Raw genomic sequence first — 54,319 nt, 5'->3', positions numbered from 1 at the left:
GATTAAGTATATCTTGACCAAGAAAGTCAAACTCCTTCATACAAACATCCAGCCACCAACTCCCCACCCCACCCCACCCCCAAACAGGGGGGTGCCATTCAGGCGTTATGAGCATTTTGAGAATATAATGTGTAATAATGTATGATACTGTAATTTCAAATAATTATGATGCAACACATCTTACAACCTAAAATCAAAATTAATGTTGATATGTTATTCCAAAACTCGATGGCAACAATACTGTGTGTGTGTGGGGGGGGGGCGGGGGCTGGAAGAGGAAGTCTCTGAAGACCCCATATTTAATAGACGGGATGGGGTCCTTAGTCTTTAGGGGACTCTTATATTATACGGTTCCAAGTATTTGGGTCCGTAATTTGTAGGAAAATACTTCATACCATTATGTTACCCTTTGGTTCAAATAGGACACAAATACTTGTTTGTACTATAAAGTTCTACCAATTATGCTTACTTAATCCTCTGTATCGCTTTCATCGCTGTTGCCTACAAAGTCTTCACAATCATGATCTATAAACAGTTCTTGCATATCATCAGGCATAACCTTCTCGAGCCATCTCAGTTCTAGTGATTCTGTCCATCCATTGTCAGCAATGTTTCCAGCCTCATAACTACAAAGGACTGCTGAGCGCCATTCTCTAGCGATAAAGTTTGATCTCAAAATATGAAGTCTCAGTGTATGCTGGCATGGTGGTAGCAATGACACATTAGTGATCTTGGTCTGTTTGGTAAATTTCCGATCAAAGAGTATATACCGGGCCTCGTTGATGCTTTTACACTTTATACCATACAGCAAGGCAACTCCAGGGTTTCAGCAGAAGACACCCCAAGATTGGAGAAGGTATCCAGGAATTTAGGCTTGCATTCAAGTAACTTCCCTTTACAAAAAAAGGAGGAGTTGTAGTCATTGCCTATGAAGGCATGAAATCCTATCAGCGATGTCTTCTGTGCTGGTGTTAGGTCTATGTCGCTCATTCTAAAAACCTTGCCATATGTGCTTGTGTTTGTATCTAGTACAACTCTTGCACCATCATCAATGAAGTGTGATAACGCTAGGACCGGCGCTAGGATTGCAATATCTATGTCACAAGAATGAGATCGGATGATGACTGTGCCACTATCATTATTTCTCAAGACATGCTGCGCGTGCAAGATAACCTTTGTGTCAGCTTCTTCTTGTTCTGTGATAAGTTCTGGGACCTCTGCAGTACCTTCTTTGGTCACGAGAGTACATTTCTGGTATGAAGAGAAGTAAACCACTTCACTCTTAAGACTTCCCAGGATAGTTTCTCTCTTGGACTCCAGCACACTCTGGATAAGGTCAATCAGTGAAGTCGCGGGGCAACTTTGATTGGGCTGACCGCACTATTATTTTGGGTGCCGTTCCACGTATATCTCTCTCAGATGATTTGATACTCTGTGGTAGGTAAGCATCAGCAACAATATCAACTCTCCTGTAGCCTTTAGGGATGCATGAAAACACCTTCAAGGCAAGAGCCTCAAATGTGTTGGGATACGTTTTAAATGTTCTAATTAACGCCATCAAGTCAACCACATAAGCATTATTTCAAGAAAGCCTTAGAGTATTCTTTAACTCCTGTTCCCTTGAGCTTAGCAAATGCAGATGGTACAAGAAGGAAAAATGACAAAAGTGACCTGATGAAAGTTCTATTACAGAACAGTGATTACACTGGATCCTACCGACACATTAGATCCTACCAGCAGACTACCAGCAAATGAAAGTCAATGACTACAACCCCTCCTTTTTGTAAAGGTAAACAAACTTGTTGGAAGTTACTTAAATGCAAGCCTAAATTCCTTGATACCGTCTCCAATCTTGGGGTGTCTTCTGCTGAAACCCTGGATCATGGAGGCAGACCTTGAAGAATATGTTGCCTTGCTGTATGGCATAAAGTGTAAAAGCGTCAGCGAGGCCCGGTATATACTCTTTGATCGGAAATTTACCAAACAGAACAAGATCACTGATGTGTCATTGCTACCACCATGCCAGCATACACTGAGACTTCATATTTTGAGATCAAACCCCGGGGGGGGGGGGGGGGGGTGGGGGGGCACATCAAAAATGTTGGTGGGTATGCTCCCCGGAATTTTGAGGTGGTGGGTCTTTGGGAGCTGACGGCGAACCGGTAAAAGGGGGGCTTTCGGAGCTGCGAACCGGGCTGTGAACAAGTATAATTGGTTTTTTTGGAGCTGCGAAAAGTCAAAATCAAGGGTGTTTCTTGGCTTTTTGGTTGAAAATCGCTTGAAAAAACAAGAAATATGAGGAATAAGCAATTTTTTGGTGTTTTAGAGCTGAAATTATCAAAATCAAGGGTCTTTCGGAGCTTTACTTTGGTCAAATATAGGGGGTCTTTTGGAGCTGCAAAACCCAAAACAGGGGTCTTTCCGGGGGAGCATACCCGTATGGTCATTTGTGTTGCGTGCCCCCCCGGATGAAACTTTATCGCTAGAGAATGGCGCTCATCAGTCCTTTGTAGTTATGAGGCTGGAAACATTGCTGACAATGATGGACAGAATCACTAGAACTGAGATGGCTCGAGAAGGTTATGCCTGATGATATGCAAGAACTGTTTATAGATCATGATTGTGAAGACTTTGTAGGCAACAGCGATGAAAGCGATACAGAGGATTAAGTAAGCATAATTGGTAGAACTTTATAGTACAAACAAGTATTTGTGCCCTATTTGAACCAAAGGGTAATATAATGATATGAAGTATTTTCCTACAAATTACGGACCCAAATGCTTGGAACCGTATAATATAAGATTCCCTAAAGACTAAAGACCCCATCCTGTCTATTAAATATGGGGTCTTCAGAGACTTCCTCTTCCAGCCCTGCCCCCCCCCACACACACCCCCACACAGTATTGTTGCCATCGAGTTTTGGAATAACATATCAACATTAATTTTGATTTTAGGTTGTAAGATGTGCTCCATCATGATTATTTGAAATTACAGTATCATACATTATTACACATTATATTCTCAAAATGCTCATAACGCCTGAATGGCACCCCCTGTTTGGGGGGGGGTGGGGTGGGTGGGTGGGGAGTTGGTGGCTGGATGTTTGTATGAAGGAGTTTGACTTTCTTGGTCAAGATATACTTAATCTTCATAAAAATCTGGTCATACCAAACAAAGAATAAACTTTAGGCAAATTTCACTGGTGTTGTTTTTTAAATAGGGGGCCATTTAGAGACCCCCCTTCTACACCCCACCCCCATATTGTTACCACATCAAATATAAAAGGCTTATTTAAATAAGTGGGTTCAATCTTGGCATTAAAAAGAGTGTACTTTATACTATTTTGTGTTTAAGCGTAACTTAGGGTATGTTTTCCTTTAAAATGGACCCCCTCGGAAATAGGGGTCCTTTAGAGACCCCCCTACTACTCTTCCACCCTCCAGATTGTTACCACATCAAATATGTTGGGCTTAATTTACTAATTGGGTGTACATTATGAGATTTATAAGAGTTTGCTCTACACTATTGTGTTTAAACGTAACTTATGATATTTTATCCTTAAAAATGGACCCCCGGAAAGAACCCCCCTTTGTGGGAGCCTGTTCAGGATAGGGGCTTGTTACCCAAGATATTCTTATTCCTCATGAAATTCTGATCTAGAAAAACCATATGGGATAAGTTTACGCTCCAAGTGACACCTAGCTCATCTACAGCCTGGTCTATAAACTATCCACAAGTTTCACATGCGATGATCGTGAAGATACACATTGAGTCTTACTTAGTGTAAATATTACTGTTTTCTTGTTGTCACTCGTTCTTATTAAATCAGGAATATTGTTTAAAACCAAATATCCATTTTTCAAATAATAGGCCAGTTAAATTACTTAGAACCGGAATACATACATCATCCATGTCTCATATTCCAGCTTAGAAGATGATAAAAGTATATTTTTATAATCTTCAGTCATCATGTACTGATGGCCAAATTAGCACATTTTTGTAAAATGGCTCTTCATGCTCACAAAAACATACAACCGTAAGTACAATACATTAAGATACATAGCAAGTCATTGTCAAGTCATACTTTTGCTATTAACTTTGCCAATAAGCCAAATCGGCATTGGAAGTTTGCAATGCATTGTAGGACAGTTTTTGCAGTTTTGGGACACTTTGTCCTTTGACCTTTCAGAAAATTAAGAAATATTGGAAAAAATATAATCTTAAATGTTTTACAATAATTAAAAAAAATATAAAAAAAATATTAGTATTTTATAAATTAATTATTTAGTTTTTTTAATGATCAACATTACGACAATAATAAGAAAATTAATAATAATTTCGTCAATTTTCCCGATATGTCAGAGGTCAAAGTGTCCCAAAACTGCTCTCAAAAACCGGAAGTTAGAATGCCGATTGGGCTTATTCTCGGCCTACTGGCCTGATCCTTTATTTTATAAGTAGTTACGCATTTGACAGAGTGCTGAATATCGATTCTGTCTTAAATTAGCTTTAATTCGTGTTTCTCCTGAGTTATAGAACTAGAAATCCCACCAGAATGAGCCAAAGCCATCCTAATACAAACAAGTTGTACGATTACAAATTTAAGCCATACAATCATATTCTTTAAACACTATTTATAAAAGACGAACATTAAATCTCAATCTCTCACTTGAGACTTTCTTAACAAAAATCATGGTAGATGCCCAGCAAACACATATCGTTTTCGCCATCATTCGCAAAAGGTTATACAAGATGGTCAGAAAACGTTTAAATGTCGGATATAAAACGTTTTCATAAAACATTTTTGATAACCTACTGCAAATATTTTAACATAATGTTATTTAAGTGGTGACAAAATATTTGGCAAAAAAAGTTTGCAACAATAGCTGCAACACTACAAATTTTAACCATATACTTAATAGTACGGCCTAATACAAACGATTGGCACGATTACAAAAGTAAGTGAAGTCATTAGTAGTACGGCCTCATGCAAACAAGTTGCACTATTACAATTTAAAAGCTCCAGATTTTTAGTAGTACGTCCTCATAAACAAGCTGAACTATTGCAAATTTTTAAATTTTTATAAGCCATACATATTTTACTAGTACGTCCTCATATAAACAAGCTGAACTATTGCAAATTTTTAAATTTTTATAAGCCATACATATTCTTATTAGTCATGTTAGTACGGCCTCATACAAACAAGTTATAGGTCTACTATTACAATATGAAACCATCCAGATTCTTAGTAAGTACATCCTCAATTGAACAAGTTTTTCTAATACAAAATTAACCCATACATATTCTTATTAGTACGACAGTACTGCCTCATACAAACAAGTTCTACTATTACAATATGAAACCACCCAGATTCAGTTATATAGGCAATACACATCAAGTGTGTTTTAAGTATAATATTTTAAAAATCAACGGTTTTGGATTATTTGATATGCTCAGGAAGTGAATTCCATAAACGCGGTGTTGCAACTGCAAAAGATCTGTCACCCTTTTATGTCTTAGTTCATAGAGAAATGATTTTGTTTTTGAGCGCAAACTGCATGATGGATTGTAAGTTTTCAAATAACAACATTTCAAATACAAATATATACATATATGCCTAAAACAAGGAAAGGGGAAAAGGGTGGATGAATTACCAACTGTCAACCCGAAAGGGCTGATTATTCAAAATGAATGGAATGTTATGCACACAACTAAAAAGACAATATTTTGAACTTGAACTTTATTAATTTCCATAGCAAATATATTGTATCCTATTAAAGTTTATCTCGCTTGTCACACCTCACCCAGTTGTAAAATGTGGAGCTGTTAGTTGGTAGTCATACCGGCGCCGTTATTGTTTGCTGCCAAATTGTGTGAAGTGGTAGCGGATTAAATGCAGAGCTCTTTACACAGCCGTGACGTTAGTCACGGCTGTGTCTTTTTTCTTACAGGTTCTTACACAGCCGTGACCCCATAGCAAAAAATCAGACCTTTCCGGATAACTTCCCGATAGTCACCGGGTAGACACCGGCAAATTTCACATGCAAATGAGGTAGGTATCGGGAAACCATCGGGTAACTTTTCAGAAAATAGCGGATACCTCAGAGGATATGTGTTACTTTAAGAAAACTTTCGGGTAACCATCGGGTAACTATCGGATACCCACCGGGTACTCTTATGGCATACTTTTGGGAACCTGCAGTAGGTGCTTTCCGGATAACCATCGGGTGCTTTCCGGGTAACCTTTAGTTTGGGAACCTGCAGTAGGTGCTTTCCGGATAACCATCGGGTGCTTTCCGGGTAACCATCGGGTGCTTTCCGGGTAACCTTTTGTTTGGGAACCTACAGTAGGCGCTTTCCGGATAACCATCGGGTACTTTCCGGATAACCATCGGGTAGTTTCCCTTTTGGGAACCCAACATTTTATGGACACATTTTTGGGAACCTATGGGAGACCATCGGGTAACTATCCAGAGATTTTCTGGAAAGAGATCGAATCGAGGGGTCAATTACTGCACCAGTGGAGGAGGGGGCTCTGTGCAACATCTTGCCCTTGTATGATGCTAGCTGCTATATTTAAGATTTTTAGCCCTTTTTGACCATCTGCCTTGAATTCTCTATGTAAAATCCTGGCTATGTCACTGGGGTAGTTACAATACGATTGAAGAATAGCAGAGAACAGTAAGATATTACTCTTACGTAATATGTATATTAGTAAGCGGACTTGTGTTCTCACGTGACTGCTAGCAAGTATAACAAAATGTTGGCTTTCATTTGCATGATGGGATCAACACCAAAACACCAAGACCCAAATCTGTAACTGTTTATCATGCCAGTTTTAGGTTAATACATATTCTGTGCTTTAACCAAATTAAGGAATCTGGTTGGATGCATGATATAGCAGCTAGTATCAAAATAAAGGTTGAGCTGGTTGACACATCTTGCAAACTACTTTAGTATACCTTTTGTTGTTTTGAGTTTTGTAGTGACATCAAAATTTGTCTGGTCTAGTGCAGCCTTTACATAGTTAGTGTACTATGCTGTGATAGTGTACTATGCTGTGATTCCGAGAATGATAGGCGAGTAAACGTACTACGCAACCTAGAACAAGGACACCACTACCAAACTCAAAACGGCACAAGGTATATTTTTGACTTGGGCAACCATGGTACTAGAATGGAAGGAGAACACACCTGCAGTAATACAAAAAGCAAACTGAAATAAGGTTAACATTTCAGATGTTATTTTCTTCCCAAATCAAATATTAACATTGTACAAAACTATGACAAAACCTTTAGCTCTACATTTATGCAACAAGGATTAAATACTTACCAATCAATATGAGTTTGACAGCAACGTTTTTGCCAACTCTAAAATTTACCATTACCTAGTTACATTTAATACACTTTTTCGCCTTTTAAGTGGTTGCATCCCAACAAACTGCCCTTTTACGTATACATGTATATGCTGTGGGTTAATGCGCATGATTCCAAATTGCAACCACTGAATTATATCATGTCACTACCACACTCAATCTTTACAAAGAGTATGGCATAATCTTAAATGCTTAATTAAGAATACAGTCCCCATTTTAGTAGGCAACTCGTAAAAACTATTCCCTGTAAATTAGTTAAAACTACAGAATCTCAATCTAGTCACACAATAAAATTGTGTACAAGTTAATTTTCTCATCTACCAGCACCATATCTGCTAAAGAGTAAATAGTCTATGATGAGCAGTTGGTCCTTACCTTCCATATACCAACAAGGAAGCTTGTTAAATAGAAAATATTCACCAGCCTGTATTAATCTAATGACACAAACCTAATTCCTGGGCCCTGTTTACTGGGTATTTTGTGATCCTCGTTTTTACCATGCTAAATAGATATCCATAACAGAAGCCTATCTAAAAAATTCAGTTGATTTGGATATCAATTTCTGATAATGATTTATACATTATTATTGCATGTATTATGGCAGTCCCATAAGCCAGTGTTGTAATTTTGGGATGTTGCCAGCCCAAAATTCATATTGACAAATGGTCTTTTGTAAAATGACTGAATCTGCAAAGTTTTGTACACAATCATCCCATGTTTCTGATGGTATTAAAAAATATCACCTTTTTAGTGAGGGAGATGAGGATGTGGACAAGGTCTTAAATACACACCCAGTTTTTGCCCACATGGCCTATACTAAGCACAGGGAAAATGCGCTATTTTTGAGAGCAAAATGCGCACGCCAGTTTTTGAAAATGCAAAAATTCGCAATTTGCACATTTTTGACCAAAATGCATGATTTTTCTCCCCAAAAAGTTCAAATATATGCAATATTGAAATTTTTTTACTGTTTTTCGTGGTCAGCCCTAAAATGCTGCGATTGTATTGCATCCAAAATGCTAAATTTTCAGCGTTTTTTGCGCATCACGCATTTTTCCTGTCCTTAGCCTATACTTTGTACACAAATCTTAAATCTACACACCCAGTTTTTTTAATTTACCCACCCAAACCTTCAAATCCTGCCTAAGACCCTGGATGTGGATCACAAAGTGCCCCTTTAACACTGTAGGACCATTGTTACTACACTACTAAATTATATAATGTATATAATAGTTCAATTTCTGAACTAAAACTGTATAGATGTGCCCACCCAGGGACTTTACAACAAGCAAACTGTGATATTAATAATTATTGTCCATGCATGCAAATCAAAATCTTGGTCCAAAACATAACTGATGATAATGGATGAATATTTTGTACTTTTTGTTTTTAATATAGGCCTGAACAATGTCAAAGTGCCCAACAAAAATGATTTTGTTTGTCAAGCTCCCTGGGCGGTTAATGAAACAAATACAGTACTCTACTAGCGCTTTATGTAAATTATTTCGTACATAAGTCAATACACTGCAATATGTAAAAACAAGTAAAAAAACAGCAATCCACAAATGCAAATCAATGAACAGGTCAAGTACGTACAGAAAGAATATTTCCCTTTCTTTGGCTAACAACCAGAGCAAAAACTCATCAGTCGCAACACATAGTGACATACATGAAGAACAAAATACTTTTCAGAGCACAGCATGTTTAAAGGATATGCTATTAATAACAGAGTCGGTACTCCTCCACTGTTATCTGTGAGTGGCACTGTCAGTGGATTCCATTTAAATTGAAGTAAACTACTAAACTATCTTTTATAATAGGGTTAGTAAATCTCAAATCACCTAGTTTTCACAAAAGGTTGGCTGGTCACCCTCTCAGATTTTGTTTAAAATCACTTATATCATAGCCCTGTGTGCCAAATGAACACATTTCAAACGGTAGGTCTCTATTCCTTGTCGTTTCCGAGAACTGGCCTATTAAATATTGGGTCAGATCCCCCCCTTTTTGCTCACGCGCTTCGCGACATGTACATTTTTTTTAGTCCAGACCCCAGAATCTTGTTATTTGGGTCAAAGACACCCTAGATTCCAATTTGTAGCCCTGTAGCTTACCCCTTGGGGAAGATATGGATATCGACATGCGTAAGCAAAAAGGGGGGTCTGACCCAATTTTTAATAGGCCGGTTCTCGGAAACGACAAGGAGTAGAGACCTACCGTTTGAAATGTGTTCATTTGGCACATAGGGCTATGATATAAGTGATTTTAAACAAAATCTGAGAGGGTGTCCAGCCAACCCATTAGGTGATTTGAGATGGATTGACCCAATAGTTAAAAAGGAATAACTATTGGGTCATTCCATGCCTTAAACAAGGGGTGTACACCATACCTCATGGATTTTTTTCTTGGTTTGGTATTGATAGATATTAATGAGAAATGAAAAACCTGAACATTTGAGACCCTAACTCTTCAGGGGGTCGGCATGAAAAGTGCGTGTACTGTGTAGTTTGGGAGAAATGGTCCCTTAAAGTTTGACTTTCACACGACGACACAATTTCCAAGCCGATGCCCCCTAAATTTCAAATTGACACTGCGAAAATGAAACAGACTTATGAAGATCAAATTGTCAGGTTTTTCATTTCTCAATGATATACTCAAACTAAAAAAAATCCATGGTGTACACCCCTTGCCGAGTTGCCATTGAATATAATATACAGGATAGCTCTAAACCTTTACGCCACTATGTGAAATGTGAAATTTGGAAAACCAGGGGTGTGAGTGACCACAGATAAAAAAATCTGAAAAAGTCTGAAATTTGGAAAGCTCTAGTATACTTTTGTACAGAGGAAGAGCAAAAAAGAGATAAAATTGAGATCAAAAATCTGAATTCAGATTTTACTCTGAACTCTCACACCCATGGAAAACTCACTCTATGCCACTATGTATTACCACCGATGAAATGTGTGATGCAAGTTATAGCAAAGAAAGTTCTATTGAGACTTTCTGACGTCTGTTTGACCTGCTCATTGAGTTGCATTTTTGATTAATGTATCTTGTCAGGTCAGACGGCTGTATTTTCAGTTGGTTGATCGCAAATACTGCAAAGGAAAGAATGCAAAAACATACAAACACAAGTTGTTAAAATATGTTGATTTATATACAAATCAAATACTTGGTGGCGATCATTCATAATCATTTCAAATTGATTACGTCTTCAATATATTTTATTGCAAATGAAAAAACGGCATACAGCCAAGTAATATATTAAGTATACTCCAAAAAAAAAAAAAAAAAAACAAGGGCACCCACGAGAACCATGCATGTGGACTTGTTCTATGATTTACCTGAGACACAATCAGGATTTATAGAATTAGAAACTTTCAACATCAAGAACTCCAATAGTATATCTCCACAATCACCTTTTCATGATCACCGTTAGCATATGTCATGTTCATCATCAATTCTCTGAATATTTTTCATTGGCTAAAAGAAAATAATGCTGTCTCAAATGGCGGTTTCAAAACGAATGTGGAATGCATTTTTTTAAAAGATTTTTTTAAAACTTAATTTTGAGTTCAAATGTAATTTTCAAGTGTTCAGAAGTACACAACATAAAATCATGGTTGATTTACACAATTGAAGTACAAATGTGATGTGCCATGTCAGGTTATAAATTTCGAGGTTTTTTATCTTAAAGCCTTAATGTACGATCTTTTTACATTTTTAGATTTTTTTTCCCTTCTAAAATGATAATATGCAATCATTATGAAAGTTCCCAATACATTTGGACGTGAAAACATTGGGAATTTGCAAAGAAACAACATCATAAACTTCACCTCTATCACTCGAAACATCTCGCACTATTTGGATTAGGACAGCGAGTGCGGCCTCAGAGTTAGACTCCTACGTGGTTACGCTCCCTCCACATGTGGAGGGAGCGTAACCAAGCTACATGTAGTTTTGTACGAGACTACGGTTTGCGATCGTGGCCGACATAAAGTCATAATCTAAAAAATTATGACTTTATGTCGGACCAACAGAAAATCGTCCCGTTTTACTACAAATAGGATGAATTTGACAGTTTGCTCATAGATTTAAGTTAGAACATGTGTAAATATTACAAATATGCCAAAATATCGGGCCAAAAAATAAAGGTAAATTCTGAAAAAAGATTGTACATTATGACTTTAAATATGGAGATATTTTGCTCCACAACGCCGGTTTCCCCAATGAAATCGGACATTCCTAAGCGAAGATCTTGAGTTCGTAAAATATGGTATTATAAAATTGGAAAGTGAGATATCAGCCTTTAGAAATATTATTGACAATATTGAGAGTTGCAATTGCCTTGAAAAATGTCTCAAAAATACAAGATGCCAGTTATATTTTGATCGGAAACTGTCAGACAATATTTGAAAAACATTAATAACATCACAAATTCAAAACAAACCCAATTTGTGAAAAAATCACCAGCGGGTAGATTTTTTCCCTATAGTCCGTATACCTTCCTCGAGTCAGCAAAGTAAAATTCAATTGTGAGATTTTCTGATAAACTGCTAATTTTTGCAGGAATGTGTTATGCTAGTTGGAATCCTTGCATCATTTCCTTTCTGAAAATGTTACTTTTATATACTTCTCATCATCACATTTAGAGATACAATAAAAAGCAATATCTAAATTACTGAATCCAGGAAGGTATAAACACTATTATCTATTTTTCCTAATATCAGACCCTCATACATGTATACTTACATCTTAGGGGGTTCATGATCTCCGGAAAATTCTTTGTCATACTTGTTGAGTTTCTTCCACCCATTTCGTCTGGCTCGAAAAACGACTCTAGGATTTTTTTAAATGTGTGGGAGCGGGACTTGGCTTTATTCTCGGAAAGTATCTGTGCCAACCACTCTGTTGGCACACTTAGAGATGAGTTTTCGATCTGATCATATCCTGCTGGGCATGGTTCACCCTGCTGCAGTATTCTCTATAAAAAATGAAAGAATCAGAAAAATAACATTTTAACAGCGTTAGTTCAGAACGGGCCATCAGATTTCATAAAATATCATACCTTTATACATCATGAATTTTACATATTCAAATTCATTTTTGCGAGGACTGAAATGTTTGTAAAAGCTGGTTTACTGAATCTATTAATAACCTTTATGCATTTAATAACATTATGTCACGAAATGAATTGATCCTCACTTTTATTCAACCTGTCACACCAATACATTTGTAAGACTCATTTTTTTTTTTTTTTTATGACTGCATTGATATGCAGTCCTTAAATTAAAACAGATAGATACTAATTGATTGTCACTTTCAAAAGATAGTATATACACATGTATTATGTTTGTGTACTTACGTATATACATTTATTAATTTTCGGCCCTCTTCGTGGTTGGTAAACGTCATCGTCATTAAGAGGGATTTGATGAACTGGCGGTGCGCCGACTGCAGCTCTGATCTCAGCATTACCTGTAAGAGTAACAGTCCCAACATTTGATTCTTTTACAATATGAGGGGTGTTGAGAGGGTCAAAATACATTATCTGTCTGTCCCTCACAAACTTGATGCAGAGTTAGTAGACTCAGAATGAGGTGTTTACTTTTAGGTACGTACGGTACTTCATATAATCACTTTATCTTACATGTACTGGAGGCCCATCAAATGAACATTTTTATGTATACATGTAGCTCCAGTAGTTTTTAAGTCAAAAATATGGTCTTATTGGTCCATACAAGTGCAGATGCTAGCTTGAGGTGGCTTTCTCAATTTTGATTGGGATGAGATTGTCAATCTTACCCACCTCATTTGTGACTAAGTTATCATACATTATTGCATGTTAAACCACAGAATTGAATAAGATCAACAAACATTTACCTCTTCTATTTCTTGCTGCATCGAGCTCTTCCTCCAGCCGTTGAATTACGTCTTCCCTTGACTCTGCAGCAACAATGACTTCCTCTCTAAGGCGTTCTATCTCTTCATCCCTTTCTCTAACTTCCTGTCGCAGCCTCTCTATCTCGCCCTCTTTTGTAAAACATTCTATGCAGTCTTCTTGTTGTGGAAAGAGATCTCCATTTACAGACCGAAGCAATTCAGAAATTGGAGGGGATGGGACATTGCTTGGCAAGGAGGACATGATTGAGGCAGGAATTAAAGGAGTTAATGGAGATGGTGTGAGATTGGGAAGCTGATGAGATGGATACTTGGTAGGTGGAGATGAGAGAGGAATGGCAGAAGCAGGTGGTGCATGTGTCAGATTGGGAAGTGGTGGAACATGCATGATCTGAGTTGGATTGGATGTTGAAAGGGCTAAAAGAGTTGTTGCAGTATCAAGGTTAGGTGTCAGAGAAGTGGAAGAGGATGTGCTAGGGAATGAAATGGTTGCTGGCTGAGATACATATGGAAGAGGTGCATATTTAATTGCAGTGGTGACAGAAGATGAGTTAGTGGCCAATGAATGAGGTGGAGGGGGTGCATGAACAATGGCAGTGGTGACAGAAGATGAGTTAGTGGCCAATGAATGAGGTGGAGGGGGTGCATGAACAATGGCAGTGGTGACAGAAGATGAGTTAGTGGCCAATGAACGAGGTGGAGGGGGTGCATGAACAATGGGAGTGGTGACAGAAGATGAGTTAGTGGCCAATGAATGAGGTGGAGGGGGTGCATGAACAATGGCAGTGGTGACAGAAGATGAGTTAGTGGCCAATGAACGAGGTGGAGGGGGTGCATGAACAATGGCAGTGGTGACAGAAGATGAGTTATTGGCCAATGAAGGAGGTGGAGGGGGTGCATGAACAATGGCAGTGGTGACAGAAGATGAGTTAGTGGCCAATGAACGAGGTGGAGGGGGTGCATGAACAATGGCAGTGGTGACAGAAGATGAGTTAGTGGCCAATGAATGAGGTGGAGGGGGTGCATGAACAATGGGAGTGGCATTAGTGACCAATGAAGGTGGAGATGACGAGTTACTCTTTTTAATTTGTTCAATCAACGCCTTTGCTTGTTTTGAAGCTTCATGGGCTGTAGCGATTTTTTCTTCTTTCTTCGCTTTCCTAATAGCCGCTGCAAAAACAAAGTTAAACATTTCAGAGAGTGATCATTGGAGCATGAGTTTGCCGGTTTTGTAACCAAGCACATATTAGAGGCCCATTCAAAGATTTTTTTGTACAAAATATTTTGTCTATAAATTTGTACAGGCAGATTTGATCAATTAAATTATGTACATATGTATTGACTGCAGAGATAAACTTGGAATGTTAAATTGCATCCAATCATACCATGCCTCAGACGCAACAGTCCAAGTTTATCTGTGAAGGCAACTAGAGTAAACTTCTGACTTACCACCTGTGTTTTGTTTCTTTACACAGTTCTCTTGATTGCCAGCATTCTCCTTACCTGTAAAAAATGTAATATAAATTTTAACATATAATCAAATAGAAAATAAACAGGTGTAATTTTCTTAGAAAGGTAATTTATTAGTGCATCCAAATCAATCTCAAAATTGGCTCAAGATAGGCTCAAGATGCTGCCATGGTTTCTACTAATCTCAAGTTGCATGCACAGTTCAGTCTACATGTATGACATTTTCCCCCTTTTTTGCTTGCCTTCCACCAATCGATCCAAATCAGGATCGGCCCTTTTCAATTTTTTTTATTACTTTTTCTGTGTAAATTTCAAAGCTAACTTTCACCAACATTTTGAAAAATCATTACTCTAAACTCATAACATATCATAACTGTGCATTCCTGCATCAATGTTTCCAATCAACTTTGCATCTTATGCCTGTAAGTATTTAGTCACCCTAATTAAATCTATTATGGTGTGTCAAGCGTGTTGATAATCTGAAGTATTGATTCATCTTGCCACATGACCAATGCTCATTGGCTAGGCCTATACAGTAGTGTCATTAACAATATGACCTACCAACCACACCAAACATCCCACTGAAGGGCAAGCAAACATTTTTTTGGCATATATGCTAAAATGAGGAAAACTCATATTTTATCTTTCAAAATATTGACATCTTTGAGCAAATACAGCCGATTCTGGTGGCAATGTCATATTATAATGGGTGTCTCGTTGTACTTGTGTAGAATCACTTAGGCAATACATGTAGGAACAAATTAGCTTAATCTTTTGATCAACCATCAACGCTTGGTCGATCTTTAGGAACTCAATGAATTGACTATTGATAATTGTGGTAAAATATTTACTATTAAATTATTAATTCAGATTAATTAGTTCTATTATGTTCATTAATAACAAGCATCGATGGTCCGATCCAAATATCTAACAAATTTGGTTCTGGTGCCTAAATAAGTCTTGTTATCCTTTCCATTTTGCTCAGTGCAGTATATTCCATGGATATCAGAACAGTAGGGTTCACAGATTTGCTATTATTTTTTTTCTCTTACCGGGTGCATGTGTGCGTTTCCTACCATTATTCTGAGCTGTAACAAGATGAAGAAAAGAGTTGTTAATAACAAAACCATTGAGAAGCGTACAAGATGTCAGGTTGAAGGGTGCATGTTTAACTGGCTTGTTAATCAAATTGACTGTCAATATGATAAAAAAACAAAACCGATTACAGGGCTTAGATTTCGACGAGAATCACAGAATCGATTCTCATGATGATTGATCATGATTCTCATAGATTCGGTTGCGAGAATCAACTTCTCTCGATCATTGTACAATACAGTAAGTGCAGTGACTATATGGATTTTGATTCTCGCGAACCAAAATCTAGGCTGTGCAGAAGCATTTATTTTTAAAGAACTGTACAAATTAGTCCACATTGAAAACCCTTACCGTTTGTATGTAGCTGTGAAGATCCAGCTCTTGTGTTGTTATCCTCTTTTTCTGCAACAGGAATTGAGATAAAAAAAAGTGTTTATAACTAAGGCATTGCAAGGTTTCAATGTATTGAAAAATTTCATTGTTTTTTCCAGCATTGATTTGTCAATGTTTTCAGTCTATTAACAATGACAACATAATCAAATTTTGAATGTTTGAATTTTGAAAAGCAGCATGCATTAAATGTGATTTCTAGGTTTTGATCTGTAATATCACCATTTCACAACATCTTGCAGCCAACCATAGTAAACAAAACAAGGGTCCAAACCCATCAAGAATCATAATTTTTTTTTTCACTCACTTGCTTCATGCATACAGCCTGAAAAGGAATTGAGCAAACTCTTCTGGTAACAAATGGGATTGTTGTAAATTGTGATAATATATAAAAGATAAAAATATCACTTACCAGTACCTTTTGAAGGTCCTGCACTTGACATGTTGGTGCTGCCTGTCCGTTCATTAGCTGCAAACATTTTAAAAGCAATACACATAAACATCATTATCAGTTCAAACTACATTAACACTAATTATTATTACAGTGTTTCTGAAGAGCCACCTATTTCAGGAGGCTTATCAGCAGTAGCTTTTTGAGCTAATGGGCGCCGTTGAACATTTTGAATTTGGCGCTATGACATACTAGTAAATGTAACTGATTGATTAATTACTGATAAGGCCCCAAAAATTGTTTAATTGGCGTAACATAAAAAAAAAATTATGGTAGGTAGTTAAGGATTTTTTAGTATATATTCAAATATATTCTGTGATAAAAAGTTACTAATGCAAATTTTAAAGCTGTAGTGTAAATTATGTTTGATGAAGGCCTTGGAACTTTTTTTTTTTTTTTTTAATTTACTTTTTTATTCTTTTTTTTTTTTGGAAAAAAAGGCTAGGGTCAGGCCTTATTTTAGGGTAGGTCGGGTTACGCCATTCAAACAATTTTTTTTTAGGTCTAAGGTGGGACTAATATTTACCAAGTGATTTGTCATTTGGCATGAAAATTTTGCATTCCGGTCACTTCCCATTGAAAAAAAAATCACAGTGGGGAAACAGGGGATTTAGTAGAGTGGGAGTGTCTCAGCTTGTGTGATGCTAACAAAATTGACAGAAAACATTAATCGACTATGGTACAATGGAATTTGTGACCTGACCACTCTTACATTATAGGAGCAAATTAAAGTCAACAAAATGACTAAAATCATACTAATCATGTTTACTGAATACTGATCAGCATTTGACGCAATATAATTTCACTGATTTAGTTGTAATTTTGTCCCCATATTAAATTTAAAAAAGTAGGATTAACATACTGTATGTATTCTCTGTTCATGTTAAGAACATTGGCAATTTGATTTCATTGGTCAATGTTAATATATTAAAAACGTTCATAATTTTCAATATTGAAACATTCCAGCATGGTGTACGGTACCTAATTGCAAGCGCTATTACAGGCAAGGCAATATATGGTATGTTCAAATTACCCTGGATCATTGATGTACAATGTACATGGTTTCAAACAACATCAATCAGTATTTTACCTGGCAACAGTAAGATCCTTTCACTTGATTTTAATTTTGTAGATGAGCATTAATCATCGTTGTATAAATGAGTTAGACATGCAAGTGATGGTTTGGTCAACGTTAAGTAGAAAGTACTTAGTACATGATGTGCTGTTAGACAAAACACAGAATGAGAAAACTTGATAGTTAATACACAATATAGGATTAGGAACTTAAAATGTAATGGCATATTCCATTTTTGAGTGGTCCAATAGCAAATTACAGCAGCGTTTGCATTCATGTGCCATTTTAGCAATTTTCTATGGTAAACTTCCAATTTGTTTTGTTTTTAATCTCTTACTAACATTTCTATTTAAACAAATTAAAATACCTAAAATTTGGTTCATGACCAATATTATGAATTTTGCGCAAAATTTTTTTTTTTTTTAAATCATCATTTTTTGGCAATTTTTAGGACATAAATGTGTGTTTATGCTCATTCCTCCTACATTTTTATTATGTACTTGTTTTTTCCTAATTTTCAATGTAATGAGAGAATGGTCAAGGAGAGCTAAAAATCACTCTCCTATATCAGATTTAAGGAGAGCAGCAGAGAGCGATTGCTGGATGCAAGGGCTTAGGCAGGCAGTTTTTACACACCCATTTTTTTTAATACACACCCAAACCTTCAAATTCTGCCTAAGACTGATTTTGGCCGTCATTTTTCAAGCTTTAGGGAATTTTTTAAGGGTCATTTACTCATTATCATCAATTGGCAAGTTTGCACGCCTGTAGAAAGTGTTTTTTTCGTCGCCTAAAGTACTACGGTATATGAAGTTTGTCACTGATTTGATTCATGCATGGATTATCAGTTAAAAGTTTAATGGGTAAATTTTCACGGGAACATTTTCTGGACATTAGTGACACCCATGGGCGCAGACATATTAGGCCAAAAAAAAAAAAATTGTTGTGTTGCCCTCAACGGTCCGACCCTAAATCCTGAAAAATCAGGGGTGCATTTTTTTTTTTTTGAATGATGATTTTTACAGATTTGTTCAAAAACTCAATGTTTTTCACTTAAAATTAATATTTTATTGAAAGACTAGTCTTTAATTGATGTCTAACAGGTATCCAGAAGTCAAAATTGACAAAAGTTCCCTAATTGAAGAAGCATTATTTAAAAACTGAAGGTTTAAAAAAAGAGAAAAAAAAAAAAAAAAGAAATCCGACCGTCCTACCCAAATTTTCCCACTTGAGGGCAACACAATTTTTTTTTTTTTTTGGCCTTAAGTTGAGTTATGACAAGAGTTTCCTCAGATAAATATTTTTGCTGCGGGTAAATATTTTTGAAATAACGTTTTAATGATACTGGGAAGAAATTAAGATTGCATAATATTCAATAAGTTTGTTCTGCACAAATTTCTATTGAAACTACAGCCAAAAATACTATTTATTCCAATTCAAAATGACTAAGACTTGAATAGCGAGGTCACATCCGAGGGTCAGGGATTAGGCTCAAGGTTACACTCACATTGATACGCATTGGTCACATGTCCAGAAAATTTTCCCATGAAAATTTACCCATTAATCTTGACTGGTTATTGTGGTAAAGAACATGTGCAATGAGATTTCCTGAAACAAACTTTTCAGGCCTTGTCTTTTGAGGCGAGTGAGAGTGATCACTCGCCTAAAATGAAGCGGAGGAGAGCTTTATCACTCGCCTACATTTGGTGTAATACTAATACAAGTGATTAAAATCACTCGCCTACAGCTCACCTGACAAGTTTTGAGGAAAGTGCTTTGTCACTTGCCAGCAATTTTCAAAAGACAAAGCCTGTGTATTACACATTCATGTTACTGATTATACATACATGTCATGTACTAGTAGTAGTAATGAATGAATATGATTAGCTTGTAATGTGCGAGAATTGGTTTGTTTCTTGTTGCTGCACGCGCAAATAAATTCACAACTCCTGCATAAATTCTTGAGTGGGCGTCACCCAGTTCATGTAGGTTATGCACCCGCCACCCAGTTGTGTATGCCATTTTATACCAACCGTATGTGTCTCGCATATTACAAGCTGATCCCAGTACAGCGCAGTAGTAAGAATGGATGGTTATAGCCACATAGCCAGGATTTTATTGGGTGGGTGGGGAGTGGCCCAGGGAAGGGGGGACTGTGGACTACATGTAACATTTAAAGTAGTGTAGTGTGGTACCCACACTTAAAATGAAACACTTGGAATTCTTCAATCATTCATGAATTTTTGGTGGATGGGGGAGGTATCAAACCTGTCCTCATTGGCTATGTGCCTAAAATACTTTATTACATGTAAGGTACAAATGTATATATATTGATATATAAAATTTATTAATATTTTAAGATGAGTATATAGTTTTCAAGTGTACAGTAAGTAAAATTAACAAGTTGGAATTTAAAATGATTCACTGACAATCAAAACTTACCCAAAGCTGCCACAAACTTATCCCTGTTAACATTTCTCTTCACAGAACTTTTTTTCCCCATCTCGGCCTGGCCAAATCCAAGCATGTGTGTTTTGACTCGGACTGCATTGTCATCAATCTCCAGTATTTTGCCAACTTCCTCTTCAAATAGTTCCAACTTCGCATTACAGTGCTTTTTCACTGTCAAGTAAAAAAATATAAATTGCAAAATAATAGTCAAGAAAACATGTCAGAATACAGTTACAGAAATATAACAATCAAGCTGATTCAGCATAGGATGATCATTGATTTGAATATTAGTAATCACTATAAATCAGACCTGATATTCATATCACATTTCATATGATATACCGGTAATTATAGTTATGTCGATCGAAAAAACCACTCGAAACCCCAGGGACTGCCTTTTGAGGAGAGCGAGAGCAGTCGCACAATACTGCTCTCCTTAAATCTGATATAGGAGAGTTAGTTTTAGCTCTCCTTATTTGACCATTTGCTCCTTACACTATTGTAAATGCTCTAAACAGCTCTCCTTGAATGCTCCAGATATGGAGCTATTTAAAACTCTCCTGGCAATTCCAAAACAGACAGTCCCTGAAACCCTGCAACACATATCCGGTGACCTCAGCCAAGTCAGTTGAAGTCACATGGTTCAATATTTACTATTTCGTCCTGCTGAAACAAAAAATGAACTATTTTTGACTACGCGTACCCCCCCCCTTTCTGTGCTAGAAACACATGACTAAGTAAAATAAATAACATGTATCATCTCAAAATTTGGTGAGGGAGGCACTTACTTAAATTTGTTAATGCGTTATAAATCAACCATTCATTTGTGTAAAATTACAATTGCAAAGGCTTTGTCAAAATGTCAACACTATCATTAAAACGCGGAGGCCCCTAATATTTTGCTATTTCCCCAACCCTACCCCTAGCTAGAAGAGTTTGCAATGTGTTATAAATGAAAACCAAGAACTTCCATGTACGGTACGGGTACATTTTCGCTTTGACACTATAACCATTTCAGAAACTAAGTGAGCAAGAAATTTGAAAATCTCCAGAAATCGGTGAGGGCGGGGGGCGGGGGCGATACATGTTACTTATTCTACTTGGCCTATTAGAATGATAAATCCAGACTTTTGGTGAACACCGCTCTTATTTAACTTCTTACTAGCATGGAAGCAAACTTTAGACAGAAAATAGCTACGTACCTTGAAGAAGAATTTATCTTATACCTGAAAGCAAATACAATGGCTAAATGTAGGACCTTGTATCTTGAGTCTCTCACCAATTGCCTGTGGAGCCAATCTCAAAGCAGAGGCAAGAAAAAGCTCAGCAAATATAAACTTAAACCTTGTCTCTCTTGCAATACCTGTGCAAGCTAAACTAAAAAGTAAAGTAAGCAGTCTGCACTTTGGAAGAAAGCAGTTATTAATGACCATCTCTCATTCTACCTACCCTACCTACTCAAATACCCGGCTAATGGCTTTGCATAAATTACATGTACAAAATGTATAATGCAAAAAGAGGTTACTGTTAAAGCCATATTATAACATTTGCTGAGGAGGATGCCCTCACTGAATTTTTTTAATTCACTTTTTTACACAATTGAATTGTACTTTATTAAACCAATATAGCCTGCAAAAATCAAGACTCTAGGTGCTGTAGTTTTGTCAAAATCCGAGATTTTGAACAAAACGCCGGAACCAGCGCTTTATTATTACGATGGAATTATTAGTCGAACGCACAGTCGCACACACGATGTTCATAACACACAGTGCGTACATGGCGTGCGGGATGGTGATCACAACAAAAGGTCGTACTATAACATGACCGAAGGAGTGGTACGTATTGGGCCCATTTCACGGTTAGGCGCCACTTTTAGTGAAAAAAACTCGAAATTTTCAAAATGGATTAAATTTAATTTAATAGGGTTTTCTTTTCCAAATAAGACCAGATTTTCATAAAAATATCATTTCCCAGCTTAAATCTCGCTACTTCTTGAAGAAAATTATGATTTATTATCTCATGTTATGTAATTTTTTAACAAATTTGATCAATATTGAGTAGTGTATATTTATACTTTGACTGTCCAATACATATATCATAGATATTTAAAATAAACGAGTATGTCATAGGCTCCCTTCTGACCAAATTTGGGCAAATTTTGTTGTGTAATGACAAATTTATGGCCACTTTAATGTAATTTTGTGGTAAAAAGGAAATTGACATGAAAAGGTTTACTCAACAATTTTAATAATCAATGAATGACTCTGATATTGCACAGCTTTGAAGGTCATAATATGGGTAATGTTCACAAATAATATCAGCCAGTTTGAAAACACAGGTCAAATTCAAGATTCTGATGTTTGTGCAATTTTGGATGTGACTGATGTCAATGTGAGCGGAAACCACACACTGTAAAGCAGAGTATGTTTCAGAAAATAATGATTCAAAGAGTTTTCACACACTCAGTGAATTAAATGGGATATATTGAAACATATCAACCTGTGTTAGTGTTCATTTTAAAACATTGTTTACAATTTATAGAAGTGGATGTGACATTTTCAATTGTGAACGGAATGTTTCATTATGATAAACAGTTTGCTTGTCAAAAATATAAGCTTTGGGCACTTCTAACACATATATTTTGTGAGATTCTATTGAATTGAGCAATGCTAAAACGTTTTTCCTGACCCTCTATATTTTTGACAAGCAAAATGTTTATAATTTACTGAAATGTTCCGTTCACAATTGAAAATGTCACATCCGCTTCTGTAAATTGTATACAAAACTGTCCTCTAAAGACAAAGACAAAGCTTTGAAATAATCATATATGACATGTACAAAATAATAAACCTATTTTAGAAAGTCAAATATCATGTTGTTTAAGTATTTTGGCCTAAAAACTACTAATTTTGAGGATGTGACATGTGAGCGGAAATTGAAGCTTTTTGAATCTCCTGTCACAATTAAAGAAGGCATACTGAATTAAAGATTTGTTGTGCCTTTTGATCCCCCACAAACCTGTAATGAAATAACTTCAAACTGGCATCCTAGTCCCATTCCTGTCTTAGTTCTTTGAAGAAACTATTTTGGATGTGACAGGTACCATGGATGTGACACATGTGAGCGGAAACTTTGAAATGACATCTGCAAGCTAAGTTGATGAAGGAGTTTTCATTAAATGGTGTCATTAGATAGCTCATAGCAGGAGATTTTTAAAAATCAAGGAGAAAAAATTCTGCCACATTTTGTTAATAAATTATACTATTTGGAAAATTAATCGGATGTGACAAAATTGTGAGCGGAATTTGTTGGCAAAAATTCAAAATATCGCTGTATCTACATATTAAGAGCAACAAGTGTAATTTGTTCAACAAATAGTAACAAGACTCTGAACTTTACTAAAACACACTAGTTTGCCATTCATGTAAAGTATTAGTCGATCTATTCCACATTGAATAAGGTACATAGATGTGAGCGGAAAATGTCACATCCAATTCAGAAATTTAAATGGTTCTCATGCTAGTTTAACTGACAACTAATACTTTGTTCATGTATGGCTGTATAGTGCAACTTGTTCACTACATAAAAACAACAAAAGCAGCTGGTAGGCTCAACATAGTTAAAAGTGGCAGCATTGGAAAATAAATGTCTGTTTCCAGGTTGCTAGTGAAATGTGGTTTTTTGACCACTTCTGACCCCTGTGCGCCCTGAAAGATAAAACTAGAAAGGCCGATTAAGCTAGTGGAGGTAGGCCATACAGAGACAATGAAAAATCACCAACAGTAAATTCTGTAACCCCATTATTTTTTACACACCAGGCCAGATATGTTGAAAATCAAAAAGTGGCGCCTAACCGTGAAATGGGCCATTGGCGACATGTGCGCACAGTGCGCTGGTAGTAAATTCCAATTTTATTTGCTTTGCCGTAGTTGTTCGGCTCAAAAATAAAAGGGGATATATCTGACAGTAACATTTTATGGCAAAGAAATGCTAAATGTATTTTGTTTGAAAATGTTATAATATGGCTTTAAGTTGCTAACAATAGAAAATATCATGAGTTGAAGTTGAGTTGCAATCAGAGAATTAAAGACCGCCATCTTGATACAGGCTGGGGGTCATTTTGTGGTCCACATTTTTTTTAATAGCTACGCTACGACATGTGTACGTACCTTAAAGATTACCGTAATCTTATGTATGTTACCTGAAAGCAATATGAATATTGCTAAATGCAGGATATCCTGGACATTATCTTGAGTTGAGTCTCTCACCAATTGCCTGTAGAGCCAATCTCAAAGCAAGATTAATAAGCTCAGCAAATTATCAAATAATAAACTTGTCTCTCTTGCTTGAAATCATGCAATACCTGTAAAGCCAAACTAAAAATAAATCAAGCAGTCTACTCGTGACTCGTTGGAAGTCACAAGTGTGAAAAACATGACCGAAATTCATAAACATAATAATAAATATTTCCTTGTTTCATAATCGATTTTAAGACATGAAGAACTTCACATGATCTACATGTACCGGCCGGTATTTGTAAATGTGTATTGCCAATTTGCCATCAGCATTCACCATCCATACCAGTTCCGGGGCACTAGTAATTCACAGACGTCTCTGTCTGATTTTGAAGACGGGTCAGTGATGAGTGATTTCACATACGGGGTCTGTGATGTCACATACGTCAAGCTTTGTCGACAGCTGGGTACTCGATGCAGCACACCGGATTATCAGAACAAAGCCGAGTGTATTAGAATAAGCTTTCCTAATGTTTAGGAAATATGTACAAAAATTATCTGTGCAAATTCTGACAAATGGTCCCAGGACACACTTAAAGATGGCAATGATGGCCAAAATCAATTTTTTTTAGCGGCGTACCGTGGCCGCCCCTACCTGGGGGGGGCTGAAGAAGTGAAGAGCAAAAAAAGAAAAAGAAAAAAAAAAAAAAAGAAAAAAAAAAGGATAGGTGCTAGCGCTCTAAAAGCAACAAATTTTGATGTATAGTACAATTTTTCCAAATTGTTTTTATTCTTTACTAATTCTTTTTGCCGCCCCTTCGTTTTGCCCAAAATATGTGCATGGTTTTGAAGTAAAAAAATTCCAAGAGTAACCGAGGTTGCTCGAGAAGTCTAGCCAAGAATTTGCTCACCGATAGCTTCACATTTCTACTAGGCTTGAGTTACGGTACTCGAGAACTCTAGCTTTGAATTTGCACACGATAGTTACGCATTCAATGCTAGAGTACGTTGCTATCGTTTTTCGGTCGGACAACGGTGCAATTTTTTGCACCGGTGGTTATTTATTCTGTTATTGTTAATGTTGAAATTTGGATGAAAGTTATTTCGATGAGTCAACTGTACCTTTTGAGCAAGATTTGCCGATTTTGGACAGTCTAAAATTTTGCTGAAGTGTAATTTTAGCAACATTTTTGATGCAATCACCTGTCGTGATCGGCTGTGTTTACTTCTGAACTTCCATTCTTTACACGGTGTCATGCTTCAGTGAATCCGACTAGATTTTGAATGCAATGGTCTCTATAGCCTAGAATGTGAAGCTATCGGTGAGTAAATTCTTGGCTAGACATCTCGAGCAAGGCTAGAGACCATATTGCAAAATCTAGTCGGAATCGCTGAAGCATGAGACCGTGTAAAGCAATGGAAGTTCAGCCGATCACGACGGGCGATCGCATCAAAAATGCTGCTAAAATTACACTTCAGCAAAATTGAACACCGTCCAAAATAGGCTAATCTTGCTCAAAAGATACAGTTGACTCATAGTTGAAAAATGATAGCAACGTACTCTAGCATCGAATGCGTAACTATCGTGTGCAAATTCGAAGCTAGAGTTCTCAAGTAAACCCGAACCTGCGCTCTAATCGTAATTCATGATTGATAGTAAAATTAGCAGGCACTCAACTTGGGCTAGCAGTATTAGAACCCTGTTAAGGCCTACACTCAAAATTATTCCCACTGCGCTGGCATGTTAAATTATTGTTTGCGACTGGGTTTTGAAACTATTACCGTACATGATTGCTATACTAGACTTGATAGACATGATAGAAAGGAGTATGTGATAAATTATTAGAGACATCTCTGAAATATAATAATAATGTAACTTATGACTTGACGTTTCAAGAATATTTTATATTAGAGACGTCCGTGAATTATGAATGCCCCCGAACTGATACAACATGTATAATGATATCGATTGATGAGACATGCATGCATGATAGCCATGATATTAATTATGTTCGATCATCATCATCATCATGCATGCATGCATGAATTGCATGTCCCCAGGCCCAGGCCATGTGCATTCTGTTTTTCTGGTTCTGGTTCTTTACTCCAACAGCGGGATCCGGCATCATTGTCAGAGGAGAATTTCAATTTGCGTGCTCAGACACTGGCACTGCTCAGACTCAGCATTCATTTGAAGTTGAACTTGAAGTACTGCATGTCTGGCTATGCCGACTCAACCAGAACCAGAAATTTGAATTGCTGATCTGTATTCTGTGCATGCAGTACGGCACATGGGCAACGTCATGAACATGCATCATATAATAAATTAAGGTAATGCAGACTTACGTTCATCTTCATAGATAACGAATCCCTCGAATGGGTCACTTGTCCTGTAAAACTTCCCGTCGGGTGGGTCATTTTCATGGTCTACAAAAAAATTCTTAAATACACTTTGGCCGAGTTTTGGCTTGTCCTTATTAATTAAGCCAATTTCTTTGTTGTTGCAAACGTAGAGACTGTTGTCGCTAGGGAAGTAAACTATGCTGAAATACATGGTACTGGAAAGATGGTTTGAAAACCTTTCTGCACAAAAATATTGATCGATAAAAGATGAAACTAGTCGTAGTGTCATGTACGTGTGTACAACGGAAATAGCGGCGAACCGTTATATTTATTATTGAAATGAGCGCGCGACTTGTTTATGAGCACTTATAATGATGACGTCATCAGATATGTGTCAAATTATTTTTCCCCAAAACGACTGCGCAGCGTATTGTTTTTCAATTTTGTTAATCGATTGCGTACAGATATCCCATACCCAATATTAAAACTACATTTATGATTGATTTTCCGCTTCAGTTCGTGTGTAATTACTGTTTTTAAGCAAAAATATGTTGGATGAGTCATCTTTGATGGGGTCATGTGACATATAGTACCTTGTCGTTTGGAGCTTCGTTTTGAAAAAGAAATAGCATAAAAACTATAGCAAACCGCCCAGCTGAAATGATTTTGTTTTTATGCGGTTAAAGTAATTTTTTTTAAAGATTATTTTATGTTCATGTTTCTTGTGTCTAAAAGATTTACAGATATGGTAATTTGATACTGATTAGTTTTAATTGGTATCTTTTTACTTGATACAGAGATGTTTTCTAATTACGCGTTCGTTTATATTGCGTCAAAATGTATACAAACAAGATTTAACTTCAATTTAACCATACCTGCAAGCCTGCAAAATTTTGCAACCGAGTCTGAAAAAAATTCCCGTCTCGGCTCAGATTAGAATTGGTACTGGTACATGCGTGCATGGTGGTTAGAATTTTCAACCACATAAAATAATATCACTGATATAATGAATGACAACTGTGAACAGATGATGGGCAGCAACCAGACATGCCAAACCTCTGCTGGACCTGGTCGTGCTGGTGGTGGTGATGATGGTGGTGATACTGATAGTCATGATAGTCATGCCATTGCCAATAATGAAATATCTCCTCGGCAGCATGATGTTTCTTCAAGTTCAGACATGCCCAGTACATCATCATGTTCATACAGTCAATGCATTGCAAATTTACTTCGTGGTGATAATACTACCGATACTAGTCATGCTACCGGCGCCCAGGGCCATGAGCATGAAATTGATAATGAGGATGTCTCAAAGTCAAATGCAAAAAGAAGATGTGACGGGACGAACATGACGAAGTCGAAGATAACTCTGCAGATATAGGTATATATAGGTATGCCTTTTTAAAGTGCCACTTATACTCAAAATATTTCATTCTTGATTGGGGTAACATATAAAATAATAGAGCTTGCGAAATGAGCGTTACTTTACATGTAACTTTAACGTCTAGCATGTCTAGAGGATTGTGACGTATTCAAAACCAAGGTGGTTTTGAATACATAATCCTCTATAATCCTCTAGACGTTAAAGTTACGTCATTTCATAAGCTCTCTAATATTACTATGATTATAGTAATAGTTTCTCGATCCTGAGTGAGAGCTCAATCGGCACGCAATGACAATTGCGAGAGCGTACAACGCCTTTCATGCCTTTGGGTAGCATTGCATTACGTGCGTGCACAATCGATCGCGCTATTGTGTCATTCCACTAAACTTGCAACATTACGCTGTACATTCATACTCTCAGGCTAGACTCGGGATCAAGGAATTATTATTTTCGGTACTAGCTGCGTCAACTCGCACATTTCAAGTACGGTACTTAATCATCATGGACATGGTTGTGACACGTCGAGTCATGACTTGCAGGCAACTTCAATTTCAAAGCTTCAAAATCATACCAATCATGGGTCAGTCACTTTTTACTAGCTTTGAATTTGCACGATAGTTACATGTACGCATTCGATGCTAGAGTACATGTATGTTGCTATTGTTTTTCGATTTTGGTCCGTCAACATTGACATTTTTTGCACGGTTGTTATTTACTCTGCGAATGTTGAAATTTGAATGAAAGTTATTTTGATGAGTCAACTGTATCTTTTGATTAAAGATTGCCTATTTTAAACAGTCCAAAATTTTGTTGAACTTGAAGTGCAATTTTAGCAACATTTTTAATGCGATATCGCCCGTCGTGACAGGCCTTGTCTTTTGAAAATTGCTGGCAAGTGACAAATCACTCTCCTCAAAACTTGCCAGGTGAGCTGTGGCGAGTGATTTTAATCACTTGTATTATTACACCAAATGTAGGCGAGTGATAAAAAGCTCTCCTCCGCTTCATTTTAGGCGAGTGATGATGGCGAAAGTGATCACTCTCACTCGCCTCAAAAGACCAGGCCTGTCGTGATCGACTGTGTTTACTTTTGAACTTCCATTGCTTTACACGGTGTCATGCTTCAGTGAATATTGCTCACAGTTGACTCATCGAAATAACTTTCATCCAAATTTCAACATTTTAAGGGGGTAGGCCTACTACATCCCTGGCCAGTTTTGTGCCTATTTTTGCATTTTTCTCAAAAATTATAGCGCATTGGTGACAAGTAAGATATGAATATTATCATGATTATAGGGGCAAGGTCTACAACTACTGCACTGAAAATTCAGCAACTCAAGGCAAGTAGTTATTGATTTGGTTTTCCCTCATTTCTGACCGTAACTCCACAACTGTTGTCTGTGTTGAAATAAAATTTCCAGTGCAGTAGTGGTAGTCCTTGCCCCTATAATATACATATCTTACTTGTCACCAATGCACTATAATTTTTGAGAAAATTGCAAAAATAGGCACAAAATTGGCCAGGGGTGTAGTACCCTCTTAACCGAATAAAAAATTGCACCGCTGTCCAACCGAAAAACCATAGCAAAGAACTCGAGCATTGAATGCGTAACTATCGTGTGCAAATTAAAGTTAGAGTTCTCGAGTAAGATCTGTGTTTACTTTCCAAATTTTGATTGCTTTACATGGTGTCATGCTTCTGACACGTTTTGTGATACATTTCGTAGCTCCGATCTCTCCTCATATAGTCATACATGTATGCCGTAGGCGTAGCAATATGCGTGCACATTGGAGCTTGACATTCTCATGGCTACAAGCATCGGATTACACATCCCATGTTTAGATTCGAGCTAAAATTGTTGATGCGTACTGGTGTGCGACTTTTAAAAAAAAATTAAGGGAAGGCCACATATAAAAGTCATATATTTCACATAATTTTTTTCACATCCTCACATTTTGGGAAAAGTGAGGAGGTTGCGTGGTTTTATTTTTTATAATTTACACTGATACAGTACCGTACATCAGTTTACATGACATCTTTTTTTTAAATCGACAATGTGTCATTGACCTGATGAGGATATCTTGAATACACCTGTGGTGTTTGTCTGTGTCCCTGGCTCATTTTCTTATTTATGTGTTTCTTTAAAAAGAAACATATGATAAAAGACATTTGACTATAAAAAGTGGCCCAAAAATGCAATAAATGAAATTGGCAAATTGCGCATAAATTTCATGCGGTTCATGGCATTTATAGCTCTATATGTAATGCCTATATACATGTACATCATTTGGTGTTTTTGACATTTTGTTTTTATATGTTGAGTCCAACATTTCTCTTCTTCTTTGTTCTTGGGTTTTGGATCAATGGCAGAAATGAGGGGGGTACTCATCTAATTTTATGTAATAGCTTTTTACTAATGTAGGCTACATCTAAGCTGTTTACATTATCTTTTCTTCCCTTGTTTTATTTCCACACAGACATACAAGCTTGTTGTAAAGTGGCCAGGCTTGTCAACAGTAGAAATCAAGTACGACCAATTCATTACAGGACATCTAGAACAACCATATTACCATCAATTGACTCTGTTAGTACTCCAGTTGATGGCATACAAAATGAGATTGAGTCATCTAGCGATCTCAGTGATGATGTTATTCCTTTTCATTCGGATGAGAATTTATCACTGGCACTGCTGTCCAATGCAGACTTACATTCTGACCCTGCTGTTTTAGCTGCTGAAGAACAAGATTCATCAAGTAAGTTGAACAAATGTAACGGTGCCATATGTAGCATTGCCCAATTTACCCTTCATCTGTGTGGACTGAAGTGAAACCGGTTGAAGTGTCCATCCACTTTCCAGTTATTAATATTATAGAACTTATTTTTAAATACAAAGTAATTCTATTAATTTCCCCAAAATGTCAAAATTAAAAAATAGCTGTAAAGTATGCATTGCAGTGAACTGTGAAGTATATGCATGCATCGGATGCGATAGGCACATTCAAGGGTACTATTTTCAATGTGACTACTGGTGAATGGCCCATATGGTGTGGTAAATTATATTAAGTTACATGTAGATAGAGATCAATGTGGTCCATCAGTTGAGGTCTTTAGACTCGGGTTCTAGAGCTATGTATCAGTGCAGGCAAAAATCTCCATCACTGCATTTGAATTGTTCCAGGGTGGATGGAGTGGATGCCAAAACCATGCGCCCAGATCCGATCAGGGAAACTCCTGGCTGTTTGTACACCATACCCAAAGGGATGGACCACATTGAAAATAAGCTTCATAGACAGCTTTCTTGAGTTATCTTGAGCAATGGACCTTTATACAATTAATCAACAAAGAAAAAAAGATATATCAATTTGTATAGGGCGGGGGCACTCACATGTGAAGGTGGTACAGGTACGTGCGGCGGACAGGGGTCCCATTTTCAGGCTCTCCGGCAGTTCCACATTTTTTCAGAGCATTTGTTTGCAATTGAAGTGTGTGTGTAAAATATAACCTTGGTCTGAACACACAGTGACTGACAGACATATAAATTGGGTGACCTTGAGTCTTCATCTCCTAATGTATATATTCCTACATCTCATCTCTCTATTTTTACTTAGCCTCTGCAAGAGTGTCCAGCGAATCATCCAGCAAAGCCTTTGATGGTACTGAAGATTGTGATGTACATGTAGATACAATAAACTCATCTGAATATAATGAAACACACAATTATGGATCCAGTAGTTCCACCCATTCATGCCATTTGGAAGGAAATTTCTCAACACCGTGTGCTTCAGATCAACTTACACATTCTGTATTTGACTCTGCCATGGCGGCTGAAGAAGAATCATCAATACCAAGTAAGACATATTCAACCAAAATTCAAGAACTCCTCTCAATTAATCAGCCTATTGAACAAATGGATGAAGATGATATCACTCAGCCAGATGAGCATTATTGGTATGAGTTCATGCATGAGTTGGATGAAACTCATGAAAGTGAGGCTGAAGAAGGTAGCACTACAGACCCATATAGTTCCACAAAGGAGGCATCAGATAGGCCAATTTATCGCGGACATTGGTTGAGCGTCCACTTTGCACTTCTCTTGATACTTACTTATTCGATTGCTCATTCAATCACAGGAACCCAATTGTCTGATCTTTTAACACTCATTAGCTACTTTATGCTTGACTCACAGTCACACCCAGCTTTCAGAAGCCTCTACTTCTTTAGGAAATACTTTGCTGACATTGAAACTCCACTTGTTAAGCACTTCTTTTGTCACAAATGTTTTGGCACTATAACAAGTGAAAGTTTAACATGTCCAAATGAATTTTGTAAAGAAAACTTAGAAGATAAAAAGAAATTGTATTTCGTAGAAATGTCCATACTGAACCAAATAAAAAACCTGTTTGGTAGGGATGGGTTTTTTGAGAAATTGCAGCACCGTTTTAATAGAAAAAAGTCAACTGAAAATAATATTGAAGACTTGTATGATGGAAAAATATACAAAAACATGTTTGATAATGAAGGACCGCTAAGCAATCCATACAACATATCATTCTGCTGGAACACTGATGGGGTACCAGTATTTAAGTCTTCTAAATTTTCTTTATGGCCTATTTATTTGTCTATTAATGAATTGGATGTAAAATACCGCATGCGAAAGGAGAACATGGTATTTGCAGGGTTATGGTTTGGGGATTCCAAACCAGTTTTTCCTCGATTTACGGAGCCTTTGCTGAGAGATCTGAAAATCTTAGAGGAAGAGGGCATTGATGTAGAAGTACATGGAGAAACAGTCAATTCAAAGGCTTTCATGCTCTTTGGTTGTGCTGATCTTCCCGCAAAAAGCTCTGTCATGAACATGAATCAATTCAATGGTAAGTATAGTTGTTTGAAATGTCTACAATCTGGTAGAAATGAAAGAACTGCAGCAGGTGGCAACATTCACATATTCCCTTTCATTAAAGATGACCCTACTGGTCCACAAAGGACAGAATCTCAGTGTGTACATGATGCACTTGCAGCTTTTGATTCCAAAAATACTGTAAATGGCATCAAAGGCCCATCATTTTTATTGGCCTTGAATTCCTATAGCTTTGTACAGGGATCAGTAATTGACTACATGCATGGTGTTCTTTTAGGTATTTCAAAGGTTTTGATTAATTTATGGTTTACATCTGCAAATGCATCAGAAGCATTCAGTGTATATTCCGATATTGCAGTTGTTGATGCCCGTCTTTTGGCAATAAAGGTTACCCATAATATCTCGCGGGTACCACGTGCACTTGGTGCTCATTTCAAGTATTGGAAAGCATCTGAATTCAGATCATGGTTGCTGTATTATTCACTTCCAATTTTGGCAGACCTTATGGAGAAAACATTTTATTATCATTATGCATGTTTTGTTGAAGCTATACACCTTCTGTCAGGTTCTTCTATTTCTACTGATGACATAAAGAAAAGTTATAATAATCTTGTGTACTTTGTTTTCATGTTTGAGCCCCTTTACGGTAGTAGATATTGTGGGTTAAACCTGCACTCATTACTGCACTTACCAGAAACTGTGGTTCATACAGGTCCCTTATGGGCAATTAATTGTTTTGGATTTGAAGATGCCAATGGGCAGATCTTAAAGTTGTTTCATGGTACGCAAAATGTTGAGATGCAGATAATGAGTGCAGTTAATACACTCCATCTGTTACCGCAAATGATACAAAATTTACCGAAAAACTCAAAGACGCTCATGTTTATTAACAAAATGCAGAGAACAAAGTCTGTCAGAAAGGTTTCTTCACTTCATATTGAACCTCTTGGCAAAGGCTACACAAAAGCTATAAGCAGCGGTTTGTTTGGCGCCATCATGCATTGTATAGAGGAACCCCCTGGAAAATTGGTATTCTATAATAGGCTTATAGTGGGAAATTCTATTTTCCATTCAACATCTTATAATCGTGTGGTTAAAAGAAACTCATACACAGTAAAATATTTCTTAAATGGCAATGTACAGTTTGGACGTGTGTCATTTTATGCTGAAAACCTGCCAAATTGCATGTGTAAAGCAGAACAATGTTCGTGCTGCATGTATGGAACATTTTAGCTTTTATACAGAGGATGGAAGCTTGCACCCTATTAAAAATAACTGAATTTCCAGGAGTAGAGAATTTTTTGAATGTAAGCATTAGGCATATTCATGAGTTGAAAGAAACTACCATTGTTGATGTAGTAAAAGCAAAAGATATAACAGCATTATGTGTAGATGTGTATTTTGGTGAATGTGTTGAAGATACACACTTTGTATGTGAGTTTGCAAACATGCATGAGTTTGATTGAAGATTCTATAGTCTTCAGGTTGGAGCCATAAAGGTTGAATGTACATTCGGACACTTTAAAGAACTGCATCTCTCTTGATATGACAGTGATAACCGTTCAAGCTTTGACTTGCATTTGGCGGAAAAATGTGCGAAAAAATTATTTAAGGTTTATGTTTCCAAGGTTTTTGTCCGATTTTGGCCGAAAATTGCTATTTTAGGGTGACAAAAATTTTGACTTGCTAATTTCCTGTGAGTGTATGAACATGAACACTATCAAATAGTGCCTAATTTTCTATGCTAATTGTGTAACAAGGGTACAGTTGTGATATTAAAAGCATTGAATGGGATCCATAATATTTCTCCATTTTGAAGGACTTATTTTTTTAACAGCAAATTTTCGCTCAAATTTGAGGATTTTGGGCAGAAATATGCCTGTATAGTGCTATGGGGAAAATTTTCAAGTTGATTAATAATTATGCATTTTTTTTATATCAGATTCAGTTTCTACACAAAATTTCACCCTAGAAAATGTTCCTTTAAGTAGGATATCTTTCACTTACTTAGTTTCCACCATTCTGTGTGCCAAACATAAGTCAAAGCTTGAACGCTGCACAGTGTCAACACCCTGTATTATAAATATTTTTTTCATACAGCTCGATACTCCGTTGGTGATCAATATTCTATTGTTGACACAGATAAAGAAAGTTTACATATATATGCATTGTGATATACACGTGCCCGATCGAATATTCTATACAAGCAGCTGGATGGGCTAAATGTGTTCTTTTATATTTATAATTGTAATTCTCAAAATATGGGATACTAGAGCATGCGCAAATCGTAATAATGTATAGAATAGAAGTTGGTGGTATCTCATATGATAGACGTACTATGCTTAGCCTGAGTCGCTCGGCCTATCTCGAACAAAATTGCCATGCATAGCTATTGAAAAACGAGAGGATTCGTCGTACTATCACGGCAATTTTTGACACGAAGATATAGGGATGATGACGATGTGCGGCATTATGCGCTGTCATATGTATTTTATTTACCAGTATGTTATTGGTATGATTGTTGACTTAATGGTCCACCATGACAAGAATGTTCCATTACATGTATTTGTAACATTGAAATTATGGGTGAAAAAGAGAGGGGTCAGATGTACATGTACAATGTATATAATTATATATATTAGACAACATGTCATTCAGACTTCCCAACTTCATAGTCTCTGTGATAATTTGTGGGAACCATTTGAAACATTTTACAGCTATTTATACTTTATAGCTAAGGCAACAATATTTGAATAACTGCAAAAACGAAGGTTATCTGCATAAAATTTTAAGTTATAGATGAATCTATTAGGTAGGGGTACATCCGATCCAGTTAAGGGGGTATTACACCCCTGTGGTAAATTCGTGACTATTTTTGCATTTTTCTCAAAAAATAATAACACACTGGTAACAAAAGTTATGCATATTATTGGGGCAAGGAATCCAATTACTACACTGAAATTTCAGTGACTCAAGGCAAGCGGTTCAGTATATATGATAGGAAATGAGGTACATTCTAGCGGTACCTCTTTTATCATAAATGACGAACCGCTTGTCTTGGGTCACTGAAATTCCAGTGTAGTAATTGGATTCCTTGCCCCTATAATATACATAACTTTTGTTACCACTGTGTTATTAGTTTTTGAGAAAAATGCAAAAATAGACATTAATTTATCGAGGGGTGTAGTACCCCCTTAAAGACATATATGTGTACTTTTGTTACAAATGAAATCACAATTGTGTTTTGCCTGACAGTTCTTGTCAGATTATAACAAGATTTCATATAGTTCTAGTCCAATAAAACAGTACTCACTGTGGACGTTTCCTAGTCTAGCAGACTCCCTTTTTCAACACTGGTGATGTTGTGACGATCTTCTGTTTACCGCAAAGGATGCTGGTTGTCAGACTTTCTGACTTTAAAGCCTTGTCAGACTTTAGTTTTTTTTTTTTTTTAATCTGAAACTTACATTAAAGACATCAAATCTGTTTTGCTTTTAATAATTTGATGTTAAGATTTTATAGCCTTTGATTATTAAGAAAGTGTACAAGCTGGGATTTGACTCAATCTCTCAAACTTAAAGTACGACAATTGGGTTCCTGTGATTGAAGCAATCAAATATCAAGAGAACAATGAAAACTACCTGGTAAGTGGTAAGGACTTGTTAAAAAAAAGAGGCTGCTTGGCAATGATACATGTTAGTACAAAACAACCTGTTTTACGGTCCCAACCGATCTAGATTTGCATTGTGGGAGATTTTTTAAATATATTATTTAGCTAAATCATGTAATATCAGCTGTTTTTAGCCCAGGTTGATTGATTTTGAAATTTTTGGTCAAAAAAATCATATAGGGGTGTAAATTAACGGTTATTTGTTTAAACGGACCACAATACAGTTGGTTGCCTGTGTAAAGGTATATAAAGAAGGGGAAAAAAATGTTAGTTTTTGCGTTTTGAGTGTCCCTGGACCTAGAGCTAAATGCTAAGATCATTAATGGTTGACATTAAGAAAATAGGCCCTAGTATTTTTAATATATGTATGTAACAGTAAAGTATTTTTCTTTTCATGTCATGTATACTCTATTATAATGATTTCAAAATGCATTGAATTTGTGTCCATTTTGAAATCAAATTTATGTCAACCATTAATGATCCTAGCAGAAGGAAAAAATAAAAATCCTGACCTACCGACCACACTTGAAAAGTCAGTCCGTAAAACGGTGGGTTTTTTCCGGTCTCCTTTGCTAAGAAATAACCGATTGAAGTAAATTAATGACAATGTGGACAGGGAGTTCACTCAACAGCTGCAAAATTGTACTCTCAAATGTTTTAGGTTAAAAAAAGCCAATTGTTTTGTTATTTTACGAGTAATGTGGACATGAACCGTAGGAAATTTACGGGTCCGCGCCTACTTTCACATGTATTTGACGCAAGGACGCGCCTTATTTCAAAAGCTGGGCGCATCCATGTCAGCTGCAAATTAATTTTGTTTTAGTTTTTGCCTAAAATCATTAAATTCTGAGACAAATTTGGAAGAAAAGTTACTTGATTTGATGCTCGCATTGTTTGGGTATTAATATTTGTGTAAATCAACCACAATTTTATCATTCCGTATTTGTTTTTGAAACTGCCATCATCATTATTGCTACTAAGATCAATATTAATATCATTATTGTGTTGTATCTGTTCTGATTGTTTGATGAATGACAAAAATAAAATATAAATGAAATGACTTCAAAACATGAATTTTGCTATATCAGTTTTTCCTTTTCTTGTAGGTATGTTGGTAATGATGTTAAACTTGTTACAAATCTAAAGCTGTCACCACCAGTTTAAATAATACATTGAGTATTGAAGCCATAATAATTATACGATTTCCTTCACATTTTAAATTTGTTATTCTATACTCAAAATGCTACCTGTCGGGAAGGGTTTCTGCCCTCTGAAATTTATACATGTACAGGCTGTTATGACTTGCACTGTATTTCTTACTTTGCTTTGTTGGCCCACCGCCCATAATCTGCCAATTTCGATGGTTTCATTGATTTCTAGGTGCAAGTTGGCACATGCGAAAACATTACAAGTATGTCAAAAAATCAGGTTATCAAATTACTAGTACCGATATTACTAATAATCCATATTATAAGATTGTACATTATGGCTTCAAATCATTCCTTTATTTGTATGTACATGTAGCTTTCAAGTTTGATGAGCCTTTTCATAGAGTAAGAGGTAGCCTTTCAGGCAAGAAGTTTGTGGGAACCTTCTGGGTAACTCTTATTCAATGACAAAGTTTGTGGGAACCTTGCGGGTACCTATTTTTCAATGAATAAGTTTCCGGGAACCTTGCGGGTACCTATTTTTCAATGAATAAGTTTCCGGGAACCTTGCGGGTACCTATTTTTCAATGAATAAGTTTCCGGGAACCTTGCGGGTACCTATTTTTCAATGAAAAAGTTTCTGGGAACCTTGCGGATAACCTTTTTTGTGGGGCTAAGTTACCGGGAACCTTTACGGGTACCTATTTTTGACCAATAAGTTTTTGGAAACCTATCGGGTAACTCCCCACTTCAGTGGGTACCTTCTGGATAGGTATCCGAAAAGTTATCCACTAGCGGATACTTCCGGATACCTTCAAAAAGATACCCACAAGGTTTCCGGTAACCACCCGATAACCAGCAGGTAGTTACCCGCTACCTTTTTTTTTTTTGCTATGGGACGTTAGTCACGGCTGTGTCTTTTTTCTTACAGGTTCTTACAAGCCGATGACGAACGTCGGCTTGTACTGTCTTCTTGGCGTTCTTTCTTTCTTTACACAGCCGTGACGTTAGTCACGGCTGTGTCTTTTTTCTTACAGGTTCTTTCTTCTTTCTTCTTTCTTTCTTCTTTCTGCCGACCACTTCATTTGCTCTAGCACTTACATGCTTACACCGATTTTGACCTAACTTGGTCATAACCATCATTGACCATGCCCCTACATGTCATATGAAACTCGTGGGGTCAAAGGTCACGCAGGGGTCATAGGGGTCAAAAACGTGATTTCAACTCAAAATGCTTCTTCTCTCACAGATTACATAGGACGGTGACACCACTTGCACACATGAATTGTTATTATCCCGTGTCTATAAGGTTCTCACAGATTTGGGGTCAAAGGTCATTAAAGGGTCACTTCCGGTATAAAACGAAAAATCTTCAAAAATTTTTATTTTTAAACATAGGACAGTAACGGTATGTTCACACATAAATTGTAGTTACCCTGTGTATATGTGGTATTTTTTATTTAGGGTCAAAGGTCATTAAGGGGCCACTTCCGGTATAAAACGAAATACCTTTAAAATGCTTCTTCTCCGACAAATTACGTAGGACAGTGACAGCACTTGCACACATGCATTGTTATTACCCAGTGTCTATGGGGTCCTCACAGATTTGGGGTCAAAGGTCATTAAGGGGTCACTTCCGATATAAAACGAAAAACCTTCAAAGTTTTTTATTTGCTAAGAAAAACATAGGACAGTAACGGTATGTTCACACATACATTGTAGTTACCCTGTGTATATGTGGTATTTTTTATTAAGTGTCAAAGGTCATTAAGGGGCCACTTCCGGTACAAAACGAAATACCTTTTAAATGCTTCTTCGCCCACAAATTACGTAGGACAGTAACACCACTTGCATACATGCATTGTTATTACCCAGTGTCTATGGGGTCCTCACAGATTTGGGGTCAAAGGTCATTAAGGGGTCACTTCCGGTATAAAACGAAAAACCTTCAATTTTTTTTTATTTGCTAAGAAAAACATAGGACAGTAACGGTATGTTCACACATGAATTATGGGTACCCAATTCATATGTGGTATTTTTTATTTGGGGTCAAATGTCATTAAGGGGTCACTTCCGGTCTGAGACGAAAAACCTTCAAAATGCCCCTTCTGCCACAAGTAACATAGCAAAGTGGTGCCACATGCACCCATGCATTGACATTAGCCAATGTCTTTGGCCGTTTTCATATATTTTGTGGTCAAAGGTCATTAGGGGTAACAACACGGCTGTGTTCGTGGGTTAGACCACAGCTTAGTCTAGTTCTTTCTTCTGTCGATCACATTCGTACGTATAACTCAGTCACGGGTTGACGTATTTTAACTAAACGTTGTCAGAAGGACCGTTGGCATTGCCCGCACATGTCATATGACTTTGAACTACGTGTGACCTTTGACCTAGATAAAGAGGTCAACAATGTGATTTTTCTTCAAAATGTATCTTCTCCTACAAACAACATGCGATGATGACACGGTTTGGTCACATGACTCGTCTATGGTCGGTGTATATAGGGTGTTCATTGATAAGGGGTCAAAGGTCATTAAGGGGTCATTTCCGGTTACAGTCTGAAAAACTTGTAAATAATATTCAAAAAATCACTGTCTTTACAAATTACATAGCAGAGTGTCGCCATTAGCACACATGCATTGCTACTAGACAGGGTCTTTAGGATGCCTACAGTTTTGGGGTCAAAGGTCATTAAGGGGTTACTTCCGGTCAAAAACCAAAATTATCAAAAATTTTCAAAAAAAATTTTATCTCAAAAGATAAACAGACCAGAATAATATAACCATCATACATGAATCAGTGTTTCCTGATGTATGCATGGTATTTTTATTTTGGGTCAAAGGTCATTAAGAGGTCACTTCCTGTTTTTAGCTGAATAACTTCAAGAATTTTTATCTCGAGAACTAAAGATGTTATAATTTTTTAATTAAAATTACAACAATGCATTTTGTCGGTGTACATAAGGTTTTTTTTTTCATTGAGGTCAAAGGTCATTAAGGGGGTCAAAAGGTCAATCAAAAATTTAAAAAAAATCAAAATCCATGTATAAGTTCCGATTAAGCTGAAATTCACCAGGAATCTTTCTTATGACATCCTAAGCGCAATGCAAGAGCAGGTGACCCCATCCGTGACCCAAGGGTCAAGTTATAGGGGTCAAAGGTCAAATTTCGAAATTGGTCCAATCGAGCTCAAATTCAACAGGAATTATTCTTACGACATTCTAAACATGTTTAAAATATTTATGACCCCAAAGGTCAAAGTTTAGGGGTCAAAGGTCAAATTTCTAAATTGCTCAAACTTGACCCATCAACAGGTCGGCTTGTGTGTCATGTCTCGCATGACAATTTCTATATAGCTCTTGTTACACAGCCGTGACGTTAGTCACGGCTGTGTCTTTTTTCTTACAGGTTCTTTCTTTCTTTCTTCTTTCTTTCTGTCAACCATTACATTTGCTCTAGCACTCACATGCTTACATCGATTTTGACCTAACTTGGTCACAATGATCATTGACCGTGCCCCTACACGTCACATGAAACGTGTGGGGTCAAAGGTCACGCAGGGGTCATAGGGGTCAAAAACGTGATTTCAACTAAAAATGCATCTTCTCCTACAGATTACGTACGACAGTGACACCACTTGCACACATGCATTGTTATTAACCAGTGTCTATATGGTGTACAGAGATTTGGGGTCAAAAGGTCATTAAGGGGTCACTTCCGGTATAAAACGAAAAACCTTCACAAATTTTATTAGCTAAGTAAAACATAGCGCAGTAACGGTATGTTCACATATGATCTGCAGTTACCCAATGTATATGTGGTATTTTTTTTAATTGGGGTCAAAGCTCATTAAGGGGTCACTTCTGGTATAAAAAGAAATCCATTTAAAATGCATCTTCTTCCACAAATTATGCGGGACAGAGACGCCACTTGCACACACGCATTGTTATTATCCAGTGTCTATGGGGTGTACACAGATTTGGGGTCAAAGGTCATTAAGGGGTCACTTCCGGTATAAAACGAAATACTTTCAAAAAATTTTATTAGCTAAGTAAAACATGGGACAGTAACGGTATGTTCACACATGATCTGCAGTCACTCAATGTATATGTGGTATTTTTTTATTTGGGGTCAAATCTCATTAAGAGGTCACTTCCGGTATAAAACGAAATACCTTTAAAATGCATCTTCTTCCACAGATTCTGTAGGACAGTGACGCCACTTGCACACATGCATTTTATTACCCAGTGTCTATGGGGTGTACACAGACTTGGGGTCAAAGGTCATTAAGAGGTCACTTCCGGTATAAAACGAAAAACCTTCAACATTTTTTATTTGCTAAGAAAAACATAGGACAGTAACGGTATGTTCACACATGAATTGTGGTTACTCAATTCATATGTGGTATTTTTTTATTTGGGGTCAAATGTCACTAAGGGGTCACTTCCGGTCTGAGACGAAAAACCTTCAAAATGCCCCTTCTGCCACAAATAACATGGCAAAGTGATGCCACGTGCACACATACATTGACATTAGCTAATGTCTATGGGGTTTTCATATATTTTGGGGTCAAAGGTCATTAAGGGGTAACAACACGGCTGTGTTCGTGGTCTTAGACCACAGCTAAGTCTAGTTTCTTCTTTCTTCTGTCAACCATTACATTTGCTCTAGCACTCACATGCTTACATCGATTTTAACCTAACTTGGTCACAATGATCATTGACCATGCCCCTACATGTCACATGAAACTCGCGGGGTCAAAGGTCACGCGGGGGTCACAGGGGTCAAAAACGTGATTTCAACTAAAAATGCATCTACTCCCACAACTTACGTAGGACAGCAACCCCACTTGCACACATGTATTGCTATTACCCAGTGTCTATGTGGTGTACACAGATTTGGGGTCAAAGGTCATTAGGGGTCACTTCCGGTATAAAACGAAAAACCTTCAAAATTTTTTATTAGCTAAATAAAACATAGCACAGTAATGGTATGTTCACATATGATCTGCAGTCACCCAATGTATATGTGGTATTTTTTTATTTGGGGTCAAAGCTCATTAAGGGGTCACTTCCGGTATAAAAAGAAATACCTTTAAAATGCATCTTCTTCCACAAATTATGTGGGACAGTGACGCCACTGGCACACATGCATTGTTATTACCCAGTGTCTATGGGGTGAACACAGATTTGGGGTCAAAGGTCATTAAGGGGTCACTTCCGGTATAAAACGAAATACCTTCAAAATTTTTTATTAGCTAAGTAAAACATGGGACAGTAACGGTATGTTCACACATGATCTGCAGTCACCCAATGTATATGTGGTATTTTTTTATTTGGGGTCAAATCTCATTAAGGGGTCACTTCCGGTATAAAACGAAATACCTTTAAAATGCATCTTCTTCTACAGATTCTGTATGACAGAGACGCCACTTGCACACATGCATTGTTATTACCCAGTGTCTATGGGGTGTACACAGATTTGGGGTCAAAGGTCATTAAGGGGTCACTTCCGGTATAAAACGAAAAACCTTCAAAATTTTTTATTTGCTAAGAAAAACATAGGACAGTAACGGTATGTTCACACATGAATTGTGGTTACCCAGTTTATATGTGGTATTATTTTATTTGGGGTCAAAGGTCATTAAGAGGTCACTTCCGGTATAAAACGAAATACCTTTAAAATGCTTCTTCTTCCACAAATGACGTAGGACAGTGACGCCACTTGCACACATGCATTGTTATAACACAGTGTCTATATGGTGTACTCACATTTGGGGTCAATGGTCAGTAAGGGGTCACTTCCGGTATAAAACGATATACCTTCAAAATGGCCCTTTTGCCACAAAAAGCATAGCAAAGTGATGCCACGTAGACACGTGCATTGACATTAGCCAATGTCTATGGGGTTTTCATATATTTTGGGGTCAAAGGTGATTAAGGGGTCACCACACGGCTGTGTTCGTGGTCTTAGACCACAGCTAAGTCTAGTTCTTTACACAGCCGTGACGTTAGTCACGGCTGTGTCTTTTTTCTTACAGGTTCTTTCTTCTTCTTCTTCTTCTTCTTCTGTCAATTTTTACATTGCTCTAGCACTCACATGCTTACATCGATTTTGACCTAACTTAGTCACAATGATCATTCACCGTGCACCTACAAGTTACATGAAACTCATGGGGTCAAAGGTCACGCAGAGGTCATAGGGGTCAAAAACGTGATTTCAACTAAAAATGCATCTTCTCCCACAACTTACGTAGGACAGCGACGCCACTAGCACACATGCATTGATATTACCCAGTGTATATGTGGTGTACACAGATTTGGGGTCAAAGGTCATTAAGGGGTCACTTCCGGTATAAAACGAAATACCTTCAAAAATTTTATTAGCTAAACAAACTATAGGGCAGTAACGGTATGTTCACATCTGAGTTGCAGTTACCTAGTGTATATGTGATATTTTTTTTATATGGGTCAAAGGTCATTAAGGGGTCACTTCCGGTATAAAACGAAATAACATTTAAAATGCATCTTCTCCCACAAATTACGTAGGACAGTGACGCCACTTGCACACATGTATTGTAATTACCTAGTGTCTATAGGGTGTACACAGATTTGGGGTCAAAGGTCATTAAGGGGTCACTTCCGGTATAAAACGAAATATCTTCAAAAAATTTTATTAGCTAAGAAAAACGTAGGACAGTAACGGTATATGCACATATAAATTGTGGTTGCCCAGTGTATATGTGGTATTTTTTAATTTGGGGTCAAAGGTCATTAAGGGGTTACTTCCGGTATAAAACGAAATACTTATAAAATGCATCTTCTTCCACAAATTACGTAGGACCGTGATACCACTTGCACACATGCATTGGTGTTACCCAGTGTATATGGGGTGTACACAGATTTGGGGTCAAAGGTCATTAAGGGGTTACTTCCGGTATAAAACGAAATATCTTCAAAAAATTTTATTAGCTAAGAAAAACGTAGGACAGTAACGGTATATGCACACATAAATTGTGGTTACCCAGTGTATATGTGGTATTTTTTAATTTGGGGTTAAAGGTCATTAAGGGGTTACTTACGGTATAAAACGAAATACTTATAAAATGCATCTTCTTCCACAAATTACGTAGGACAGTGATACCACATGCACACATGCATTGGTGTTACCCAGTGTATATGGGGTGTACACAGATTTGGGGTCAAAGGTCATTAAGGGGTCACTTCCGGTATAAAATGAAATACCTTCAAAAAATTTTTATTAGCTAAGAAAAACAAAGGTCAGTAACGGTATGTTCATATATGAATTGTGGTTACCCAGTGTATATGTGGTATTGTTTTATTTTGGGTCAAAGGTCATCAAGGGGTCACTCCCGGTCTGAGACGAAAAACCTTCAAAATGCCCCTACTGCCACAACTAACATGGCATAGTGATGCCACATGCAAATGTACATTGGCACTAGCCAATGTCTATGGGACTTTCATATATTTTGGGGTCAAAGGTCAATAAGGGGTCACAGCACGGCTGTGTTCGTGGTCTTATTCTTTCTTCTTCTGTCAACCATTACATTTGCTCTAGCACTCACACACTTACATCTATCTTGACCTAACTTGGTCACAATGATCATTGACCATGCTCCTACATGTCACATGAAACTTGTGGGGTCAAAGGTCACGCAGGGGTCATAGGGGTCAAAAACGTGATTTCAACTAAAAATGCATCTTCTCCCACAACTTACGTAGGACAGTGACGCCACTAGCACACATGCATTGTTATCATCCAGTGTCTATATGGTGTACACAGATTTGGGGTCACAGGTCATTAAGGGGTCACTTCCGGTATAAAACGAAATACCTTCAAAAATTTTTATTAGCTAAACAAAATATAGGGCAGTAACGGTATGTTCACATCTGATTTGCAGTTACCTAGTGTATATGTGATATTTTTTTTATATGGGTCAAAGGTCATTAAGGGGTCACTTTCGGTATAAAACGAAATAACCTTTAAAATGCATCTTCTCCCACAAATTACGTAGGACAGTGACGCCACTTGCACACATGTATTGTAATTACCTAGTGTCTATAGGGTGTACACAGATTTGGGGTCAAAGGTCATTAAGGGGTCAATTCCGGTATAAAACGAAATATCTTCAAAAAATTTTATTAGCTAAGAAAAACGTAGGACAGTAACGATATATGCACACATAAATTGTGGTTGCCCAGTGTATATGTGGTATTTTTTAATTTGGGGTCAAAGGTCATTAAGGGTCACTTCGGTATAAAACAAAATACTTATAAAATGCATCTTCTTCCACAAATTACGTAGGACAGTGATACCACTTGCACACATGCATTGGTGTTACCCAGTGTATATGGGGTGTACACAGATTTGGGGTCCAAGGTCATTAAGGGGTCACTTCCGGTATAAAACGAAATACCTTCAAAATTTTTTTATTAGCTAAGAAAAACAAAGGACAGTAACGGTATGTTCATATATGAATTGTGGTTACCCAGTGTAAATGTGGTATTTTTTTTTATTTTGGGTCAAAGGTCATCAAGGGGTCACTTCCGGTCTGAGACGAAAAACCTTCAAAATGCCCCTTCTGCCACAAGTAACATGGCATAGTGATGCCACATGCAAATGTACATTGACACTAGTCAATGTCTATGGGACTTTCATATATTTTGGGGTCAAAGGTCAATAAGGGGTCACAACACGGCTGTGTTCGTGGTCTTAGACCACAGCTAAGTCTAGTTGATATTGGATATAAGGTGCTATAGCTACATTATTTATTTATATTATATACATAAAAATACATCAAAAACATTAAAAAACAAACCAACAGTTTTGGAGGAGATGATAATAACCCGAGATTTGGTCATCCTCTAATTTCAAAACAAACAAACAAACAAACACCAAACACTCACAAAGACGACAAGAAAATAAATAGGGAAAATAAACAATTCATCACGTAGAAATTAATTTCAACTTAAATGATTTCAAAATTTTGTAACTCTCTTTGGTGTTATAAGGTAATTAAAATTTTTTTAATGTCGTGCTTAGCATATTAATCGCCCACTTTTGAACTCTATTTTGGACTTCATTTCTGGGTCCTTCATCAGTTTGTTAGAAGTCCAAAAGCACCTTTTATCCAACTTCAGGTCAGAATGCACAACATAACAATACACACTGTTTGTTTGAGTTAACAAACCAACATTTAAACGTTAAATTCATGTTTAACACGCATGAATTATCTCGAACTATCGAACTAATGATCACACAAAAGTGAAGCAGATGGTAGGTGTACTATTTCAACATTAAATCATCCAGATTCTTAGTAGTACGGCCTCATACAAACAAATTATACACACAGAAAAATCGGACCTTTATTATGTAAAAAAATACCAAGTATAATTTCGACAATTTTATACACAAGTTAAGTAAAATTTCATCAAAACGTTTTACCAGTTGACAGTTGTTTTGTAATTTTAAAATGCACCTGTTCTAAAGGCAAAACATGTATTGGCTAGATATTTTGCCGAGTTTATGTAGTTTTTACCTATTTCAGGTAAGAATATATTATAGCACCGACCGAAAGCAATGGCGGACACGACGTGTATACATGTGATCGTGTAGCGTCTCCTGAAACTTTATTCAAATAGGTAGGTTTCGGAGTCATTAAGCTTGAACCAAACTAGAGATTCGTTCGATAAGTTATGCATGAATTTCTTTGAGTAGGAATAACCATCAAAATTTCATGTTGCCCCTATTGCTACAAAAGATTGTTTTCTGGATAGAACTCATCAATAGAAGTATTTTGGTGGTTAAATGGTCAAAATCGGTCAAAAACTTTTCGAATTATGAATTTTCAAAGACCGGTCATTGGAACAAAATTAAATGACAAGGTCCAAAAATATCAATTGGGAGCAAAATTGGCATAAGCATATATTTACCTTTATATATTTCTTTATTTTAACATATATGCAAACATGAAACAAGCATATTGTGAAAGTATCAAAGGGTTTCTTATGAAATGGCACTTTACTAGTCAATGGCATAAATTATTTTTTCAAACCGAGGCATTGAAATCATGCATTTAGCGAACATTTGCCAACAATCATCCACGATGGCCGATATGGCACAAAATCAAAATTGCACTAAGTCCAGGTAAACTTTTTATTCACAACCAAAAATTTCGATGTTATTGGGTTTAATATGACCAATTAGTAGGTGTATGCAAATTAAATCTTAAGTGTCATTGAATGTCATTGACTCATTCACAACAATAGAGGTTATCCACTTCACTCATCATGCTCATGTGTGACTTCTAACAAAAGGTGCTGGTTCCCGTAGTATTCCTCATTCAAAACAATTCAATACATGACCTCGGAGTTACCTGCATGACTTTCGTGGGCTATTTTGAAACAGTTATGGTTGCACATTCAGGTACTTCTTTTGAAAGTTCTAAACAAGGTATAGCCAGCAGGAAGTTGTAGATTGGTATGGGCCTAAATATAAGAAAACGTTTAGGGTTGAAATCAGGTGAAATACATCAAATGAGCACGAAACTTCACATTTATGTTCAGAAAGGTGTCTTCTTAGCATGATTCGAAAGGAGTATGGAAATTCCAATGGGAAGCTGGTGATTTAATTTGTAACTCGAGATCTACTTGTTCAATATTTTAACCTTTTTACAGAGGGTATGATAGAGGTATTAAGCTATGGTAAGGGTCTCTCACAGTTATAAACGTTTTGATAATGTATCTATAGTGCCTTGTGCCCGGGTCATGTGAATGCTGCTTGCGGAAATCATATATACGTGATGGCATCCAAAGTTCACTTGTGGATCCCGATTCCCGATGTATGTGTCGGGTACATTTGTAATATTTTGATCACCAATATGAGGCTAGCTGTTTCGTTAGAACTCTGAAAAATGATATTACAGAAGGATACGGGCTGGGCATGGGTCATTTCCTTTGCAGCGGTCATCGCCATGTTCTTAGAGACAGGAACGGTTAAAGCATTTGGAGTGATGCTGCCTACTCTTCGTCAGCAGTTTTCTACACAAACATGGGTCATAGGTTTGGGTATATCACTGGCTCCTGGCTTTGGAGCTATTGCTTGTATGTACATAATGTTATTGTATTATTTTATCCATATTCTTAAATATTACAGATTTGACATTAAGTATGGAATATGCCTATTTCTTCACGAAGTGCCAAAATAATCTGAAAGGGGTCTGCATATTTTACACGGGCTAAATATTTATTGGGGTGTGTCGGGAGATGGTGTCAAATAATTTTTGATCTAGAAAAAGTACTTTCCATGAGTTGATGGTGCTCATAAAATGTATTTAAGGAAACCAGAATTTGACTTTGTGGGGCACACCGACATCGCCTGGCTAATAATTACTTTGTCAGCAGAGGTATACTAAAATAAATACCCGGGATCGATACACGTGAATTTGCTATGCACGAGTTTGATATGAGAAGAAAATCTTTGGATACCGGGCTAGAAAATGATGAATATCTCCCGTAAATGATTTCGTATAAAGAAACCAGATGTAGTTCCTTGCACATGAATATATATTTTGAACAGATATGATAGTCGTTAGCTTGCGTCTTGAGACAGTAGCTTACGTCTTGAGTCAAAAACTGACAATAATTCTGATTTATATGTGCCGAATTATATAGCGCAGTGTATAGGCCAATCGTAGAGGTAGTCTAAAAGAATATGACCTATTGCGTACCATGCTCGACTGACACACAGCGAGGTCAGTCACCGAGCTAATCGGGGCTATTGTCAGTAGCCTTAGTCAGATGTCCTTCGGCCCATTATGCGACTCAAAACTATTAAACAGGTCGATACAAAATGGCCATGCGTGCCGGTGGATTCAACCTACCATGGCGATTTCTGCCATGAAGATATCGGGGCGATGACACAGTGTGGGGGTTACAATTTCTGAACGACCTTTACGGTTTGATACTCCCCAAAGCCGATCGGAGCAACTTTAAATTTGACCTGACCTTTGACCTCGGATGACTTTGCGGTTTTATACTCCCCGAGTGTCGGGGATAATTATCCTGGAGTTACAGACCGATTTGAGCAACTTAATAAATTGCATTATGGGTAAACAACCACTTCACATTGCATTATGAGTAGGCTTACACAACCACTTCCATACAGTGACTTACCAACAGACAGAAATGAAAAATCTCTCATTTTCAGACAAAGTTTGAAATTCAAAAATTATTTTTGACTGCTAGAGGTACATACTGCAGTTACTGTCCGTTTTCCTATACACAATACACAGTGCTCTTACCATTGACGCGTGACCTCTACAAATAGCGTACGTTAGAAGTATGGGGATTTGCCTAGTTAACGTCGCTGTGTGAAAAATAAATGGCCAATATTAAAAGTGTTCTTCTAAAATTCTAGAAAATATAGTTTTGTAACATGTCCTAAATTTTTAGCTAATTTAGATGTTTGGAAATATTCGTACTTTGGTGTTTTAGTGTATGTTATAGGTAATAGCACATTGCCTAGTTAACGTCGCTGTGTGAAAAATAACCGGCCAATATTAAAAGTATTCTTCTAAAATTCTAGAAAATATAGTTTTGTAACATGTCATAAATTTTTAGCTAATTTAGATGTTTGGAAATATGCGTTTCCTTTATAATCGGTTACCCAACTGAAGCTATAATACCAGCTCATTGCGATACCGCACATATAAAACAGACACATGTGCACAACCAGAGAAGATCTGATTTAATCAGTTGAGCTGTTTTCAATGAGTGTTATCTTGGTTTAATAGCTTTTAATGGGGTTTAAGTCCTGCAAAGGTCGCGGTGAATTCTACTGTAGACATGACTGCATCATGATGTGTTATCTTGAACTACTGATCTTGGTTTGTGACAGACAGAGAGAGCTTATTGTATTGATACCATTGATGCAAAATATTTTTCATATACATTTTTCAAGGTCCTTTTGCTGGTGCGTTCAGTAAACGCATTTCGCCTCGTTTTACCGCAATGACGTTTAGCTTCTTGGCAGCGATTGGGCTTATTATGGCATCCGAAGCAACATCGGTAGGGATGCTTATGATGGCGTTGCTATCATCAGGTTCGTATCAACTTTAAGTACAACTAATGGTGAAATGAGAGAGGTTGCGATTTTCCACACTTCTTGCGCCTAAAGCCCCGTTCTCTATATTGCACCATTGGGAAAATTCCTTAGATTGTAAAATGGATAATATGACATCATCTTAGAAATTCCCACAGGAAGTGAATGACAGAATGGTCTATTAATAGATTGTGTGTATAAAAGGTAAAAGTTTGCTCATTGCAGAATGTCATGAGAGATTGTAAACTCTCTATGTGTTGGTCATGTTGTGCTTCAAAAGGAGGTACATTTAAACCCGTTTACATCGCCAATAATATGCTATTTTAATACAGCAACCAAGGAGATTTTACATGTTTTAAGAGACTTGCTGCATGGAGTCTGGTTTATAAAACAACACAATCTGTCAAGTGAAGCAGTGTTTGTTTGTTTTTATTTGGCAAGAACAAAAACAAATTATAGAGACAGAAAAATCATTACAAAGCACATCAAAGTGACAAATTAATTAAAGCTTAATTAAATCAGCCACAAAGCCATTTAAGATCAGGACACACAGACAAAAAAAATGACAAGCCGGAATAACCCATTAAGCCCGCAGGAAAGGCAAGCTTATTTCCGATGGGGTCCCAAGAAAAGATGAGAGAACAAAAGGGAAACAAAAAAAAACCTACACAGTGAAATCAGACATCTCTTGACTGAGAGAGTTGCTGGCCAGACTTGGTAGACAATCCCTTGATGTTTGATGGGAGTTCATTCCAGTCCAAAATGGCTTTGTAGTCATAGTAGAATGTGTTTGAAGCAATATACCTTTTACCCTAGGAACAATGAAATTATCTTCACTTGATAAAGATGTTAAAGACATGATTAAACCTCAGCGGTTTAGCTCATGTTGCCCAATGTGATCCCTGGGAGAAAGTTTCAAGATGTAACGAGCAACCTTATTTTGAGTAATTTGCAGTTTATTTTTATGGTTCTGAGTGAGGCCACTATAGCAAGATGTGCAACAGTAAGCCATGTGGCACTGAATCAAAGCAGAGCTAAGATTTTTGCGCAAAGTTTGATTGAGAATGTGAGAATGAACTTGAGACGACCAGAAACTTTTTTAATGACAGAGTTAACCATGCTTTCACCAAGTAGTGTATTGTCTATTGATACTCTCTTGAGATTTGATAACATGACCAATGACCATCATAGGCAACACAGAAGTCAGGAACTTTCTTTTTCCATCCCATCTTACCAATCAGGATAAAGAATTTGCCTATAGTTTTCAGCACAGTACTTCAGCGGTTTGCCAATTTGGCGCAGTTTATGGCGTATACGGAAGTGGGGTTTTGATTGGCTAATTGAATCACGTCGTCATTACATCGGCACCTCATTCGCTGGTCACCTGCGTAGTATCGCGTGACCTAGTTCGTTTTACGCGATAATCAGACAGAGCAGACGGATACCGCTGAAGTAATTGGCTGAATAATATAATACAAAGAAACGAACCAGTCTGATCTCTCTCCCACAACAATTAGCTACAGCAGTTTCTGCTTATTCCTGAAGTTCGTCGCCCAATGAATAAAAGAGGAGGTATAGACTACGGCTGTGAAGTAGATTATTATATTGTACACACACTACACATTATTGCAAGTATTGCAATATTGCTGAAAACAAAAGGATTCCCTAAACTGTTAAACACAGATCCAATGTCCTGTCGAAATTTTTCACATGACGTACCTGGATGGAAATGTTCTGGAGTCCTCCAGAAGTTGGAATGATATTTGTCTTCTAAGGCTGGTAATTTCTTCCACCCGAGACTCATACGATCATTTACCCACCACTTTCCTTGCACCTTGCTAAAACCGATTGAAAATGTAGGGACGAAGAAACTTTAGTCCATAAAAATGTCTCGATGCCTTTGCAATGGTCTCGAAATAGTTCATTCCGGGGGGCACTTCAATATGAAATGGATATAGGTGTAGGGCTGGCACTTTCGCACTAAGGGGCATTCGGTGAGAGCAAAATGTAAAAAATATGGGGTCATTGGGTGAGAGCATGATTTTTGGCATTCGGTGAGAGCAAATGTAAAAAATATGGGGTCATTGGGTGAGAATATCACCTTTTTTTAAATGGAATCTTTGGGTGAGAGCCGAAACAGTGCAGCAAAAACCTCGAAAATCAAATTTCTAGTTCTAAATGGCTTCAAATTTCATTGTTTTTTCAAAATAAGTAACAAAATCAGTGAAAAATGAAAGTTGCTGTTCAAATTGAACTTGTAAGGGTCTTTGGGTGACAGATCAAATGGAAAAATAAGGGGTCTTCGGGTGACAGAGCATGCGTTCGTAAAAAAATATGTGGTCTTTGGGTGACAGCGATGCTGAACAAAGGGGTCTTAACAGCCCTACATACGCGTCACCTCCAAAGTTGGAGTGCCCCCGGAGTTCAATCGGATTTAGCAAGGTATAAAGAATGGGCAAATGATCGTATGAGTGTCGGGTGGAAGAAATTACCAGCCTTAGAAGACAAATATCCTTCAACGTCTAGAGGACTCAGAAGAAATTTCACGTGGCTAGCCCAAAAGGCACTGGATGACCTTGAATCCACAAGATATTGTGTTCATCATGTGCTTAAATGCCATTATGTCCTTTATGGAGTAACCATGTGACCCTATTATTGCAATTAAAATTGCCGAATTCATCAACCCTTGCTAGACGCGCTCAGCCATTTTTGACTGTTATTTGCATCCAATCACCACTTTCGTTCAACCTTTTTCCGTAACAATTTTCTTGATACCTTGTAGACACATATTAAACCATTTAGCCACCAATGTAAAGGCATCTGGACATTTTGTGGACTAAAGTTTCTTTTTAAGTTTATTTAAAAAAAAAAAATGCTAAAGTGAACAATAGTCCGTGAGGAGTGACACAGGTCTAAAACTAATATAGGTACCTAGGCACTATGAAAGACAACCACATGGGTCAATCAGTGGTTCACAGCAGCTTAGGAACAACAAGAGTGAAGGGATACAGTAAAGCATCAGACACGAGAAATACGATGCTTATGCACTCTGCTCTTTAGGGATGGTGCGCCGTTGTCAGATATCTCCAACTACTCCATCTGGTAGGTTATTCCAAACGTTAACTGTGTGGATGAAGGTCCTGCCAGTAGATACGGTTCTAGAAACTGGTACTGTGAGAGCATTGCAAGGCATGGACAAGCTGGAGCGTGTAGGTCTTCTGACTACAAATGGCTTTGATAGCAGTGCCTTCAGATATGGTGGGCACAAGCTGGTGTGCCTTTATCCTGTGTTCCTAAAGCGCCTTTAAAATTTATCAAAGCGTTGAACAAGTAGAGGAAGGATGAAAAAA

General features: G+C 37.1%; 2 protein-coding genes across 5 annotated transcripts; one reads left to right on the top strand and one right to left on the bottom strand.

The window, feature by feature from the left end:
- Positions 1–10,255: 10,255 nt before the first annotated feature.
- LOC140141799 (uncharacterized) lies at positions 10,256–27,244 on the bottom strand. Of its 3 annotated transcripts, none has more exons than XM_072163693.1 (10): positions 26,788–27,244; positions 20,198–20,377; positions 16,642–16,698; positions 16,191–16,241; positions 15,797–15,832; positions 14,724–14,777; positions 13,257–14,444; positions 12,739–12,851; positions 12,126–12,357; positions 10,256–10,471 (listed from the first exon to the last, which is right to left on the bottom strand). In XM_072163693.1, the coding sequence occupies exons 1-10, from the start codon at positions 27,071–27,073 to the stop codon at positions 10,347–10,349; spliced, it is 2,322 nt and encodes a 773-aa protein (XP_072019794.1). In that variant the 5' UTR covers positions 27,074–27,244; the 3' UTR covers positions 10,256–10,346. The 3 variants fall into 3 exon arrangements, with proteins under 3 accessions (XP_072019794.1, XP_072019864.1, XP_072019941.1); XM_072163763.1 differs by lacking the exon at positions 26,788–27,244 and adding an exon at positions 17,771–17,902 and having other exon boundaries at positions 20,198–20,410; XM_072163840.1 differs by lacking the exons at positions 20,198–20,377; positions 26,788–27,244 and adding an exon at positions 17,771–18,077.
- A 437-nt stretch (positions 27,245–27,681) lies between these two features.
- LOC140141620 (uncharacterized) lies at positions 27,682–35,519 on the top strand. Of its 2 annotated transcripts, none has more exons than XM_072163620.1 (3): positions 27,682–28,165; positions 30,647–30,922; positions 31,778–35,519. In XM_072163620.1, exon 3 carries the CDS (start codon positions 31,987–31,989, stop codon positions 34,258–34,260), a length of 2,274 nt encoding a protein of 757 aa, XP_072019721.1. In that variant the 5' UTR covers positions 27,682–28,165; positions 30,647–30,922; positions 31,778–31,986; the 3' UTR covers positions 34,261–35,519. The 2 variants fall into 2 exon arrangements, with proteins under 2 accessions (XP_072019721.1, XP_072019667.1); XM_072163566.1 differs by having other exon boundaries at positions 27,682–28,175.
- The last annotated feature ends 18,800 nt before the right edge of the window (positions 35,520–54,319 follow it).

The sequence above is a fragment of the Amphiura filiformis genome, chromosome 1, assembly GCF_039555335.1.
Source record: "Amphiura filiformis chromosome 1, Afil_fr2py, whole genome shotgun sequence".
Taxonomy (NCBI): domain Eukaryota; kingdom Metazoa; phylum Echinodermata; class Ophiuroidea; order Amphilepidida; family Amphiuridae; genus Amphiura; species Amphiura filiformis.
This window is presented reverse-complemented; position numbering and strand designations above follow the sequence as displayed.

What these genes read in the sequence shown, in the direction of transcription:
- LOC140141799 (XM_072163693.1), bottom strand. Translation starts at nt 27,073, where the DNA reads ATGACACTACGACTAGTTTCATCTTTTATCGATCAATATTTTTGTGCA. An exon ending in AGGACCTTCAAAAGGTACTG is followed by an intron (nt 16,242 to 16,641) that starts GTAAGTGATATT and finishes TTCCTGTTGCAG; the next exon opens with AAAAAGAGGATAACAACACA. An exon ending in TGCAGCAAGAAATAGAAGAG is followed by an intron (nt 12,852 to 13,256) that starts GTAAATGTTTGT and finishes TTACTCTTACAG; the next exon opens with GTAATGCTGAGATCAGAGCT.
- LOC140141620 (XM_072163620.1), top strand. Translation starts at nt 31,987, where the DNA reads ATGGCGGCTGAAGAAGAATCATCAATACCAAGTAAGACATATTCAACC.